This window comes from Pholcus phalangioides, unplaced genomic scaffold, assembly GCF_987345545.1.
Source record: "Pholcus phalangioides strain wild (caught in Gottingen) unplaced genomic scaffold, Ppha-v1.0 ptg000027l_1, whole genome shotgun sequence".
NCBI lineage: Eukaryota > Metazoa > Arthropoda > Arachnida > Araneae > Pholcidae > Pholcus > Pholcus phalangioides.
Window position 1 is genome coordinate 8,700,077 of NW_028301617.1, and position 72,089 is coordinate 8,772,165.

The 72,089-nt window shown below is 37.0% G+C and overlaps 1 protein-coding gene across 1 annotated transcript; it reads left to right on the plus strand.

The window, feature by feature from the left end:
• Positions 1-8,076: 8,076 nt before the first annotated feature.
• Positions 8,077-46,634, plus strand: LOC149068359 (uncharacterized protein CG3556-like). Its single transcript, XM_089251621.1, has 10 exons — positions 8,077-8,326; positions 10,313-10,459; positions 13,445-13,576; positions 16,029-16,257; positions 25,148-25,401; positions 28,192-28,352; positions 29,490-29,685; positions 30,462-30,636; positions 37,171-37,307; positions 46,322-46,634. Exons 1-10 carry the CDS (start codon positions 8,269-8,271, stop codon positions 46,459-46,461), a joined length of 1,629 nt encoding a protein of 542 aa, XP_089107747.1. The 5' UTR covers positions 8,077-8,268; the 3' UTR covers positions 46,462-46,634.
• The last annotated feature ends 25,455 nt before the right edge of the window (positions 46,635-72,089 follow it).

Here is a 72,089-nt window from a genome sequence, read left to right on the forward strand (position 1 = left end):
ATAAAAGAAAACTGCTTAATAAAAGAAAAGCGTTTATATATAATCAACTTCATTATTTATTTAACTGAATCGCTTTCCGAGAGGCGAGTTTACTGGGCCCAGAGTAAATCAGGAAAAATAATAAATTCGAGATCTCTCTCACCCCTCCTTCGTATTTCATGACCGGGGTGGTCAACAGCTGGCCCACGGGATCTCGACAAAGTAAAATTAACGGCACAATATTTCACATGACAGTCTGTGTTATATTTAATACGTACGCACGTAAAAATATAATTTGAGATGAAATATTCCGCTTCGGACACAGACGGAGGGCCCCGACAGGTTCAGTTCGCACGTGCCGAAAACAATTTCGCCTCCGAGACGGACGGAGGGTTCCCTACAGATTTGCACATGCCGAAAATAATTTCGCCTTCTAGATGGACGGAGGGTCCCAACCATCGAGTTTATATTAGTGGAGGGAGTATGACGTCAGCGGTCTCCCCCAACATCTCCGTCGGAAGATCACGTGACTCGGTGCAAACAAACACGATCCCCATAGAGATCAATGTTAAAATTGCCGATTTTAGCATAGAAATGCGGAAATTTAATAGGGTTTTCCGCCACATCAATAATTTTAAAAATTGAATTGAATTTTGGATTTTCGAGATATTGAGTTCGCTTAGAAATACGAAGCCCGGAAAATTAAATATAAAGTAATGAGCCAGACCCACTTTTGAGGTGGATATCCATGCAATAACATTAATTTCAGCTTTTTATTTACATGTTCTCAAGCACGAAAATGAGAATTAATGTGTCCGTATTTACATTATCCAATTGCATCAATCCATATAGTTTAGGGTGTTTTGAAATTAATTACGGGCCCGTATAAATTTCATTGAAGAAATTCCGCAGCTTTAATCAAGCATTTTTTGAAGCAAAAACAGGCAGATCGATTCATTTATCAATGTTTCTTTCATTTAGATTTGTTCCTTTCATGAGTCGCATGCGGCCATTCCTTTCATGAGAGTAATTAAAGATAATTCCGGAATTAATGAAAGAGATACTTTCAGCATTGACGAAATTGATAATTCCACAATTAAGGAAAGTGATAATTCCAAAATTAATGAAAGATAATTCCAAAGTACATGAAAGTGTTAACTCCAGCATCAAAGAAAGATAATTCCAGAATTAATTAAAGACAATTTCAGAGTTAATTAAAGACAATTTCAGAGTTAATGAAAGACATACTTTTTCAGGATTCACTGAATTGATAATTTCAAAATTAATGAAAGTGATAATTCTGGAATTAATGAAAGTGATAATTCTGGAATTAATGAAAGTGATAATTCTGGAATTAATGAAAGATAATTCTTTCTTAAAGAAGAACTCTAGTTTTAATGAAAGCTATAATTTCAGCATTAATGAAAGTAATAATTTCAGAATTAAGAAAAAGGGATAATTCCAAAATTAATGAGATATAATTTCAGAATCAATGAATGAAATAATACCAGCATTAGTAAAAGAAATAATTTGAGCATTAATGAAAGAAACAAATACAGAATTGATGAAAGCAATTACTCCAGAAGTAATGAAAGAAATAATTATAAAGGAAATAATTATGAAGGAAATAATTATGAAGGAAATAATTCCAGAAATAATTATAAAGGAAATAATTCCAGAAATAATTATAAAGGAAATTATTTCAGAAATAATTATAAAGGAAATAATTCCAGAATTAATGAAGGAAATAATTCCAGAATTAATGAAGGAAAATTTAAGAATTGATGAAAGAAAATTTAAGAATTGATGAAAGAAATTTTTCAGCATTAACGAAAAAAATTATTCCACCATTAATGAAAGAAATTATTCCAGTATTATATAATGAAATAAATAATTTAATATTTTTCATCTTTAGATGAGTTCTCTATCGTTTTTTTTAATCTTTAAAACGCAATATTTAGAGACTTAACTGTACATTTCTATGGGCAAACGAACTTTGTTTTCACCGAGTCACGTGGGTTCCTTGAATTAGATGTAGACGCCGTCGCAGCGGCTGGATGCTCCCTCCAGTAATATAAGCTCGATGGTCCCGACGGAGTCTCACGTGTCGAAAAATATCTCGCCTCCGAAACGGACGGAGGGTCCAGACAGATTTTCACGTGCCGAAAACAATTTCTCCTCCTCCTGATTCTGATTGGCTGATAATGTGCCAAGTATAAAGAACTCACAATTTCTAAGCGCTATTTTCCGGCACAACTCATTAGGTAATAAACTGCCCATGGCGATAGACCTGAGTTGTGCTCGGGTTGAGAGAAAGAAAGAAAGATTTCCCGAAATAGCGAGGTCAATTTTGGATAGCAAATTGTCGATCAAATAGATAGAAATACATAGATCAAATCTTTCGTCGTAATAACTTTGTAATGCGTACGCTTGATAAATCCGATTAAAAATTAAAAAACATTTAACTCAAATTTTGCCCACTACCACCTAGTGTATTTCCACAAGAGTATGCTTCAACACAGGAATCCAGTCTGAGGCCCTACTAAAAATCTGCGTATTGGGTTCCCGCTACTGGATTTCAGTTGTTGGTAATATGGGGCCATTCAAGTATTACGTCAGCATCGATGATGGGGGGGGGGGGGGGGTTGGATAATTACTGTTGTGCTTGACTGTATAGTTTTTGTTGGATTTAATTTTCTCCAATCCTTCCCTCCTCCCGTCTGTGATGAAAATAAATCGCCAGAAGGCAATATTAAAATATTAATATCTAAATACTTTGCTGCCAAAGATTGCACTAAAAAAACGGAAGTATTTGTTGTAGGAACTAGCATTATTTTAGTTTTGCTGCATTTTTTTTTTTATGAAGGTAGTGTTATTTAAGAGCTGCAACAAACGTCCATTGAAAATTCAGATGCTATTACTTTGGGGGGAAAGAAAAAAATATCGTTGTAGAGAGAGAGGTTATATTGAGAGATTGCATATACAGTCGAATCCCGTTATAACGAACTCGGTTAATAAAATTTCGTTATAAAGGAATTCCTGGTTTTACGCTCTAACGATGTTCGTTAATTCTAGATTTGACAATATTATCAGTTGCTACCATATTTATGACGTTGGCATCTCTTCTGAATTGTATCTTCATAAAATGCATTTTTAAGTATTTATTTCACGACATGAAATTTATAATAAATATCAACTAAGAAATTATGTATTAGTTGATTTATAAAATTCAGCTGTTCACTGTAAAGTGGCGATTTTTGAGCGTAATATAGATGGTGTCTAGCCATTTCAAAAAATATCGTTAGAGAGGACTTTTTCACAGTAGAGAAGTCAAACCTTAGACTATAGGCAATTTCAAACCAGATTTTAAAAATAATGTTGTGGAGGATTATATCGAGTATCGTTGTAGCGAGGTTTCATTTGCCCTGAAATCTATCTAGTAGTTCTAAAAAGAAAAAGAAATGATTCATCGTATTTTTAAAAGAGGGAGGAGAAAGTCTTGTAGTAAAGCCGACCGTCACATTCCGGTTCCGGGGCATGTGTGGTGTTGGACAGTCGCGGTTTTTTCTGTCTGTCCCGACTTTCATTGGAAAAAATGTCCCGTATTTTCAACTACGCGAATTTGTCTTTTTATCCTTCAATTCGTTCTTCAAATCAGCGATTCACATTATCTTCCCAATTCAAATTACATTACTATAAATACGACTACAAACAAGAATATATTCATAAGACATGTTTATTTTTTTTTTTTAATTCATTGCAATGTGAAGTGGCGCTTCATTTACCGCGCTTGAGTTTTCTGGCATTTTAGCTCGAGTTGGCAACTTTTGGCATCGTTTCCAGCCATAATATTCAATATCCCGTATTTCTAATATGGTCAACCTAGTTATAACCAAGTCTGACTGTACGTGGTGTCATTTATCTTGGTGAACGTTATATTTCGTGGAATTCATTTTAATTCACAGTAATGCTTCATTTCCCGCCATTGTAGTTTTTCCGTAATTTCACCAATGTTTGCAACTTTTAGTTTTGGCTATGTCCCGCATTTAGAATCCCAATTTTCCTCGAGGAAATATAGTCAGCCTATTCAAAGCTTATAATTCATCATTCATGTGTCATTGTCACAACATATATGCCGAGTTGACACATGACGTAAATTGCCACGAGTAGAACTTCCTTTGATATACTTCATTTATGCTATTTGACTACATTGCCAAGAAATGCGCACACACTTGAAATAGCACACCTCCGGTCTATCACCATTTGTGGAGAAATTATTACTTTACTTTTTTTTTTGGGCTGAAATACAAACACTCAGTCATGACCATGACCCAGATGTTGATGAAATTTGCATTTTTCAAAACTTTTCTTTTTAGGATGAATTTGAATTTTTTAAATAAAAAGGACGTTAAGAATTTATTGCAATTTAAATTAAATTCAAACAATTTAATTTTAAAAAGTACTACATTATTTTTTGTCATCCGTATAATCTGTATCCCTATTTTAAGATACAACAAAAATCTCAAATAAAGAAAATTTGTAATAGGCTAATTCATTTTTTCAATTGCATTAAAAGTTTTTTCTAATTTCGGAACATGAATCATGGGGGGAAAAACTTTTAAACACACATAACGCAAACCAACATATCATTTCCACGTTCGGTTTTGCAATATTCCATGTTTTTGCCAACAGAAATATGTAGACCAAGCACACCAACCTTGTACCAAAAGCTTAGACGCTAATGAAAACTGTGTGAAAATATTCAAACAAGCCAGCCAAAGATATGCGACTGATTATAAGCATAATTAATGGTTATGTTATATCTATGTGACTGACCCATAGTCGTCTTTCATATTGGTGATTACATGGTCTTTTTGGTGCTCATCCTGTGGGCAATATGAAAACTTCATGGAATCGTCATTCATAAGCACTGTACATTTCCATCCTTGATCTGCGCCCAACTCCCTTCGCTGTGAGAAATCCCAACAAAAGCGGGAAGTGCGGCTTATACGGTGAAAATTAAATATTAATTTAATTGAATTATTAATTAATTAAATATTTCAGGTTCTGATGGAGATACTGTAATGGTAAATGTTAGTGACTCTCAGAGGGGGGGGGGGAACTCTCGGGCCCATGGGGCAGATAGAAATTTACTGTTAAAGATAGGCTCACTGTAATTTGGGGAATATCATACAAACCGAAATTTTTCCACATGATATTGAAATTTCATGACAGCAGAAATCAATTATTTAACATTTCAAATTTTTATAACCGAATTTTCAAATAAAATTAAATTTTTTATATGCAGTTAAATTTTTAAATGTAATTGATATTGTAATTTTAATTTCCATGGCCTTTTCGCATTAGCAAAAAATAATTATTTTCAGTTAACTGTACACTTTTGTTCATGTTTTTATTTCACGTGTAAGTCAAAAACCTACATACAAGCTCGCGTGGAACATGTACAGTGAAGAATCGACGGTTCGACGAATTGATTCTGCGCTGTAATATATAAATTGACGTCACGACGAATTGACACGGCGGAAAACTTGTACAGCTACGAAGTGGAGCTGTGACGAATTTGTATCGCGACGAATTGACACTGCGACGAATTTGTACCGCGACAAATTGAGCCGCGACAAGTTCAGTGCGACAAATTGACCGTCTACGGATCGAAAGCAATAAAAAGTAACAAATTCCACGAGAAAATACAAACAATCCTAAATGGAAAGGTCAAGAATGCATCTAATAGAGTTTGAAATCCTTTCAACAATGGTATTCCTGGCCGAGAGTGAAAATTGATTCTCGTGACTGCAAGAATAAAGTCAACAGTCATCGCAATCGCATTGTTTGGATCCAAACAATGAGTTCAATTGCCTGTAAAAGAAGCCCTATTCCGTACCCACTCCAGACCTGCTTCCATCGTCGGCAGTCCATCACTAACTGCAGGAAATGGTAGACGAGACGAGATCCAATCCTAGCGAACGGATTTGGTCCGATCAGATGGCAATCCACGAGTTCTTTGGCGATCAGCCGTGGGAATTATCATTCCCTGGCTACGTCTTGCCAGATGGACAACGTGGTTTGGCGTCTGTCGAATTGAGTTGATCGCGCGTGGTTGATCTCTTAGCGGGGGGCGTCACACCATAAAATGGTTTACCCGTGTTGTTTCACCAGTTCCTGTGTGATAGGCTCATCGATGAGGCAATGATCTTTGTTGTAAAACGATCTCGGAACCGTACCTGAAGATTATCGACTGCCGTTGTTTGAATCGTTCTCTCGGAGTGATCCGAGAGCGAGTGCCGGACCAGAATACGAGTGGATTCGAGTTCGTAGGGCTTAGGTGAGACCGCGTGGAACGCGCCTAGGATTGCATTTGCTGCACCGGGGGAAGGAGATGAGGATTGATTCTCATTGGTTTAGGTGCTCTCTCTCAAGGATGACTCCTTGGTTATCAGACTGAGTGATCATTCGCGAGTTGGAAAAGCGATGCAATATAGAGTCGTGAAAAAAGCTTGTCTATTTTTTTTATGTTCGTGTAGTCGTCCATTCACGAATATTCATACGGATTATGGGAAACTTAACACACACGTGATTATTATAACTCTTGAATATTCAACCATTATCTTACAGTCGTGAAAGAAACATCGGTTTATTTACTATTGGATAGTCGTCGACTTACGACCAATATTCATTCGGAAACTACGAATTATGCAAATTTAACTTCATCTCTGATTTTCCTGAAGAATATTAACTGTAAAAACATCAAACTCGAACAACAAAATGTATTTTTTTAACACTAGAACCGCGGAATGGCTCAATTTGACCCAAATCAAACTTCGTTTTCATTTATCTCGAAAACTTCAACGCAGATGGTAAAAAAATTTTGTGACTTTTCATGATGCCCGAAATCATGAGGAGCAGGCCGGCCGAGTTTACTCTTTTTCCGTTAAAAAAACAATGAGAGGCCCCGGCGGGCCGTCTTCAGAGCATCATGGGGCCCCCGGCCAAGTGAATTTTTAGGTGGCGTTTAGACGCTTCACCAGGCTAAAAAAATGCTTGCCTTCAAATTTACATACATATTCTCGAAATTTTCAATCAGATATAATTCTCGTGGGTGGGACTGCGTTTCTCTTGAGCACCCCCCCCCCCCCGGCAGGGACGGGCTTGAATATTTTGCGGCCTTCTTACAAATGATATTTCTCGATCCTCCAGTGCACCATAACGCAAAAGCCAGATTAACATTAGCACACGAAACTATTAAACTTATACGCACTACCTTTATGATTGAAAACAACACCCGGCAATACATTTGGGCCCTACGATAAAAATCGAGGTTAAAAATTCGAAAATAATTACAGTATATTTTCCTACTTCAAGGATGGATTTGAGGGACATACAAACCGTATCCAAGGTAACCAACATGGCGACTTCCTGACACGCACAAGGAGGAAACACATCTAGATTAAAGAAATGTAGAAATGAAATGGATTTCTTTTCCTCGCATGATAGGTGCTAGATATATTTCGAACTATTATTATTTTTCCAAGTTCAAAGTATTATGCTTTTGAGACGAAAAATATGTTTCAATTAGAGTTGTTCGACTTCTATAATGCTGCTATCTATCTACAGGCGATTATACGAAGAATTTTAAGCAAATTATAAATCAAATTATCCATACAATTGTCATTTTTTACTAGTATGAAAATGAATTTTTTTTATCTTAACACAAAAACTTGAATAAATGAATAAATAAAACAGGAAGGCACCAGAGAGAACTTCATTATTTATCCACGCTTCTTTCTATTTGGTGCCCTTAAAACATATTTTTCAACCTATTTATCTCAATTGATGCGAGAGAAACAGATCTCTGTCCTGGGTGATTAGATTTTTCTTTTCTGAAAACACAGACAATTTACAAATCAATCAATTAGGCAACATATAAGCTGTTGCCGGTAGATTTTTCAGCATATCACGTTTTTTTTCTTCTTCTTGTTAATAGAAACTTCGTTACATAGAACTGAATAGTCTAATTAGAAGAAGGAAATCTTATCTCAAACATCTTTATCGTGGTTTTTTTCTCGCAGTTGAACTTCGCTCTTCTTTGAAAAGGAATAGCGCTATAGATGGTGAACGTGGTTTTCACATTATAGAAACTAATTATAGTTCTTGTCAGCGGGCGAAATCAGCTCGCTCTCTCAATTTTTCATTCGATCTCCTATCATTTACAATTCTTGCTATTTGCTTTATTTTGTGAAACGGGCACATACTCGCGTGGCTGTTATCAATATGTTTCCAATTGTAGTCTGTTTTACTTTCCTTTTGTTCCAGCTACAGACTGCTGAAGGTATAAATTAGTCTTGTTACTCATTCATTAAACAAAAGATACGAAAGGATAATATGAAAATGTCTTAAATTCTGGAAAATGTAAAAATAGTAATCTATGCAGTGTATAAACGTGTATTTGAAAAGTTAAATTTCATTCATGTTTTCAGTTGTTAATTATGAATATGAGATGGAAAATACATTTTAAATATATACGCAACGAAATTATGTTGTTGTGCTTAGGGGTCATTCAAGTATCGTCAGCATCGAGGGTGGGGAGGGGGTTTCGGATTTGCTGACTTTTGATGACAGGAGGGGGGGGGGGGCTCAAAGCTCATCTCGGCACTAACATCCATAAAGTCTCTTTCTTTGATGTGTTGTGGGATGGAAAAATTACATATTTCTCTACTGTCTAGTTAAATGCGTATAATTTTTTTCTCTTTATCCTCTCACTGGCATTAACGAGATGTCACAGCTTCTTAAAAGCCTTTGTTTTAGTAATGGCAAGCCCGGATATTTTTGTAGAGCAGATTTCGCAATCGAACATGTTTATCTGTCTCTCTTGACCGTCATGAGATAGGTTAGTTTTACCCTACTGCAGCGTTTGGTTTACGAAGTTAACCTGTATACCCTTCGGGGTGGATCAGGAGGTGTGTCAATGAGATTACCTATCTCTATGACGTTGCACCTGCTGAAAATCAGAGGAAAGCTTACTTCATAAATATATATATATATATATATATAACATTTTAGGGGGGTGGGGATTAGTGATACCTGCCATGCCAGTCGAAAGTTAAATTGAAAAATATGCATGAGAAATCACTTATTCATAAAAAATGAAATCTGAAAATTTTTTTGCTGAATTTAAGGTTGAATATCCCTGTTAGCTGTATGGATACAGGGCCAAAATCATGTATTATGATCATATATATATACAGCATGATAGTTAAGTGATTAATGATCTAAAGCAGTGGTGGAGAAACGGAGCAAACCAGTTTTGTGGTATAATTCCTCTTATTTGTCGGTAAATTCTCAATTCTATTAAAGAAATAGCGACTCTGAAATCCTTACCCATTCCACCAGTCTTGTCAAAAATATGAATTAATATTTAAGATGGCTTGTTGCCATCAAGTTGTGAATTTGAGTATCGACTCAACTTTTTTTAACTTTATTACCTCTTCTCTGTTGTTGTAGCAATTGTGGGGGGAGGGGTTGCATTTCTATTGCCTCTATTGTATAATCCGGACAGTAAACAAGGGCTGTGTAAATTGTTTTTTATAACGATCTGCCAGCGATGAGTTTGATCTTTGGTGTGTAATCGGGGGGGGGGGTACAGGAGGGGGGATTGACAGACTACAGTTAGAACATCTTTCTTAGAATTCGATTAGATGGTCATTGGTGACTGAGAGTGTGGTCTGCTCTTGCACACATCTCTGTTATTAGTTCCTCGTATGTTCTTCGATTCTAGCAGCTAACAACGTCGTGCTTATTTAGACCCCGTGATAGTAGCAGGAGTCTATAGGATACCTTGAATGTTCAATGGTATCAACAAATTTTCATTTCTTCATGAGCTATTCAAATAGAATTATTTTTCTGTTCATTTTGCCTATGCAAATGCAGAAGAGAAATCAAGAGACATTTCCATCTGGAAAACACATTAGTGAAGTATGTATGAGTGTTTGAAGAGGCTATATATCTGTTAACAGATGAATTCTAATATCCTTGTTGCTTCTTAATATGTCCATCCATTCCAAGCAAAGATGGAAGGGTTTGGGAAAAGCAACAAAACAAAGTTAGCAATAGGCTTCGAATTAGTTGCTATGGCAAAAAATTAGTTTTTAAACCCGTGTAAACTTTACTTTTGTTACAGGAAATTAATTACAGTACAATTTTTGGATTTTCGTAATGCAATGTGCCGTTATTAATTGATTCCTTCATTTCTCAAATAATTGATTCAACATAGTAAAAAACATGTTTTCGCCTATTCATTTTGGCGATTTTCTATTAGGAAAACCAAAAACAAAGGATTTTGGAGATTATGGAAAGTGCAAGAGAGATCAATTCCGATGTCAAAATGGAAACTGCATCAACAGAGGTTGGTTCTGTGATGATCAAAACGACTGTGGAGATAACTCTGATGAAAAGCATTGCAGTTGTAAGTCACTTTTTACGTTTGCACTAGCTGTTACCCGCAGCTTCGCTCGCGTGAATTTGGTAATTCCAAAATTACTGCGGAATGATTCTCACATATGGCATTTGAACACCTCTTGACCCCCTTTGGCGATGAACTTTCAGAAATCCAGTCTTAGTGGGTATCTACATTGAAAAATGTAATATACTTATACGGAATTTCATATTTATGGCTTCATCGATATTGGCTCAGTGATGATTGCTCCATATAACCTTTGAACCCACCCTTAGGGGGTTGAATTTTGAAAAATCCCTTCATACAAGGAAACGCTCCTAAGCTAAGCTCATAGAATCCGACGAAAATTTTACAGGGGTTAGTAGATGGCTCATAATATGTACAGTGAAAAAAAAAGTAGCTGCGGAATTGCAACAGAAAAGCTGTAAAAAATAAATGCAAATCACATCAACATTTTAACGCCAATACTTGGTGTGGATTCAGAGAAAAGCGGCAAATTCTTAAATGAACTGTCCGTGTTTCCTCCAAATGAGTTTAAATCTGGTGGAAAGTTATTTTTGGGTATTTTGCATTCAAAAGTGTTTGAAATCGAGTTTATATATATATTTTTAGTCTATAATCGTGCATTTCCTACACTTTTATTTTACATAAGTGAAACAAATTAGCGAGTTGCAATAAGTTTTTGTTATTGTTTTGTTTAAAACTGAAAAGTCTTTCTGCATGAAATTGCATACCTCGATGTTTTGAATCTATTTTTTCAAACCAGCTGTGGCTTTCAAATAGGAAATGCCACCACATATTAATATGTTCAACGTGGTGTGGATGCAGTACCACGAATCCTCGGTTCAAGAAGTGGAGCTGACAGATTTTACAGAAGCCGAAATAAATTTAAAAAATAAAATAATGGAAATTTTGAAAAAACCTGAATCTCTATTTGCGAAATGTTTAGTGATGAAGTAGAAGACACTCTGAATTTTGAGTCATCGGAGGTTGACGAAAGTGAATTTGAAAATTCTGATTTTGACATTACAGATTGTTAATATTATATTATAGACATATTTAAATGAGGAATTCCAGAGTATCCCATTTGAAACTAAAAGAGCAGCCGTTGAATACTGGCGTAGCAGTAAAAAAATGAAACATTGCACACTAAAATCAAAGCAAGTATAGATTTGTAAAATGTTTGTCTCGAATGGGAAAATCAAGTCAACAAATTTTATGATAAGAGGCACAAACTATACGAAATTCAAAAATATGTTTTCAAAAGTTTCAGGATGCGAGGCGCAGGCATGTAAACGTACATGACTCGGATTTGAAAAGCCGGGCTTGTAATAAAGCTCTGTCCCTAGAAGTGCCTTTCAAAGCTTCCGGAAAATGGTTCTGTAATTTTAAACAGAAATGTAGAATTGTTGGCAGAAAAATTACTAAAATGATTACTCAAAAGCAGATTTATCAAGAGGATCATATTGTAAATGCTTCAAAAGCATGTGTAAATGATGCATTTACTTTTTTTTTAAGAATTCACAGTTGAAGGATAACCAGATGTTTAATACTGATCAATCGGGTTTTACTAAAGACATTCATTCGGGAAGAACGCTTAATTTTTTCAGGTTCAAAACAGATTGTAATTGCTGCACAATCCATCCATGCTACGGCCCATTCATGTACTGTACCCATTCTGTGTTAATTTTTTTTTTTTTCAAATATAGCAGGTAGCGACAATTATATAGTTAAAGTTACTTCATTATTTTTAGATATCAGCAAAGCTTTTGTTACTGTGAGTCATAATATTCTAGCCAAACTCGAATGTGTAGGAATCCGGGATTTGCCACTTAAATATTTAAAAACATATCATACTAACAGAGTTCAAAGTGTGGTGCAAAAACCCGCTATTACTCATATTTTCTGACCTCAAAGTACGGGCGAGTACTTAATAAAAGTTTGTTTTGTACTTCTGAACTGATCTGTTTTGAAAATTTACCGCAGAAAAACGAAGTCGGAACATAGAAATATATTTCACATATTTCAAGATAAACTTTTAATGCCTATTTTAATTGCAATGAGCATAAAATCAGGTACACTGTACAGCAGTATTTTTCAACGAACTCCCGTGGGTCCGTGGGACCATTTTCATTTAGTATTATTGCATGAAGGACACATTCAGTGTCGTGAAATTGTAATTTATTGCTTGAAATTGTAATTTATTGCTTCAATTAATGACACTCAAAATGATAAAAAAAACAACACATTTTGGATTTCATGGGGGAGTCATGGGGAAACAGCTTGGGAATTGTCCTTCGCTACAGGAAGTCCGTGGTATCTTGACTTTCACTAAAGGGGGTCCGCTACATCAAAAAGGTTGGAAAACACTGTTGTACAGTACAAATACACAAATACACACACTTTCAAAAGGAGCAGAACATAAACGTAAAACAGGCTACCTTATAAAAATTATTCAAAATTTTCTTACTAGTCATTGATAAATGATTGCACAAATGTGAAAAAGTAATATTGTAATTTCATTAATGTATTATTGTTTTTAAACTAAGCCGGATAGTCGAGGATCTACTGTACTTATTAGTAGTGTTTAGTGCAGTGTTTCTCAAACCAGGCGGAGATCTAGGCAGAAGGGCGATGGGGTGATTCATCCCCCCCTCCCCACACTAGCCAAGTAATTGATCTTTTTGGGGGAGTTCCCATGAAATACAGGAAGATGCAATGAATCTGCACAATGAATTGCACCTCTCAAAACGTTGCTCTAGATCCATGTCTCTCCCAGATGGGGGGGGGGGGGGCAGTAGAAGCTATGGGTATAATAGGAGATCCTATGGGTTGACTTAAGATTAGAGGCGATGAGAAAATTCTTCTCAGGAAGGAGGCGATAGAACAAAGAAGTTTTGAAAACTGTGGGATTCAGTATTTTATGAAAAAAAAAAAAAAAACTGTGCCACTCCGTGATTAAAAATATTTAAATCGATTTCTACCTTATTTCAGCCTACATGAGGTATGGTTGTCCAGATCATTATCCCCACTTTTTGTGCCAGAACCAGTACGGGTGTATACCAAAACCTTGGCATTGTGATGGCGTCCATGATTGCTCTGACAATTCAGATGAGCTTGGTTGCTGTAAGTATTCATTTTTTATTTTTTTGATTCAGTTAACTGAATGAGCGAAAGCTCACAGCATAGCTTTGATAATTTAGCAAAGGCAGTAAATCAAGAGTACACAGTATTCTCCAAGTATATCTTATGAGTGTGTATTTCTTGTTAAAAATTGCATCGTGATAGCAATGTTTACTTAATTACAATTTCTCTCGCAATTTAAATGCTGTATTAATTATCTTGCAAGAAGAAAAAAAAAAATCACGAGTAAATAATGGGTTTTGAAAAACCAAATAGTTTTCCTTAATAATGATTCCTGGCAAATAAAGGCTTTATTGCTAAATAGATTGGCGTTTGTCAATTTTTATTTTGTGTGGACATACATGCAGGCTGATTCAAATCGCTTGTCCACGGGACTATCTCTGCAACCGTTGCCTGTAGAGGTAAACTTTCAATAACGAAAGGTTTTAAAATGACATGCATGTCCTTAAATGCTGTAATTTTTTTGAGGGGTTTGTACACATTAAAAAATAAAATTTTCTTGTGTGTGTTGAAGCTCCCAGTTAGTGAAGCGTAGAACTCTAATTTGAAAAGGAAGTTGCAAAAAATTCCATATTTTTAAATGCAGTTTGAACGGAGACTTAAGATTTCAGCATTTATTAAAGTGATTCAGGGTGTAGTTAACAAATCATGAAATGTAAATTGAATTCAACGCGTAAAAATTCTTCAAAAAATGTGTATGCCATTGTGAGTAACAAAAATAAAACTCAACAATTTTAATGATACTTTTCATTTGTATTTCTTATGTGATCAGTTAGTCAAAAATTGGAATCACCAGTTTTTCCAGCATCTTCTGGAGAGACATTTTTTTCATTTATTTTTCAAGACTTTAACATGTTTTTTCATTTATTTACTTTTGTATTTCTCTTCTTGTTCTTTAAAAGGTTGAATAATTAATTTTTTGTAATCCAAAATAATCTTGTGAGGGATAAAAAGTATCCGACACAGTGAGCAATGAAAAATATAAGATAAGTTGTCAAGACATGATAATTTTTCATCTTTAATATCTGGATGAACATTGCACTTTAAAATATGGAACTTTTTGGAAATACCTTTTTTGGATCAGATTTAATATTTTGTTAATCACGTTATTAGTTTAAGTAGTTAGTAATTATTAGTAGATCATTAGTAATTATTAGTAGTTAGTAAGTATTAGTTAATAATTACGTTATTAATTAAGTTTTAGCATACAGTATCCATGTTATAGAAGTAAATTGCTTCACTTTTTTCTATGTATGCAACCCTTAGAAAAAAATTACATTTTAAGAAACCGCATGTAATTCGAAAAGTTTTTTTTTTTTGTGGTTAAAAGCATGGTTGCAGAGATTGACCTGAGGGCAAACAATTTGAAATACCCCGTATACGAATATAATTCTACTGGAATATTTTGTCAGGAAAGTCTATCCTTGGTAAATATCACAGCTTCGTCTTTCTTTTCCATTTAAATTTTTTGAAGACCATATACAGTAAAACCTCATCAAGTCGTCACCCCGGTTATGTCATCGTTTTTCTTCAGGCCTGTTCAGCTTTCATAGACAACTATGTTACCTTCGTTTACTCGTCGCTAATTTCGTACTCGTCACCATGAAAAAGTTCGAGCTAGAAGAACAGATCATTTCTATGGCTTCCTTTAAAAAAATAGCTTATTTAGCCGGACACGTATATTTCAAGACAATAAGTTAAGTAATAAAAGCTCTAAAAAGGTAAAAACTTCAATATCTTCTTTTGAAATCTATAAATTTCATCAATGATGAAATATTAATTCATATTTTGATAAAAAATGTTATATTACTTTAAATTCATACGATTTTCACAATATTAAGCATTGAAACTGACGGCACTTCGCTTAACTTCTCACTCCGCTTAAGTCGTCATAATTTATCGATAACATGAGGTGAAAATTGACATCGAGGTTTTACTGTATATCAGTGTTTCCCACAAGTGGGGGCGAAGGAACAGACCAGAGAAGCAATAGAAGCCAAAGATACAGTAAGGAACTCGGTGCCCGAGTGGCATGGTGGTAAGATGCTCGTCTACCATCGTGAAGGTTGGTGTCAGGGTCTCGGGTTCGAACCCAAGGGAGGATATCGATAAGATGTTTTCCCTAACCGAACTCGAGGCGACCACCGATAGACAGCGCCTTCGCTTCCAGCTCATCTCACTAATGGCAGTAAATTGCAATATAGCGATGTGGCCAGAGTTGGTGTTTGGTGAAGTAGTAGTAGTAAGGAACTCTATGGGTTAGCGTAACAATTTAGGAGATGGGAGGAAAATTCTCAGAAGTACAGCGATGAGACAAATAAGTTTAGATTAAGAAGACTCTGATATAAAGGATTAATTTGCTTTTATCACATTGCATTGTCTTCAGTTAGCCTGTATTGCTGAATCGAATAATTTATCCAAAAATATTTTTCAGTAAATGATGTAGAAAAAGTTCTTGGGGCGATCGAAGCCAGAAATCGAAGCATACTATGGATAAAAAGCCTGAGGAAAAATGTATTTGGACGAGCAAAATGGGGAAGAAATGTTTTCCGCATTGCGACATTGCTGTATTTGACTGATAAGGAGTACTTCTCTACTGAGAATAGCATTGGAACAGAGATAAGCTATGAAGTTGAGACCCGTTTACTATCAAGACTATTAAGGTAATATGGAGCAGTGAGAGTAAAAACTGGGCTTACCTAAAAGTTTTTTGTTGTACGTATTTAACTTATACAACAAAGAAATTTTGGGCACGTCCAGTTTTGGTACAAAATGCCAACGAATTTCATACATATTTTATGGTGGTAGTAAATTAACCCTAATCACACACACTAGATGGCAGTCCATTAGATAGTTTTTATTTTTATTTATTTCTAACTTAGCTCGATAGTCTACTACTACTAAATCATGAAAGCACCTCGTCCACATTCCTCTGCGGAGTTTCTGACGAATTGGTGCATTTTAGAATGTGAGTGTACGTGTTGTGAACCTAACGTGAGGGTTGTTACTGTGCAATGCTTATGTGCAGTGCTGACATCTGCTACCAATTTTTCTAACTATGAGTAGCGAAGTGCAATGATTGAATAATTGTACCGTTGTAGGCCTGTTGCTCTCTGTAACGAAACATTGTAAAAGGGAGATCGGCTCGCATACGTGCCTCGCAGTTAGGAACCACAGAAAACCAACTTCAGATGACCTGTGTGATATTTTTTATGGGAATAGTTAAAAAAAGAAAAAAATGTAGTGATAGTATTGAAATACTATTTAGGCACAAACATGAAATAAAAGGTGCTTAATAGGAATATAAAAATTATGAATAGTTTAAAAACACCTGAAACTGGAAATTCACTTCAAAATGAAACAGGATAAAGTAAAAAAATACCAGTTCCCCATATGCTGCTGTTTTGTCATCAAGAAACGTTTGGCATTGTCATGATCAAAAAGCATGGCATCAGCTCTGGCAAACTTTTCAAGAAACCTATCGTTCACGTCGAGTCCCGTTTGATGTACATATGCAAAATTTGAATACGATAGATCTAAAAATTGTAGATCTATATCGAGAACACACACAGACAGAAAATCAATTTTATATATATAGATACATGCATTGGTACCGTAATTGCCTGCTTATAATCCACAGATTATACGTTAAGAAACATTTAAATTTTTAGTGCAAAGTTATTCTATTGCAGCTTTTTTTTTTAGAGAGATGGAAATCTAGGCTATATGCATATAAAATTGATTTTTGTCTGTGTGTGTTCTCTATACTAATCTACAATTCTATATCGATCGGCGCCAAATTTTGCATATATGCCAAATAGGGCCCCGGATTGAACGATAGGCTACTTTAAAATTTCGTCAGAGCAGGGCAAATGCCCGAAATGGGCAAAAACTGTCGGGAAACAATAGTTTCTGTGGCTCAATAATCACTTTCGGAATGTTTACTTTGATTATACTATGGTTCCCTAGCAATGCGTTTGAGACATGCATATACCTTTGCAATAGTTTGTCACTTCTTTAATCCTGTCAGTATATGTATAGGGTTAGTTTTTAATAAAAAAAATTAGTTTAATTATTTGTTAATTAGTTTTTAATAATTATTATTAGTTTAATTAGTTTTTAATAATTATTATTAGTTTAATTAGTTTTTAATAATTATTATTAGTTTAATTAGGTTTTAATAATTATTATTAGTTTAATTATTTGTTAATTAGTTTTAATAGTAATTTTAATAGTTTATAATGATTTGTCACTTTTCAATCCTCTCAGTAATTGAAGAAAACCCGGGCAACGCCGGGTATTATAGCTACACCCGTCTCTCCATTTACGCGGAGTATCCGTTCTACGTGGATTCGTTTTAAGCGATTGAAAAAATCTCGTAAATATAGACTCTGTCAGTGCAAAAGAAAATTATCGCTGAATCACCATAACTGGTTTGTAGAAAACGCTGGCTGCTTAAATTCAGATCGCGTAAATTGATATCGCGCACAAAAAGTGCCGCGCATAAAAATTACGCGTAAATAGAGTTATAATTTACCACGTAGAAAGAGACTCGTGTAAGAAAATACCGCTTAAACGGGGGAACAGATGTAGTAACAATATACACATTTTTAAAAATTAACTATTAAAAGAAGTAAAATAGTTATTGGAAGATTATTATAGATGACAGAAACAATGAGAAATAATCTGTAATTTCTTTATAACGAAATTTCGTTATTATGAAGTGTCTTTAGGAGGACTTTCTCCGGTCTATTGGAGTTCGCTATAATGGGGTTCGACTGTACCATAGATATAATACAGTAAAACCTGTCTTCAACGTTCAACGGAGCCTGTATTAAGTGAAAACCTGTCTATAACGGGAAAAAATCGTGGTCCCGTGTGATTTCAATTCCACAACACACATAAAAAAAAACCTGTATTAAACGGAACCTGTCTAACGCGGAAGCGGAAAGGTAAATTTTATCCTTTAGAGCGGAAAATTTCACATAAACACTTCGATTGTTTCGTTACCAATTGACCAAAGGATCATACAAAATATTAGTGCTTCTGTCGAAATTTTTAACGCAATGACCGCTTGCCACAATGCAAGTTCCACTTTACCCACCCTTACGTTTGTAAAAACCGTTACCGTACTTGATGGTGTGGTTTTTGAAAAGCCACATGTAGTGAAGCAGATGCTTTCTGATATTGTAACAAAATTTTTCGGTATAAAGCTCTACAGGAGAGAAATCAGTGTAATGGTTAGATTTCCAAATGATATACAAGACCTAAAAAATTGTATGCAAGCTGCTTTCCGTGATCGCAAGTGCTGAGCAGGGCCGAAATTAGAGGGAGGGCCCCAGTTATAACGGAGCCTCTGGTCGTCGAGCCACCTGTTGATGCAGAAGCAATCTCCACGAACAACGACAGTTTAGAGGGCGAATGGGTGGTCGTGGATGAGGTAGTGGGGGGGGGGGGGAGGATAGTGATAGGAGTTTAATCATCGGCGATTCTATGGTTAGGGAACTTGGGAACCGAGTGTGTAGGGATTTTCGGGGTTTCGAGCGCTGTTGTCTTCCTGGGGGGAAGATTGGCAACGTTCGAGACGTTTTTCATCGCCGAAAATTGCCCTTGCGAGTGATACTGTGGGTGGGAACGAATCAGGTAGGAGCGAATATTAGTAAGTCTCTGTCAGATTATTGGGATTTACTATTATCCGCTAGGGAGGGGGGTTCATATGTGGCAGTGATACAAGTGCTGCCAAGGGGTAGTAGGGGTATAGGAGTAGGATCCACCAATTCAATATAGGCCTTAAGGACATTTGCTCCTCACTTGGGGTCACGTTCTTGGAGCTTCCCGCATTTACCGATAGGTGGCTTCGTTCGGATGGGATCCATCTAAATAAGAGGGGGGGGGGGTCTGGGAGGTTTACGATAGTCTTAGTTCAGGTTTTTTACTCCCAGACCACGTTGCCGGGAAAGCGGGTTAGTTAATGATAATCACAACAGTACTGACGAGAAAATACCCACCTCTGACTTGGATGGCTTCTCGATTGACACTAAATCACCGGGCAAATTAAAATGTGTGCTAATAAATGCCAGGAGCTTGGGTAATAAGAAAGATTTTTTAGAAACTATGATAGTTGTGGAGGGCTTGGATCTTATAGCCATTACAGAATCTTGGGCAAACGATGGGGATGAATCTTTCTTACACATCTCAGGATACGATACTTTTTTGAGAAATAGATCTGATAGGAAAGGGGGTGGAGTGTTGATATACGTGAAATCCTGTTTGAAGGCTAGAGAGTGTAACGTGCAGAGAAGTGATATTGAAACCATATGGGTTGAACTTGAGAACAAAAGACGTCATAAGCTTATTGTTGGGATTTGTTACAATCCACCGAATAGGGATCAAAAACTACATCGCCAAAATGCATGATGAAATTTCCTGCATGTGTAAGCGTAAGAAGGTTGTCATACTAGGGGATTTCAATTACCCAGGTATTGATTGGGAGAACCTTTCGTCTAGAGATCAGTATGAAAGAGACTTTTTTAAGTTGGTGCTCGAAATTTTTTTGTATCAGCATGTATCAGAAGCCACTAGGAGTACTGCTATTTTGGATTTAGTTCTTACTAGTTCTGAGGATCTAGTTGAACATGTTTCGGTGGGGGAAGAGTTTTCTTCCAGTGATCATCGTATCGTCAGATTTCCCTTTTCCTCAGGTGAGGATGATAACAAAAGACTGGTTCCTTGTTTTCGGAGAACTAACTTTGATGTTTTGAGAGGAGTGTTAGCGGAAGTTTCCAAAGACCGGTTGAAATCAGTAATGGTGGTAAGTCAATGGGAAGAATTTAGTACGAAACTGTCCTCTGTTGTGCACGACGTCATACCCTCTGTTCGAAAAAAGCGTGTTTGTACATCGCACCCTCTATGGTTCACGGATAGCGTGCGTAACCTTTATCTTGAAAAGAAAAGATCATTCAGAGAGTATAAAAGTGTGTGAGGTGACCTATCGTTGTTTACTGAGAAAAGAAGAGTGTTGAAGAAAGCGATAAGGGATTGTAAAAAGGACAGAAGTTGAATCTAAGTTGGCAGATAACATTGGCTCTGACCCAAAATCATTTTTTCGATACGTCAATAATGGATGTAAAGGGATAGTCGGCCCCCCTCTCGATAGGAGGCTCTAGGTTAGAGAGCAATGTAGGCATGTGTAGTGCTTTCAATGACTTTTTCGCGTCGTTTTTAATGGAGATAATGATATTTATTTATTTATTCACGTCTCAACAGGCAAGGATTGCCCAATTACAGAGATGGACAAGAGAAGAAAAATACAAAAGCACAAATACAACAAACTACAAAAAAAAACAAAAAAAAAACAATGGAAATACATACGGAAAATCATAATGACATGAATATTGAATACTCACATATAACTTTTAAGAAATTATCTTATAGTTGAATTGAACATATCTCTCGGGTTTTACATCGCACTGATTATATATATTGCACATCTCAAAAATAGGGGACAGTCGTAAAATATTTGTTCGGATTTTAGGGAGGGGAAAAGTTCGCCGAACAGGCCTATTTCCAATTGGCACAGAAAAATCAACAAGTTGAAGAAGGTGGCGGTCATCAATTATATTATTGACAATTTTATACAAAAAGCGAAGGTAACTTCTTCTTCTTCGGCATTCCAATGATTGGAAATGGAAAAAACGTCGCAGTTCAGTTGTACTTACGTCACTGATGTAGACGTGAAATTGCCTGTAAAACATGTAACGTAGAAATCTGTTCTGGACTCTTTCTAGAAGCAGTGAGTCTTGATTGTTGTGAGGACTCCATATAATAGTGCAGTACTCTAGTTTCGGGAGCACGTAAGTCCTGAAAAGTGTCACGATTGTTGTGATTGATTTGAAATTATTGCTGCTCCTCACAACAAATCCTAGCAGTTTTAAGCATTTATTGGTGAGATCATATATGTGATCTGTAAATGCAAGCTTGGAGTCAAAGAAAACACCAAGGTCTTTGATTACGGAAACACGACTGATCGAAACAGCATCAATGGTGTAGTCGAATTCGGTCGATGACAATTTTCTTGTATAGCTGATGACGTGGCATTTTCGAACATTAAGCTGGAAGAAATTAGCCATCAGACACTTTGATGCACTGAAGCATCGAGGAAGGCCATTCACGAATATTAAGAACAGCAATGGTCCAAGATTAAAACCCTGGGGGAACACCTGATCCACTGACATACTTTGTTGAAATTCTGTTATGAAATACAACTTGGGATGTTCTCAAATTTAAGTAGCTGGTGAACCACTTGATAGAGTTCTCGGACACATTGAAAGAACGGAGTTTGTGAAGTAGTGTCTGACGATTTATTTTGTCGAAAGCCTTAGTGAAATCCGTGTAAATGACGTCGGTTTGCTTGTTGGCGTCGATTGACTTAGCAAGATCGTGAGTGAGATGAACAAGATTTGTTTCAGTAGACCGATTCGGCGAAAACCCATGTTGAGATGGAGATAATTCAAGACGGATATGGTTGTACAATTTGCAATATACGATGTGCTCGAAGAGTTTAGAGACGGTGGATAAAATAGAAATGGGTCTATAGTTGGTGACTTCAGATACTAGACCGCTTTTTAAAATCGGAATGACATTTGCGAGCTTCCAAGAAGATGGGAAAACATTTTTACGCAAGGAGAGATTAAAGAGAATTACGAGAGGTTCTGAAAAAATATTTCCACATGCTTTGATTACGAAGGCTGGAATACCATCTGGGCCTATGGATTTGACAGATTTCATATGCCGTATAGTGCCGATAACATCACTTTCAGTTATTTCACCAATGTCAAAAATATCAAGTCTATTAGCTATCTGATGTTCACTACTGTAGTCTTCCCAAGATGTACTTTGAACCTGAGAAGAGAATACAGACTGGAAGTACTCGGCGAATTTGTTTGCAATTTCCTCATCCTCCGAAAAACTCATTCCTTCATAATTGAAGTTTCTCGGGGTAAGTTTTCGTTGAGATTTCGTAAAGTTCCAAAATGTAGAAGGGTCCGTATGAATATGATCTTCAATGCGGCGATAATTCGCGTCCCGTGAACTTCGGATCAGGGATTTAACGAGTCTACGTTGGTCACGAAAATTGTTAAGATGCAATTGACCATTACTAGATGGAAGTTTATTTCTAATTGGATTTTTCTTGCGTATATTCGATATACGGGTGTTGGTTGCATGGGGTAATAAAATCCTCAACGATATTCAAGTACAAGACGTGGAGGTCCTAAATCTTCTAAGAAATGTATGTGCAAGCATACAGGAGTAGTGTTGCTGAGGGTATCGTCCCAAGGGATTGGAAACTTGCTAATGTTGTTCTGATATTTAAGAAGGGTAGTAGAGAAGCTGTGTCCAATTATCGTCCAGTGAGTTTGACGAGTTCCCTCTCGAAAATTTTGGAAATTATCATAAAAAGGCAGTATGGACAGACGAGAATAATGTATTGTCGAATAATCAGCATGGGTTCAGGAAGGGGAAATCATGTGTGACTAACCTCCTTTGCTTCTATGATCACGTGACTAAGGCTTTGGGTAAGAGCAAAAATGTAGATGTTGTTTACCTTGATATCCAGAAGGCATTTGATCGGGTCCAACATGGTAAACTCTTGAAGCGTTTACACGAGATTGGAATTGGGGGCAACTTGCTGAATTGGATAGAATCGTGGTTAAGAGATAGGTCGGAACGAGTTATGGTGGACGGGGTATTCTCTGGTTGGAAAGAAGTCACAAGTGGAGTTCCTCAAGGAAGTGCCCTTGGCCCCATACTTTTTCACTTTTTATCGATTATCTCGATCAGGGTATCTATGGGATTGCTAGCAAATTCACAGATGATGTGAAGCTAATGGGGGTAATCGGGAATCAAAACGATAGGGAGTTGCTCCAGACCAACTTAAACAGGATTGCAGCATGGACAAATTAATGGAGCATGACGTTTAGCGGTGATAAGTGCATGGTCGCTCTGTCTCAAAATTTCAAGGGAAGAAAATGTTTGTGTCTTTTCCAAAGGGTCGATCCGACGTACGCCCCTGCGCATTATGAAAAACGAAAAAAAAAAATAAAAAAATAAGAAGGGAAAAAGAAATTTTTGTATTACAAAAATAGAATTATCGCGATAATTTTGATTAGGAATTTTATCTATGAAAATTAGGTAGGTACCGCATACTTATTGCTCTTGTACATCAAAATACGAAGATAGCGCGCCAAGTTATTAATACCATGATTCTGTAATTCAATCCGTCACGGGGGTGGGGGGTTGCGTGCTTCAAAAAAAGAGGGGACCGGACAATAGAACTAGCAGACTGCTCGGAGCAGTCTGGTTAATCTTTTGTCTATATCGATGATTCCCAACGTGGGCGTTGACGCCTCCCTTGGGGGAGATGGGAAGTTCCAGTGGGGTGGTAGAAGCTACGGGTATAACATAGGATCCTATGGGTTAGATTGCGTTGAGGGATGATGTGAGAAAAAAAATTTTGAAGAAGGGGGCGATGGGACAAAAAAGGTTGGGAAACTATGGTCTATATCAGCGGTTCTCAACCGGTGCTCACACGGAGCCCTTGGGGCTCCGCGGCAGCTCGAGAAAAATACAAAAAAAAGGTAAATTCGAAAAAAATAATTATAAGTATTTTTGAATAATAATAAATCGCTAACTTTGATGAATGAATGAAAAATAGGCCTACGGGGCTCCTCCATAGAAATTATATACCAGAAAGGGCTCCGCGAGTCAAAAAATGTTGAGAGGTTGAGAATCGCTGGTCTATATCATCGCCTCCCTTCTTCAGAAATTTTTTTCTCCCATCGCCCCCCAACGCAATCTAACCAGTAGGGTCCTATGTTATACCCGTAGCTTCTACCATCCCCCTGGAACTTTCCATCGCCTCCAAGGGGGCATTAACGCCAACGTTGGGAATCGCTTGTCTATATGGACTGCATATTTTGTTATTGGCGAATTGAATTTCTACATTCGTATTATACAATGACATTTTCGCCCTCAAAGTACCAGCATTAGCATCTGCAGATTGCATGAAGGAAAATATGGCGATTAAAATTTCGAAGGCCTTCCACTCAGGGTCGTAGCAAACATGATTCAGCCGCAGAGGACAAACATTGTTTTGCCGCCCCCCCCCCACACAACTTTAAAATTCGATAATTTTATAACGGAATTTGTTCCCAATTAAAAAATTACCACCCCTTAAATTTTGCAGCCCGGGGCAGTTGTTCCCCCCCCCCCGGTCTCCCCCGTCCCGATCCTGATTCCACTCAATCTATAGTAAATAAGCTTATTTATACACTTAGCTATCATTTGACCATTCTTGTCATGATTGCAGTTTAAAATTGATTCTAGATTACCTGTATCATAATTCTGACAAAAAAAAGTTGGTGGGCTAACCGTTCTGTGAGAGGGGGGTCTTTTCTATGGTACGCATATGCGTGAGATTTTTGTACAAATGTATTTTCTGAGAACCCACGTTGTTTATTTGTTAAAAAATCTTGATACGTATATGCTTTTCAGGCATGAGCATGATCCACTCTCAGCCAGTGAGTTGGCACTTGCAATCCATGCTCTTCTCGTAACTTGTAAAGATCCAAACGATTTCAAAGGAATGAATTTCGTGGATGACCTGAGACAAATTGTGGATGAGCAAGAGGATTATGCAAATCCTTTCTCACTTCTGGCTCTTTGCAATGCAGGAGACACGATGACACAGTTAGATATCGACAAACTGATAAATATCACCAAAAATCCTTTGCATCCTGTATGGACAGGTACTGATACACCCTCTGATACTTACTAGTTCTTTTGATTTAAAAGAAAAAAGTAGGAAATTATTTTTCTTGTGAATTTGTTTGCGTGAACACATGAATTTTTTAGATATTTGTTATGGTATATATATGATAAAAATCTGGGACTATGTATAATCACCTACCATTTTGTTAAGTTTGATAAATTTTGGGAATTGATCACATTTAGCGGTGATTATGTATAATCCCCAGGTCATATTGGTAAGCGCAACAAATTGTCAATAAATTGCTTGAATTTGCTAGAAATTATGATTACGCCAACCTTTTCATATTTTTGTGTGTCATGTACCACATTATACCTTGATCTAGCATTTAATGCTTTCAGTGGGTTCCCTCCCACATTCATATAATTTCGCAAGTTCACAATTTCTCTCACTTTTGTGAATACCGATTTTAACCCCTGAATTCTGCTCGTTTTTCCCCCCTTGAATATCTTTGCATGCATGCATCCTCGAGGATTGGATATACTCAGGAAATACTTGTGCAGGGCTTCTCCACTTGTTCTACTTTCCCTACTTTTTTTACCAAACTTTGTCAACAAAATTCGTGTAACTTTTATTATAAATGAAAAGGGAATCTCATCGAAATATTGTCAAATAATACAAATGTAGTAGATTACATTAATGATTCCGGTAGGTTAGATGCTGGGGTGGGGATGCTGCTCTAGCACACACAACGCAGATCAGTACAGGATGAAAATGTGCACAGCTGGACAAGGGTCCGAAGCAACACCCCACTTTAGGGGGGAAGAGAAGAACTCAGTTATTTTCCATTTAAGTTTTTTTTTTAATTGGGGGTGACCCATATATGTCGGCTATTTAAATGTCGAAAACACTATTATACAAGCGGGAGAATAATTTGGTCACAGCTATACTACAAATCTCAAACGTTTGTTAGAGAGAAGGGTGAGGATATATACTGTAGGGGAACTTTGAGGGGATATATTGGAGACAGCTACACATTTTAAGGAAGTTAACCAATGGTCTTTAATGGTCACACAAATGAACACACTCAAAATTATTTATCATGACTTGAGATTGCATGGAATGACAAGTTAACGATTTTGAGGAGGGTCCAAATAGTCCCTCAAAAACTAAATCTGTTGAAATTCTCAAATTGTTATTTTGTGCGTGTATGAAAAATTATTTTTATCAAAGTGATGTGTAGCCATTGGATCAAGATAGTCATGAAAATGTTATACTGTAATAAAGAGCAAACATGTCAAATTAAAGCTGTAGAAAAGGTAAGACGTGTTTTTTTTTTGGTTGCTTATTCTAAATTTCTGCAAGATGGAGGTAAAGGCACCACGTTCCCAAAGGAATATTTTACAGAACAGCCGTTTAGTATGTCTCTCTATGGAACTCGTTTGTTTTAATATACAGGGTGGGAAAAAAGTCCGTAGTAACTTTAAAATTGAATAAAAACCGGAAAAATAACCGAAATAAAAAACGGTTTGCATCGCTAGGTCGCGGTAATTTTTTAAGACAGGAAAAAAATAACTCAAAAACAGCCGATAGGTGGCGCTGGTACGAGCGACTTGAGTGGAAATATGCAAATGAGACGGTTACAAGAACTTGCGCTCCTAATCCACAATCAGTTCACCGTTGTAAACCGTGTATGTGGACCTGCTGCACTCTGCCGTTGCTGGATTTGTGACTCGCCTGCAATGTGTTACCCCCTGTGGTAGTCATAGGGAACACATACTGCTGTAATAAACGATTTGGAGGCATCCTCTTCGTTATTTGCGTATATTTTCTTTGACATGTATACGTCAGCGCCATATATCGGCTGTTTTTTTTGAGGTTTTTTCAACCTATCAAAAAAATTCCCGTGACCTAGCGATGCTAAACCCTGTGCAAACCGTTTCTTATTTCGGTTAATTTTCTGTAGACAGGACATTATGCTCAAACTTCCAAAGGCCAACTCATGAAAAAATCCCTACCCATGCAAGACCTACTTTTGGCACCCCCAACCACATTTTTTTTGTTGAAAAGCTTTTTTCCGCCTTTCTGCTTGAATTTGGCGCCACTTTGACAACATTCATATATTGGTGCCTGTGCTCCCGCAAAGGTCACATGGACCTAGAGCTGCCCCCTACAAACTTCAGTCTAGGATGATGAATTCAATTGGTAATGTTGGTTGTGTTTGCACATATTGGTATAGCTATGTGATCAAAGCCAAAATTACAAGACAAAATTTTTTTGTTTCTAATTCAATTTTCATGGGAAAAATACTTGTAGAGTGCACCCATTACATACAGGAGAAACTGATAAGTAAATTAATCTAAGTCATGGCTTGACAAATTCCAGGTTGCCTAATTTTCTCTATGGTGATAATTGAATTGAATTCTAAGGACAGCCTAAAAAACTATCAGAAATTATGACAGCGTGTCTGCTAGCTTGGAAAGGGGTCTTTAAGTCTTGGAAAAGTCAAATAACAAAATTATTGGACAGACATTGTCGGAAGGAATAATCTTTTCTTCCATGAAATTTCGGTGGATCCTAATTTTTTCATGATTTTTCAGACCCTGATCTAAGTGATATTTCATATGATTTTTTTAATATTCATCATACTTTCCAACTTCAATTTGCAATTATGCATAGTCGCCGGTAAAAGTGAAAATCTAGGAAAATTTATCAAACTTACAGAGACCATTGGTAATTATAATCACCGATTTATCATATTACCGTTACGTATTAATACCATAACCGAATTTTCAAAGCAGTAATCTAAACAATTTATTTCATACGACAGATATTCAAGCTTTGGCTCTTATGGCGCTGACTTGCATCTCACAGAAACCAGGTCAGCCTATGGTACCAATAAACAGCTCTGATGTTGCATCAGAGCTGAGGCATCTCCAAAGAAAGAATGGCAGCATCGAAAGTTTGAAAACTACAGCTTTGGTCACGCAGGTCATATTTCAAGTTCATAGAGGATGGCCCTAAATTTACTTATTTTACTTGCAGGCATATGCAGCTAAAACTAGACAACAAAATGGAACCTTTTATTCTATATTAAGACTTTTGACGGTATGGGGGGGGGGGGGGCAGTCTTGAATTCTACAGGGGGGGGGGGGAGAATAGTGCCAAAATTGGTCAATGGAGTAAATTTTGGTGGAAGTCGAAAACAGTGGGTGATTGCATTAAAAGCAAGACTCCATATTTTCATGCAATAAGTTGAGTTCGATATTTACACCAGCTTATTTTTATGTTATCTTTAGTTATGTTAATTTTTTAAGTTGGCATTATCACGAACGAATAAACCGCGTATGCAAAAAGTCTTCAGTGACGTCCAGGTACGGAGACTCTCGTGCCGTTGGAAAGTAATGGCTGGTAACCCTCTCATCAATGATATGCTGGCATTGAACGTTGATGTACTTTTTTATAAACCAGTACACAGATCTACCACAGCTTCACCATCTGTCGACAATTATCACGTGAAGAAGTGAACGGAATTATTTCTGATGTTATTTTAGAATTACAAAATTTTCGTGCATTCCTTGATTAATTTTCACCAGCTGCAGGTTACAGGACTTGTAACAATGTTAGCTAAAATATTCCGGTGGAGAAATCAGTCGTGAACTCATACCACACCACAGAGGATTACTTTTATAGAATAAAAATCGAAAATTTGGACAAGCGTGTAATGCAGTTATCCATACGTTTTAACTCTGACAGTGTCAAAATTTGCCATATCAGTGACTTTTGCTCTGTTAATTACTTTTCCCCCACGTAATTCATCTTTCCATGCCTTTAAAAGTTTCAATACAAAATTTGGTTCTGCATATTATTTTTTGCTGCAGATGCTTCTAATTACATAGAGCTATTTTTTCTTTCCACTTTGAATAAAATTTGATGCGATATTCTAACAAGGGTAGGTAAATATCTGATGTAAACCAGTAGTGAGTGAGCTGAATTATATGCAGCTCTTCACAAATTCATACTCTTGTACTGTATTTGATTTCACACGTTTCTATCCTGTTTCACAATCTCTTGATTTTCATTTGAATAAAGAAAATTAGAACTAACATAATTTTATTTGAATCTTAGGCATTGCTAGCATCAGGGGAAGAGAACGATGATGAATGGGACATGGAACAAGCTATCAAGTATATCCTAAATGGACAGAAACCGGACGGCTCATTTGGAAATTTTCTCACGTTGTATTTTGTCATGCCGTTGTTTCAGTACAAGAGTCTTCTCAACATTAGTTCAGACCATTGCGTTAATAGAAACATTTTCAATGGTGAGTGTAACTTTCTACCTCTCAGAATATATTCAGCATTCAACATACCTAGCACAACCTGTGGGTTGAGCATTAAGATGTTGCAGAAAAAAGTGTTACTTTCAATCTTTTTCATAATTTAATTGAATTTTCTGGAATCCTGGTTGTGAGTCGAAATGTTTTGTGATGATGGCATGTATGCAGAAGTTGACTCTCAACTTTTGGTCATATAAAGGTGGATCCACATAATGCATGCTTCGGCTTGTACTCAAGTGAATTGCTTTGATAAAATGTGACGTGGACACGGTGGTAAGAGTTACAAGATAGCCAACAAGTCACAGCACTTAATACATGCATTTGTGAATACCCACATCGATTCCATCCTTCCACTTGTTGTGATCAGACAAGGCTGCTGTGATAGGGATGTTGAGGACCAGTGATACCGGTACTTCTTGATATTTGCACATTAACGTTATTTTCACTTTCCTAATGGCCGTATTCACCAACATGGTTTAAACCTGTAGTTACAATTTTTGGATAAGAGATCAACATAGATTGGTTAAAACCCTGAATAATTTAACCAATCCGTGTCGATCTCTTATCAAAAAATTGTGACTATAGCTTAAACCATGTCGGTGAATACCGCCCTCAGTCATTCACAGTCGCAGTAAAAGGAAATTTTTATATTCTCACTGTACATTAAACTGGTAAATTTTATAGATTTCTTTGTGAAATTTGAAAATAATAATAAAAATAATTTTCGCTCACTATGATTTTGAATACTTAATTTTTGATAGACGAGGAGTTAGAAGAGAATATGCAGTCTAGACGGGGACAGAAAATAAGGGTCTTCTATTCTTTGTGGTATGGTGACAAGGCAGATATTGCTAAAATGCTGGAGTTGAGAGTGACTGACAATTCTTCTTTCTATGATGTGATGGTTTATGCTGCAGCCATTGATGACCTTTATAAGTAAACATATTCTGAAGCTTGTACAGTCGAATCCCGTTATAACGAACGCCAAGATACCGGAAGAATCACTTCGTTAAAACGAAATTTCGTTATAAAGGAATTCCAGGTTACCTAGCATTGTTCCTATGTAAACTTATTTGGGAGATTAAAAAGTGTTCGTTAAAACGAGATTTTCGCTATAACGGTATTCGTTAAAACGGGATTCGACTGTATATATAATATATTATGTAGCCTATAACTCTCATAAAATTCAATTTTTTTCATTTTCTTAAAATAATTCTTTCTATATATTATATATTTTTGATTGAAAAAGTGAGCAGCACTCGTAGGTCCTCAAATGGTCCTAGAGTTTAGCTGAGGGGTGGGTTTAACCCTTCAGATGTGATGTATTGCCGGAAAGCCAACTTTCAGGGGCGAAGCTTTACACTTGAGCAAACTTTAAGGGGCACACCACAGTATTGCAGTGAAGCCTCTGAGACTCATTGAAAGGAAGACTTGTTCTCCACAAGACATCAGTGTAGTGCTGGGAAGCATGTTCTATGTCTCCTTTTGCTGAAAGAGAGAGAAAAATGTTAATTGCATGGTAATTAAGTGAGTCAGAGACGAGAGTTCATTGCACTTGATTAAATATTCATCTTTATTCTTCAAGAAAGCAATAGTTTATAAGAATATTCAGATACAAACTACACTGGTGTAAGAAATTAAGAGAATTTGCAGACTTGGTCGATTATCTGTACCGATATAATTACTGTACCGATTACTGTACCGATTTTAATGAAATTTGATATGTACATACATTGATACAATACAAAACAAATAACCATTCAATAATTGTAATACACACGCATGATCGTGCGTAACACTCGTTGGAGTCGGAAGGTATGAAACAGCGGTTGCAGAATAAACAAAAAAATGAGTTGAAAGATGGGTTAATAGGGGGTATGGTCCCCCTCTTACAGATATACAGGTCTCGCAGCGTGATTTCATACTTGAAATAAGGCAGTTTATCATTTCCTGTGGCGATTGGTCCCACTCGTTCAGCAACGCTGTTTTCATTCCCTGGATGGTTCCCGGAGGAGGGTTGCGAGTTGCAATTGCCCTCCCCAGAGCGTCCCAGACATGCTCTATAGGGTTAAGTTCTGGAGATCCTGCTGGCCAATCCGGCGAATATCCTCACTCTCTAGAAAATCGTGGAGCAGAAGAGCTCTATGTGGCCTCACGTTATCGTCCATTAAAATGAACTCAGGGCCAACTGCACCCCTGAAAAGGCGAACATAGGGCTCCAAGACCTCATCCCTATACCTCACACCAGTCACAGTGCCTCTTTCAAAGACATGGAGAGGTGTGCGGCCATCAAACATGATGCCTGCCCAGACCATTAAACCTCCTTCGCCATAATGGTCGATTTCGCGGATAATGCAGGGTAGGTAGCGAGTCCCTGGTTCTCTCCATATGAACGTACGGCGAGAATCGGTGCTTAGGCTGAACCGGGACTCATCAGTGAAGAGAATGGTCGCCCATTGATCCATTCGCCAATCTCTATGCACCATGGTAAACGGATTCTCCTGTCCGTAGAAGTGGGCGGGACGCAAACAGCAGGTCTTCTTGCAAACAACCCTCTCTCATGAAGTCTTTTGGAAGCAGTCACCCTTGGTACACGGGTTCCTGTGGCTGCATACAAGTCACGAGAGAGCTGAGAAGCTGTAGCACTCCTGTTACGCCTCACTATAATCGACAAATGGCGATCTTCTCCGGCCGTCGTGGCTCTTGGACGACCTTGCCCAGGCTTTCTCTCGATGGTCCGGTATCCTGGAACTGTTTCCATAAGGGCCCTTTCACACGGAGCGGATGCGGATGCGGAAGAAGTTTTAACAATTGGAATATACTGCGCCTTTCAGACGAGCCGAAAAATCTCCGCACCTAGGAAATGTCCGGACCCATGCGGGTCCGGACGTCGTCCGCATGTGTCAGAACCTAAGTTAAATGTTTTGGATGTTTTTGGATTTGATTTTTCGAATATTGGATGTGTTTTTGGAATTTTTCTTCCATATTTTTCCGAAAAGACGGATTGTTTTTTTCAAAATATTTTGAAAATATTTGAAGACATTTTCTCCTATCGACTACTTGTGAGGATCGGAATGAAGACATCTTTATTCCCATATTCTATGTGGCTCCAGATGAAACCACCAAAGAATGCCTCTAGGCACTGAATCAGGGGTGAAGGAGAAAAATAATTACAAAAATTGCGAAAAAACAGTTTATATGCACGAATTTCGAACTAAAGATGCGGACGATTCGTCCGCTCGTTTGAAAGGGTATGCAGACCCGCGTCCGCATCCGCTCCGTGTGAAAGGGGCCTAAGTTACACACGACGCTGGGCGTTAAATTGAACTCTCTACAAATCTGGACTTTAGATTGGCCTGCTTCTAGCCTCCCCACAATTCGCCACCTCATTCCATCACCTAAACGTTGGTGGTTACTCATTTTTACTGTTACAATTTGAAATTAACCGATTGCTTCAAAATAACACCAAGAAATTCGCCGAGGTGTGCTAGCGAACGAAATGCGTCTTAACTTACGCGCGCTTATAAAGCCTGTTTCTCTACTGGCTCCGCCTACACACACGTGTACGCTTACGTATTTGACGTACCAGATTTGCATTTTTGTCTAGAAGCAGTGGTTTTACATTCAGTTCTTTTCATGAAATTCGATAAAATATGCAAATTCTCTTAATTTATTTCACCAGTGTATTTAGTATAAAATTCAATATTAAAAGAAACATGCATATATGTTTGTATATCGTATTTAGTTTTTTTTAGCGTCACTGTCAGTTATAGAGAACACAGGGGATATAATATCAGGTAAGAGGAACCACCCTGGGTACGCCATGTATGTGGCTTTAACGTTTTTAGCAGGATCAGAGTCTAGTATATCAGTTTGTCCGTTAGGTATAGGTAGGTGTTCAACAGTTCCAATTATATCGTCGATCCTCTAGCTGCCAGTCTTTAGATCGGTTAGAGAGTCATTTATCCAGTGAGATGTGGCTGTCTTGTGTGTGTACTTGAATGGTTTCCTGGAATTAAGTTGCCATTTAGAGAACATACCTTCTTCGTCGTTGTATTGAATAGTAGCTTTAGGGAGTACGTGTATGACAGGATTGGAGTGTCTGTAGACTGTTTGAAGAGATGTACTGCCGACCAGCTTGTTGTTAGGATCTGTGACATACCGGTATATGTCGTAGTTGCAGTTTTTGAAGTATGCTGACCATTGCACAAGTCTTTTGGCTCTGTACTGGTCCCAGGTATATGATAGAGATTGGAGAAGTCCCTTGTCAGTTGGTAGCCATGGTGATACTTTTTCATAGTCTGCAAGAAGTTTAGCAGGTGTTTCAGTTTGTTGACTCGACATACCAAAGGTATAGTTAAAGGTCTCTATAGATTTTAGAGTCACATATCTGCGGATAGGTATGTGTAGCCAGTTCCTGGGTACAGCAGGTTGTGCTTTAGTCCGAGAGCTCCCATGGCGATAAGTCCTACGTCTCCGGTATAGGTTGCGTATTCTCTTCATCATCGTCAAATATGTACGCAGGCGACGAGCGGCGGCGAAGTATCCTCGGTAGTGGAGGCGACCTGTACGGAGGCCTGTACCCCGATGGACCCGGTACCGGCGTCTCCAGTGAGCAGCACTATATATATTAGTATATATTACATTAAGAAATACTAAAATTAATATAATGTAAGCTACTATTACTAAATTACTAAAAAAATTCAAAACAAAAATTGTAAAAAGTTGAGAAACTCGGAATAAAAGTTTCGAAGACAGAGTATAGCAGAGCCATGCCAGGTATATACAAATACAAATACAATGCCACAACAGGCAAAATGCCCAACGAGGTGGCTGAGAAAAAGATGCCCATAAAAATATAGATGTCATATATTTCCAAAAAAAATATATAGCAGCCCAATTAAAAATGCAATTAACAAAAATTGTAATCAATATATACACAATCTATATTTTCTAGTAGTATATATATCTATCTAATTATCTATATTTTCAGGTAGAATTTTTTTGTATTTTCTTTATATACACTCATTGCCATAGAAATTTGCGCACCAAGAAATAATTGTGGGATCGAAACGAATGTTGGCCTGAAGGTACGTGTCGGGCAGATATGCAAATGATTAGAAATGCAGCGTGATTGCGCATTGCGTAATGCCACTAGAGGGCGTTGAACTTCGTTCTCCTTGGAGTATAAAACAGGTAAGCAGAGCTTGCTGGGGTGAATTTAATCGTTTGCAAAGGAAATGCTGAGGAAGACATGCCGTTACGCCGCCGTCGAAGACCATATGAGCAGTTGTCAGAGTTCGATAGGGGAAGAATCATCGGGATGATGGAAGCTGGGTGGTCAGCTCGGCGACCGTGAGGAGGTGTCACTTACACTGCGACCAGGTTCAGGACGCCCTCGACAGACCAGTCGTCGAGAATACCGTCACATCATCCGAAACGCACGCGCAGAGCCAACTGCCTCATTGGCCGCTATCCAGACACAGGCAGCAGCTTCACTACGGGCCCCTGTGTCTCCCCGAACCATCGCAAGGCGCCTGGCTAAGGACATCTGGTATCGCGGCGCCCATTACGTGTGCTGCCAATGACACCCACCCACCAAAGCCTCCGCTTGGAGTGGTGTCGAGCTCGACGGGATTGGACTGCAACGGAATGGAACCAGGTCGTCTTCAGCGACGAATCGAGATTCAACTTGAGCAGTGATGACAATCGTGTTCGTGTGTGGAGGCCCCGTGGTGAACGCTTCAATCCTGCCTTCGCTTTACAGCGACACACCGCTCCCACAGCTGGTGTCATGGTATGGGGTGCCATTGCTTACGATACACGGTCGCCCCTAATATTGATCCATGGCACAATGACAGCCCAGTGGTAGGTCCATAACATCCTTCAGCCACATGTGTTGCCACTCATGGCAGGGCTCCCAGGAGCCATTTTTCAACAAGACAATGCTAGGCCCCACACACAGCAAGGATGTCACAAGACTGCGTCAGCCACATTACCACCCTTCCCTGGCCTGCTCTATCCCCAGATTTGTCACCAATCGAGCAAATCTGGGATCATTTGGGACGGCAAGTTGGACACCCTACGAGGTTGGTCGAACTAGAGGCGCATTTACAGCAACTGTGGAACGAGATGTCTCAGGACATCATGCGGAAATTGTATGTCTCAATGCCCGCTCGTATCGCATCGTGCATTCGCGCTAGAGGGGGTCCAACGGAGTACTAAAACTTCTGTTCATCTGTACTTTTTTCTGCAATAAATTATCCTTTTTCTTGTGAATACTAACATGGTTTGATTTTCATGAAACAGAACTTAGTAACAATGTTCTGGGAATCTGTTCTTCCTTCTGCCTTTATCTTATACCACATTATTTTATGTGGTACAGTATAATACCACACTATATATACCATTACATTATTATCTCTATATACTCTATTATATCACATTAACATTTCATTAACATTCATCACAAAATTACACAAACTAATGTCTCGTGCATGAGTGTTCCGCTGCTGCTCTGATGTTTAGGTGCTAATAGTAAAGACAAATACGATAAAAAAGAAATATGTTGCACATACTTATTGCATGGCTCAATTATTTATTTCTTCAATAATGTTATTATGGAAGGTGTCGCGTAAATTTGTAAGTAGTTCATAAATTCATGAAAATTTGAATTTGAATGATGTTTGCGCGAAAGTTATTCATTTGAAGTCTTTCTTTTTCTTTTTGTACGAAAAAAAAAATTCAAATTTTTGTTGATAGAGGGCACTGTACAAAAGCAAATCGCGGAATTACGGACGTAATCTTTTTTTCAATCGCTCTTATGTCCGAAAATCGAAAATTTGATCATTTGATCATTTTTGTCGCACCACGGTCATTTTCTGCGCACGAGGGCTAATTAGACCGGGACCTACAATTTATTACCGATTTCGAACGGCAGGCTTGTTTCTTATACTCATCGAGAGGTTGGTACGCTAACCCCTCGATGGGGGCCCCCCTGCGGTAGCAATTTTTTGCTGCGGTCAAGTCGCCGTTTTTTGTTGTACCCCTGTGTCAGGAAAGTTTTCTGACAAGGAATCAAATGATCGAAAAAGTTAGTGAAGCTTCAGGTGGCGATTCGTGACTGAGGTGTAGCAACTTCACCAATAGTGCTTTAACCATCAATGTCAACATCGCAGTGAACATCTTATGTAAGCGACAGTAACATGAAAATTCGGAAATGAGCTTTTAATCGTACACCCTGCATTTTATAGGACTCTGATTTGCAGTATTTCCAGTGATCTGCTTTCGTGCAGTGTCCTCTAACAACAAAAACTGAAACTAATTTTTCTTTTGTTCCAGAAAAAATCCCCCTTTGTTAGAGTAACGTTTCCACAAACCGCATTCAAATTCCTTCAATATTTACGAATTTTTAAACTATTTTTACGAATTTATGGGACACCCTGTATTTTTCATATGAATGTCTTGCAGATTCGAATACAGCATTGTGAAATCGAAACCCTATGTTTATTCGTTATTGGAAGTACAAAACGATCCTGAAAGGGACAAATATTGGTTTCTGCATGAAGTCAATGGAAACTACAGTTTGCCGAAACTTTTGGATAAAAGTAGGTTATTCTCATTTGAATTTAAACTTGTGCATCGATTTCCTGGTATTCCTCCAACTTGAAGAAATTGAACATGGGAATGCATCTTGGTTATAAAACCTTACTTCAGCTGGGATTACACTATAAAAGTTTCATAAAAGTTCATTTATAAAACTTGAAAAATGCCGCCACAATAAGCGCATTTGTTACATTCGGCCAAATGTAACCGATGTGCTTATTGTTTGAATTTTTAAAGTTTTGTAAAAGAACTTCAATAAAACTTTAATAGTGTAATCCCGGCCTTCGTTGTGAGCAGGAAGCCCTAAGAGATTTTTCATCAATGATAGTAAGCATTAATGTACGATTTTTTTACCAGTGTGCTTTGACACTAGGACCGTGGCTAAAATTTTCTTTTTCGGGGGGGGGGGAATGAACTAAACCACTGTTTTGGGAGGTGAGACTAAACTGACGTTTTAGGACCAAATTTTTTTTTTATGTCTACCGGACTTGACCAATGCAGATGTGGCCTATTCAACAGACAGGCAACGTGGCCGATGCGTTAGTCGGAAATTTGGGTCCCCTCCCACTCCGTCGTTACACCTGAAATTGCAACGGCACTTTGCTGCAGTTATTGAGCGTCATCCGAATAAATTTGTCCTCAGACTTGCAAATGCAATGTGGCCTGTTAGTATTTGCAGTGGAAAGCTTGTTGAATCTGTTTATGTCTGTATAGAGTATAAAGATATAGTTCACATGCCTCGTGTGTGTGTCGTTCTTTTCTCAGATTTCAATAGATAACTAAATATTCATCAAACAAGGTTTCAGTTCTCCCAAACCGCTCTGATAACCGCATTCTATCCGTGGGCATAGGTTGAGCTTATATGGATTAATGAGACGTTTCAAAATATTACCAGAACGGAAAAAAAAGTGATACTTCCTCTATTATCAACCCATTTGCATCTACAAGCGGAATAGTTCACAGAATGGTGATTATTCATCACCACCAAAAACGGAATACTCAGCTCGCGCTGAGGGAGAAAGAATCCGGATTGTTTCCTCTGGAGGTGACGATAGATATTGGAGGTTATAATTTGGCTTGGTTTAGTTAATTCAAATGAAAGTTCCGTACACTATAGTGTTTTGCCGTTTTCTTCAACAAATCCTGCCGAAGTTTTTACTTGAAAACCAGCTTCTTCATCGATGAATGTTAATTTGGTGGAGAGTCAGTTGAGTGCATCAGATTTATATGAATGAAGTCATTGTCATATTTGCGTGAAATAGGTTCTTCTGCAATAAAACGATATTCGACTTGAAATAAGTTATTGCTACTCTGTTCTATCGCCACGGGCAACTTACTACCATTTCACCCAGTTGCAGAAGTGCGTGTGTTTAACTGTGTTGTGTGTGTGAAGTTGACGTACCGTCACTGTATTTCGAATTGGGAGTAAAGTGTAATGATTGTGAATTTTTGTACCAATGTGTGGTCTATCCGTTGTTCTCTGTAGCGAGAACTATTTCATGTTTATTTTTTTTTATTATTATTATTTTTCTTCTTCTCTCGCCGTGATTGCGGACTGGACAAGTCGCAAAATTTTTTCCTCCTACACGAGTCCAAGCTGAGATTAAATCCAAACTCGGATCCATCGTCAAAGAGCTCAGGCGGAAGGCCGGGTTCTTTAGTTAGAAACGTGCAAGTTGCAAATATTGTAAAAGGGCGAGGCGCGGCACGAAGGAAGCCGTCGCCGGGAGAAAGATTCCGGTACTGGAGATAGTGACCGTGAGTCATCGAGGGGACTGACTGGTTTCAAGCTTCAAAAGGGTAAGTGTGTTGCATTTATTCAGAGCGCCCGACGATTATCTCTATTTTGGCGGGAAATAGTTTAAAATTTAAAGGGATTTTGTATGCGCACACGGTCATCCGCCGTCGGTAAATGTTAAGGCTGCTTGGGCAAAATTGATTACGGTTGCCAGATATGCAAACCAGAACGCAGATAATTTTCATGAAATCGCGTTTGATTGTTTTCAAACATTAGTAGTTGAATTAAATAGGCAATATGAAGAGCAATTGCCAATAGAAAGTTCTACATGCAGTGATCCTGTAAGGATCAGAAGGTTGATTGATCTGTATTATAAGTGTACTGAATCTAAGAGTAGTAAAGGTATGTTAAAAAAACAAATGGATCTTGTTAGAAAAGTAGTGACATTTTTTAGAAATGAGTGTAGTCACAAGATCTCAGGTAAGAAAGACAGGAAAAAATCCAAGGTAGTAAAGGATGATAATGTATGTTCAGAGGTACAATTCTCAAGCTCAGAATCAGTATCTGAGGGAGAATCAGGTAAGTCTAAGGGTGTATTTAGCCCAAAGGGTTTCTCATATGCTATGGTGCAAAGAAATAATAGTGAAAAAATCAGAGGGTTAGAAGAAGAAAATCAGACTTTAACCGATTTGCAGTGCAATCGAAATGAGGAAAGTGTCACAATTAGTGAAAAAAGTGAAAAAATAGTGGAAAACACGCACGCCTTGGGAAACTACACGGCATTGATCAGCAAAACAGGGGTGGAGATAGCAGAAGTGAACGAGATTGCAGAGGCAACTGCAGTAGAACAAAAAGGGAAGAGTACAGTGGTGCTGACATATGACTCGAGACTTGGTGCGCATAACTTCGAAGAAAGTAGTAATGAAGCTGGGAAAAATCATAGCAATGCTGATTTCCAAAAAAATGATAGTCAGAAGGTAAATAAATCAAGGAGTAGTGCCAAATTTGGTTTTTCGTTCAAACAGCTGGAAGAAGCGGAATCCTCAAGCAATGAAAGTGATCAAAATACTGAAGGAGAGGAAGAACAAAATGGATTCCAGACCATCCTTAAGAGAGGAACAAAAAAAGCAGACAGGAGGAAATATAAACCTCCAGACATATATCTGACTCAATTGGAAAATTGGATAACTCTGAGAAGTAAACTTAATGAGATATGGGAAAAAGGTTTTAAAGAAATACAAAGGAGAGGGGACTGGGTGCTGCAAGTGGAGTGTATCAAGGACTGGGCAAAAGTAAAGCAGTTTCTAAATACCAATGGATATGAGTTTCACAGCTTCAAATTGAAGGAAAATGAGTCAATAAAAGTAATGTTTATTGTAATGTAACATATTTCTTGTACCACAGAAATAATACAAGAGAGCTTGGAAGCTCTGGATTTTGAAATTGACTCAATAAATAGACTGGTGAGCTTTAGGAGTAAAAAGGAACTACCAATGGTCGTCATTGAAATGCCTAAAAAGAAAAACAATGAGAAAATTTTCAGACTTGATAGTCTTCTGAACATGGCAGTACGAATAGAGACATTCAAAAGGCGGGGGGGACCAGTTCAGTGTTTTCGATGCCAGCGGTTCTATCACAGCCAGGCCAGCTGTAATAATGCAGCCAGATGTATGAAATGTGGCCAAGGCCACATGACCCATGAATGCTTGAAGAAAAAAGAGGATGGGTCCGGGTTCGTGTGTGAACTGCCAAGGGGATCACATTAGTGCTTGGTCAGGATGCAAAATGAATCCAAGAAGTAGAGGGCAGAGGATGTATGATCAAGGGGAAAAAAATAATACAACAAGAGATTGGAAAAGAACCACAAATAACATAACAAGAATCCCAATAAGAACTAATCAAGCTTCAGGATGGATGGGATCAAAAACAAGCAATTTTCAAGCACAAAGTCAAATTAAACAAGGGGAAAAGAATAGGAAAGATATAGCAAATATGAAAAATGACAAAGTATGGATAAATCCTAATTGGCAAAAGAAAAAGAACCTCTTGACGAGACAGGGAAAAAAGCAAGAAAATGCAGGGAATGAAAAAAGAACGGTCGGTCAGTGAAGCAGATTTCTGGGAACGTAGGAAAGAAAAACAAAATGCTGATAGATTAGCAGCAAGGGATATAAAATCATCAGAAGCAAGGGTAGCAAAAGTAAAGAGGAAAGAGAGACGAGAATGGGAGGAGGAAAGAGATGATGAAGGAGAAAATATAAATAGTTTGAAATTTATCATATCTAAAGTAGCTATGAAACATATATGGAAATTTTTGGCTACACAAAATCATGCAGCAAAAAAAGAAATTCTTGCAGAAGCATTTATGCAAATTACAGAAGTACTTTTACAATGAACAACGAGAGCAGACCTTTGGAGGATATTCACTGGAACGCAGATGGACTAATTAACAAAATAGCAGAATTGAAAGAATTACTCACAGATAAGAAAACGGATATTTGTTGCATCAGCGAAACACACTTAAAACCAGGATGGCAGGCAAATATCCCGAACTATAATTGTGTGAGAAAAGACAGAGTAGATGGAAGGAAAGGAGGTGTGGCGATATATATCAAAAATAATTTTAATTTTGGAAAAATAAACACAGCAGGCTCCTCAACCACAGCGACAATAACAGTGGACATTGAGTACAGGGATAAAAAACTGATAAGCCACCAACTACTAAGGGTAATAGAACATGTCCAAAGAGCTAAAATAAAAAAAGAGTATACAGTAGCAGTGGCATTGGACTATAGCAAAGCATTTGATTGTATATGGCAAGCAGGCCTATTCATACAATGTTAACCAGAGGATATCCACCAATTATTATCAAATTTTTATCATCATACTTTTCAAATAGAATTTTTCAAGTGCAAATTGGCGAAGAAAAATCAAAAGTGGGAAAGATAACAGCAGGAATTAACCAGGGGTCCAACTTGGGTCCATATATTCACAACATATTCATGGATGATTGTCCAAACATGGCCAATGGACTCCTGGGTATGTATGCTGATGATGTAATACTAATGACATCAGACGATGACCCACAAAAGGCACTAAAACAGGTTCAAGATGAAATATATAAAATTGAACAATGGAACTATTTCAACAAAGCGAAGTTAAACCCAGGAAAATGTGAAATGGCATGGTTCTCTTCTAGAGTTCTACCCATAAACACTTTTGTTAACATCATGGGTCATATGATATACCCTTCTGAAGGTATAAAATATCTCGGAGTATACATGGACAATAACTTGAATTTCAAAAAGCATGTGGCAAACAGAATTAAACATGCCACGATAAATATTGATCAAATTCTGAGATTTTGCAACCCCAGAACAAAGTTAAGCATAAAAAACAAAATATTAATGTATGCACAAGTAATTAGACCATCCTTACTGTATGCTGCTCCGGCATGGGCTTATGCCTCGAAAGGAAATATCTATATACTACAGGTGTATCAGAATAAGGTTCTGAGAAGGTTCACAGGAGCACCGAAATATTTTAAGGTAATAGATCTACATAAAGAATTGAATGTGGAATCAATTTACAAATATGTGAAAGGAACAGCAGAAAACTTCTTCAATAAGCTGGTAAACTCAAATATTGAACACCTCCAAGAATTAGTTGCATACAACTATGATGAAAGAATGAGACTTTTAAGACCGAAAAATGTGCTGATGACTCAGTACAAAAATGAGTTCTAAGAGAAAAAAAAAAAAAAGAAGAAGAAATAGATCTAATGGAGACACATTTAGGAAGTTCTGTAAATAGGTAAGTGGTGACAGGAGTTCAAGGTTTTTTACAATAAAAAAATTGGTAAAACATAAAACCAGTGTCACTAATTATTTTCATTTTGTAAATAGTCAATATACCAATTAAGAGGAATTATTGGTAAAAGGTTAAATAGATCTATCACTAGGTAAGAGTTAGATCAATTTTATTATGTATAATCAAACGGAAGAATAAATATGTCAGTTAATCGCATATAGCCGCATAATCGATGTTAATATTTTTGAGAATATATATTTTTGTAATTTTGAAGATAATTGCAGATGATTGTATTTCATGTTAGAAATAATGAAAAATAAAATTGAATTGAAGGCAAAATGGTAAATGAGAAAATATCAGAATTATTTTGATATTGAATGATATTGAAAAGTGAGATAAGAAAAAAAGAAGGACCAATGATACAGGAGAGGAAGTTGGAAAGAAAATCAAAAGATTTCAAAATATTAAAAAAAAAACAACAAGATGGACGATATGGCGAGTTGCCTAACATGGATCCTGCGTGCGTAAGAAATAGTGACAAGAGAAGTCTAAATAAGCTTTTCCTGGGGAACTGCAAATTAGCAGTAATTAAATATAAAAAAATGTAATCCAAAGCCCTTTAATCGACCACGCCAATAGTGGTCACAATGATGAAGGAGATGTAGACCATTAGTTAAAAATGGTCTGGCGCTCTGTGTAACTGTTTCACGGTCACGGTCATTTCCACCTGATCATCATCCGTAGTCACTTAAACAAACTATTATTTATGTTGTGTTGTAACTATGTAAAGCATCGTTAACTATGTTACGATGATTTACGTTGTTGCCGTTGTTTTAGTTGATAATTGCTTCAAGTCGGAAAGACTTTTCGATGCGCCCTTTATAGTTCACTAGCTAAAGCAGAGGTTCTCAACCGGTGCTCCGCGCAGCCCTTGGAGCTTCGTGTGCACTTCCCAAGGGCTGCGCGACCGCTCGAGCAAAATAAAATAAATCACCAAATTTGATATAAATACAGTCAAATTCGATTATAATGACATAGGGAATTCTGCGAAATTTTGTCATTATAACCGAGGTGCCGTTTCAAGACCTAAAATCCTTCAAATATCTTTGATGGCAAAATCAATGTTGAAAAATGTTATAGCTATAGCGGTTTCGGCTCAGCATGATTTCGCTATATAACCTTTGAACCCTCTTATGACCCCCCCCCCCTCCCCGAGGGGGTCGAAATTCAAAAATCAACTTCTTAGTATGTTTTTACCTCATGAAGTAACTAAACTATTGACCAAATTTGATATTTATAGCTTCAGTGGTTCCGGCTCGGTGATAGTGAATCAGTCAGTCAGGACATGTTATTATATATGTATAGATTAATACCGATATTTATATTTATAATTACCACAAACACGCTCATCCGTCCTTTATTTTAGTAAGGGTTATGAATTAAAGTAAGATTTGAAAAGAAAGGCCATGTTAATAGAAAAAAAATTTCGCGAAGGGCAAAATTGCGAAATTTTGCGTACATGTGTCATGTTGTCACCCTAATTATGATCAAAGGGAATAACGACAAAAAAAAAAAGTATCATTCATAGACTTAAGATATAAATAGACCGCGCACGCTATTCATAAAACTTGTCGAACGTGAAGAAAAGATGAGCAGTATTGTCGGGGAAAGAACAGGTTCTGCGCTATTACATTTGGCGCGTTTTCGCAGAAGCTAGGATGTTGCTGTAACGAAATTTGACTCAATTCGATCAAGTTCATGAAAACTTTCCTTCATTTTTTCAATGAATTTCACTCATTTTTATGTGAAATATTTAGGGAGTATCAGATTTGAAAAAATAAATTCTATAAAATAAACAAATATTGGAAAACGGAATTTATTTATTTTCCATTAAGTGATAATTCTTAATAATTTCTTAACACATGGGTTTTTAAATTTTAATTGAATATATAATATTTGAAGGAAGTGAATATAAACAGTATAAATTTCATGAAATAAATTTTTTTGGCACAGTTTTTAATAGCTTTCTAAATATCTATACACACACAGGAAACAAAATATTGTATACAACAAATATATAATGTTTATGTTACTGTAAATTTGATAAATCCGTAGTGCGCGTTATCTTCAGAAATTATGCATAATAGTTGGTAAATATATGCATAATTACCAATATTTTTAGTAAGTTTGATGAATTTCGTAGCATTTATCACTTTTTACGAATGAATCGAATAATTCTCAAAATGAAGTTAGTAAGTTTAATGAATATGGAAAAAATCCATGCTGAAATATCACTTTATTTCAACAACTTAGTTCTGTCCGTATGAGATGCGTGCACTACACATATTTCGCCATAAAAATTAAATTAATAATAAATGCGAAGATAGAGAGAGATTTTTTTTCATCGGCTTAGTTCATGTTGGCTTTTGCTGTATTTATCAGCATATGCAAACATAACCGTTACGAAGAGGGGTAAAAATACTATTATTTTTAGAGGTTGTTATGCATTTTTATGCAAAACTGCAATTGTCTAGAGGGGGGGGGGAAGTTTTCCTCACATTCTATTTAAATAGAATATTTTTCATAAATTTATCCTTCTGAAAAGCATATTTTCTTCCAAGTTGAGCAAAACTCGAATGAACTCACTAGCTCGCCAAATCTCGCCAAATCTTGCGGAGACGTATATTTCAGTTAAAACTTCATAAAACTCACAATTTCAATCATTTATTGCCAAAAATTCTATTAAAACATTTAATAATGATTCATGCCATTTGAATTTTACCAAAACTTGGAACTTTAATTGAATTAAATCCAAAATGGAGTCGTTAGAAACTGAGATTACGTCAGAAATCCATTGCATCGTCAATTTAATATTCCAATTTTTAATTTATAAGAAGGGGAATAAGCAAAAAAGTATTCCTTTGTGAAAGGATAATGTTCCTCCTTTCCTAAACCGTTCAGAACATCCGAAAGCTGCACACGTGGTGACCATTCTAATGAAAAATAAGACAGCACTTGGAGATCGTCATACGAACAGCCATAAGGAAAGCATTGCCAGCGAGATTCCCTGACCAGCCTTTCGACCGGAATCACGTGACTCCGGATCTTTGCTTCACATTGTAACCCCTCGCGCGCACTCTATAGTATTATTACTCTGTGGTATCATTATATCCGAGCTGGTTGCGTTTTAATTGATGTTATAAGTGAGGTCCATCAATGATCTCCATGAGAATTTGTCATAGCCGAGTTGTTGTTATAGCCGAAGTCATTATAAACCAGTTCAACTGTATATAAAAAAAGTAGCCAACGGGACTCACCATGGAAATTATAGACGTACTAAAATATGCTCCGTGAGTCAAAAGAGGTCGAGAACCGCTGAACTAAAGGATGCAGTTACAATATGTCTTCAAGATGAAGACAATTTTCTTTTCTGAACTTCATTGTTATTTATTTTTCTTTCTTTCTAAGGTCCAATGGAAATCAAGGTACATAACAAAGACCACTTCGTGATGTGGTATAGAACTGGTCACTGGAACAAGAAACTTGCTAAAGAAGCGAGGAACGCTCTAGAGAATGCGTCAGATGATTTTGATGATGACGACGAATAGCTTGGCACATCTAATCAAAATCTCATTGCGTGTTTATTTAGTTATTATGAAGATGAAACACAAACACTATTTGTTGCAGTTTACAAGTTCAAGAACATTCATTCTTCCCGGTTCCTTTAATTTTGATTGAATAATATACCTATGCATATCAATAAATGTATCCTTTCCACATGTTTCAGAGTTACGTGCATATACATTGCTTTATCATTCACATAGAAATGGTTCTGGTAAATGTTTCAAGGATGAAAAGTGATATTAGTGAAAATACGGTATACAACACAGGCCATTTTATAAGGAATTCAAACGGGTTGGCAGCACCGGGTCTGGCGCTCTCTGGATACCTGACCTACTTACACCCCCCTTTTCTTATTTTTCGGTACACTGTTGTTTCGCCTCATTTCATTTCATAGCATGTACCGCCCAGGCTCTATCAACCATTGTCAATTTTACCCATTGTCCCGGATGAGGGGGCTGGGAGTGTGGGGTGCTTTATTATGCATATAAAATACAGTACGTGAATTTAAAACACAGTGGTGCAGCCAGGGGGGGGGGGGAGGGAACGAGGGAGCGGTTGCTCCCCCAGTCAAAATTTTGCCTACATTGGCGCTTATTGTCCTAAATGACTTTTGATCTTCAAAAAACTTTGAGAGAAGAAGAATAAAAGAGAAAGTGGAGGTTTTCCCATTACCATTTTTGAAAATTGCTGTCAAGGGGCCGTTCAAGTATAAGTTCGTAAGCAAATTTTTAGCCATTTTCGAAAAACAATCGTGATATTATATACCAGAGGTCTTCAACCTTTTTCTAGTCGCGAGCACTGCCTGTATCCACCATCAAAAGAAGAGCACCCTCACGGCAAGTTTGGCACGCGAATACAAGAAATCAGAATGATTTCAATCCTTGAATGCAATTTGCACAAGGTGTTTAATTGGAACATTGATCAAGTGCTTGGATGAAAAATGGACGAAACTAGACATAAGGTTGAAAAAGGATGAAAAGATAAATAAAGAATATCAGTACGTATGTTGTAACTAGAAAGGCAACGTTGGCTTGGGCGTGCTAAAGGCAACAGTAGGGAGTGTTCAATTGTGTGCTACGCACTTCGAGGTACTTCACACGTGCCATTTCAGCTAAACAATGGAATTTTTTTTTTTTTTAATCTCAGAATTCCGGGCAAAATTCATTCCAACAGTTTCTAATCATTTACAAAAGGCCTCAAACGATCGTATCAATGCTCACTATTTAAGTTAGAGCATTCCGAACAATTTTATTAGGTTAATGGGGCCAGAAAGTTCGTGACACCATAACTGAAAATATCAAGGAAGCAAAATAGTTTACAGTAGGAAGGAAACAGTTTAATACTGGATTGTACTCAGGATGCGAGTAGAACTGAACAAATGTCATTCGAATTGTGACAAGAGAAAATGATTTGTATGTTGCTAAAGAATATTTCGTCAATTTTTTTGCTTGTTGGAAATTCTACTGGGGCCGGGTTAACAGAGCTTATTTTGAACGAACTTGGTAAATTCGATTTAAAAATTGAAAACATTCGGGGCCAAGGTTATGACAACGGATAAAATGTGAAAGGTGCCCATTCTGGTGTACAAAATCGTATTTTAGCTGCAAATCCCAAAGCTTTTTTTTTTATGCCTTGTTCATGCCATTCACTAAATTTAGTGAACGATGCCGAAAAACAGTCCGGAGAATCGTGTCATTTTTTTTCAAATTATCAAGGAACTCTTCATTTTATTTTCAACTTTACTTCTAGATAGGCAATATTAAAAAAGCATGTAACATCTGTAACTCTAAAAAGTGTAAGCGCGACACGTTGGGAAAGTCGCGTGGAAGCAGTGAAACCTTTGAGGTTTGACTTACCTAACGTATACGACGCCTTAGTAGAAATAGCTTTGGAAAAGGAAAGATATAACGAAACAAAGAATGGAAATAAAGCTTTAGAGGGTAAAAAACCAAATTGAAATTTATTCTGGTATGAAATATTAATGAAAATAAACATGGCGTCAAAACTTTTACAAATCCCCGATATACCAGAATGAACTAAGATTTTAGAATCTATAAATCTTTTTCTAAGCGAGTTTCGTATTGACGGCTTCGGCAAAATATTGAATTCAGCCAAAGAAATTGCGGAAGACATGGAAATTAACTGCGAATTCGAATCGATACTTTCGATAAGAATTTGACGTGAAAGCAAAATTTTTCACATACGAAGGAGAATTGACACTCCTATCGAAAGTCCATTAAAAAAAATTCCAGGTTGGAGCTTTTAATTATTTGATAGATAATTGCAAAAATTCTATCGCAGAGAGATTTAGCCAATTGCGAAACCATACTGATATTTTTCATTTTTTATACGACATACCATCATTAGCCAACACGGAAACTGCAGATATATTTCAAAATTGCAAATTTGAAAATAATTGAAAATTTTTGAGTTCTGCAATGGCTCAGGACTATTGAAAGACTTGATTATATTATCTATAGAAAATTCAATTTCTTGTAATATTGATTACGACGATATGATAGATGATTTCTCTAAAGGAAAAGCAATTGCGGCTGTACTTTTGCAAATCCATTAAGTGGCTTGCAGTCCCCCAGTGGTTGAGCACTCTTGACTTTAAGTGATCTGTAAATACTCCTGTGCCGGTCAAACAAGTGATCTGTGAATGTGTCGCGGTATGTCAACGTAATGTGAAACTGCACTGCGGGTCACTTAAGTGATCTGCAAATGTGCTTTGGGACATTTGAGTGATTTGTAAATGTGCTTCGGGTCATTTTAGTGATCTGTAAATATTCTTCGGGTGATGTTAGGGATCTGTGAGTGAGCTTCGGGTCATTTTAGTGATCTGTAAATGTGCTTCCCCTCCTCAACTTGAATTCTAACTATTGATAAGTCCACTTTGGATTACAGAGGGACATTGAGTTGGTCGAGAGGGTGCAGAGAAGGGCCGCGCTTGCTCTTGATGACACACGGGACTTAAGCTATGAAGAGAGACTCGATTTTATACATTGGAATAACACAGGTGTCGGGGGATATGATCGAAGCGTTTAAAATTTTAGCGAGGTATGGATAGGATGGACCATAAGTAATTAATACATCGTGAATCAACTTTTTCAACAAGGGGACACCAGTATCGATTGGGAAGTGACACTTCCAGGTTGAGGCTAATCGGGTTATGAAAGAATTGAATGATATTACTAACCATATCTCCTTGCAAAAAATACGAGATGTAAAAAAAAGGAGATATATTATACATAATAACCGGTAAAAAAAAACAAATGTTTCAAAAATGCAACATTTTCTTCAAAAGCAGGACGTATGGTCAAGAACATTTCCTTTGTGGAGAATTGTGTGCGGCTTTCTCCTAAGGACAAAATAGGTTTATCCAAAGGTCTCCTAGGGGCTCCATCCAATTTCTCCCAATCCCAGTTTTTCCAAGGAAATTCAAGCATTTCCATCTTTACTTCAGAAAATGAACGACAGGTGATACGAAACAAGTTCAACATTACATTAGGGGCCACACATTCCGGCATGTGCCGATTCGTTGGAAATTCCGCAGAGGAATATGTACGAGGTGCATGTGTAACCTGGGGAAGAAGAAGAAGAAGCCGTATGCAAATCTGCGTCACAGTGAATAAAATACACGCACTCAGTATTACCAAAGTGCGCCATTATCCCGTACGTTGCAACTGTTAGAACGATTACACGCTGGAATAACTTCACAGGGCTGGCATTCGCGTTGACAATTATTTCCTTCTTTGTGACAGCTGGCAACTTTTTGGTGACACTAGTATTTGGGGATGGTTCGTCAAAACTTTTGGCGAACAATTTGCAATTTTTTTTGGCAAAAATTTGCGCTGTTGGCAAGAATTGGAGATTTTGTGCCCGTATTTCCGGCAAAATTATATTGGAATATGGCATTGCGTATTTCTTTTATCTCTTATGACCTTGACCGTCAAAGCCGTCGTAATTGCTCATCGTCTTCACTACAGGGAATATCCTTAGATGCCGAAAACCCTGAATAATAGAGTCAAGTCAAGTCAAGACCACAAAGAGGGTCGCAGCTGTCACACTGCAACAAGTTGCAGTTGCAGTGTCTCAACGTTAAAGTTTATTTACATATATATATATTAAAAAAAAAAAAAATATATATATATATATATATATATACACACTTTTTTTAAATATAATAAATCACAGATGGCGCTGTATCACGTCAATATCGGCATAATCATGCCTAATTTAGGTTGTTTTTCGATAGTTTTCAATATTTAATTATTTATTATATATATATATATATAAATAATGTATATCATGTATATATATTATATATAATTTATATAGATATGTGTTACGGTAAAAGCCCGAAAAACGCTTGTAAACGAATACATTTCGGACTTTCACCAAGCACTTTGATAAACGCTGAAATTTAGCAACTTTCATGAAAATTTGTAAAATTGTGAATTTTCTCATTTTCATAAATTTGAAAGCTTGTCATTTATCAATCACAATAATTAGTCCTTCGAAATTCGTAAAAATTAGTAAAAATGCGAATTTTCTGATTTCCATAAATTTTTAAATCTTAGCATTTATTAATCACAGTGATCCTGATGCTAATTAAAATCATAATTAACTAATTACTCATTAGAACTCGTGAAAATTAGTAATGCGAATTATCCAACTTTCATAAATTCGAAAGTTTGTCATTTATTAATCACATCGATCCTGATGCTAATTACAATCCTAATTAGTTAACTAACTAGTCATTGAAATTCGCTAAAATTAGTGAAATTGCGATTTTTCTAATTTTCATAAATTTGAAAGCTTGTCATTTATCAATCACAACGATCAAAAAAATTTGCAGAAAAATCAACTATAAAAACCGACAGCGTTGAATCCCCTCATAGCCTAGTGCATTAGAAAAATAGTGATGGACAACAGGAAGATTACAATACATTGGGTGAAAGCTCATGTAGGCATTGAGGGGAATGAAATGGCGGATAAATTCGCAAAAGAGGCCACAAAACATCAACTTGAAAACCACCTAATGAAATTACCGGCATCCCACATTAAAAATCTGCTCTCGCAAGCAAGAAGCGTCAGAGAAATGGCAACACCATTGGCAAATATGTACAACTGGAAGAAAGGCCTTCGACGTTATACCAAAAGTGGGTAAAATGAAAGAAGTCATGCCGAGAGAAATAGTAATGTTCCTCACAGAACACGGTCCATTTTTTTAGTCGGAGTTTTCTTGAACTTGTTAGTCAATCGAAAACGTTGGTGCAGGTAATTTTCAACGGATTGATTGAATGAAATATTGTCATATAAAAGTTCCGAAACTTTTTTGAATTATCGCATTTTGCTTGAAGGGAGGTGATTGGTGTGAATACTCCCCCTTCCTATAGATCCACATCTGGCTTATGGTAATTACCATTGAAATTCAACTTTCACTCCAACTCAAAAACTAGAGCCGATCTGGTGAAGACAATGTCTGATTCGGAATCATTGCCGCAAAAGCACCGTAATATCACTAAAACATCTTTGAGAACAAAATCAGTGTTGAGTAGTGAAAAATCCGAAACCAAAAATTATTTTGAATATGTCAATTCGTATCATAATAAGTTTGATTAAAAGTTTCTGATCAGTCACACCTTCGTCAAGCTACCATTTTTACATCCTTCATTGAAGCTATTTAACCGTAACAGTTCAGATGTGAAAGTTCAAAAAAACCACCCAGAAAATATTGACATTTTCTTGATACGACTGAAATGTAATCTGATTAAAACGTCGACGTAAAATAACGATCGCGCAGAAAACACGTACGCACTGTTTGCACCTTCCCTCTAAAAATTTGACTTGATAGTGAAGGTACACAAATTGCCACATTTGGGCAAAAAAGTGTTGATTTTGCAAAAAAAAAATTTCAAACAGATCTCATTTGGCTAACACTTTACAAATCTGGTGATAAATTTGCCAACATAGGAGACGAAGTTCACTTCTAATGAGATTAAATACTTTCGTTAATTTTCAACAAATGACAACCCGCTGCTGGCAGAGAAATGTAATTTCGTTTGGACCGTTGTTGGACCGTTTGAAAAATGACACGTCACAAAATTTCAAAATCATATTCGTCCGATCCAAAAACGGAAACACTTTTCCATAGTATTCCGTTTTTCACAAGGTTTGGTCAATTTCCTCGTTTTTCACAAGGAATCACGTGTGTAATTATAGGGCGGTCGATAGTTACTATCCTACATATACTTCTTAAGCACTTTGTCCATGCGCTTAGGTCAATCGCTTTGTGTTCAATAAACAAGCAAGAATTCGGTGGAATCTCTTCATGTGTTAGCCACATAAAACAAATTTTTGGACATTTTATTTGGCCCCATTCGCTAAATTCCCGTATTTTACTTCTTCCGTCAGTTCCTGGAGGTTGCCAAGAGCTTTAAAAGCTCTCCTATCTATACATCATTGGGACACCGGCAGCATATGAACAGGGTCGTCTTAATTAAGAGAATCATGGGCCCCCGGGCCAAGTGATTTCACTGAAGTAAAAAAAAGTTCGCTTTACATCGTTTAGTTCTAACTTCAACCTTTTTCCTGTAAATTTACGCATTTGTCATCATCGGGGAAAAAAATAACAGCGAAGAAGAAATTTAAGATGCTATAGAAACAACCAAATCAAAAATATACTAATATAACCAAGAGGCTTTGAAATACTTTTAACATATATTTATTGTATTGATTATACTAGATAATTTCTTGAAATCGTATCATCGTCCACCCAACTCACTAAATTGCCGTATTCTACTTCTTCCATCAGTTCTTCTCCCATCTGCACACACACACACATCGTCAGCATATTAAGAAAGAATTCCCTTTTGCACCTGTTAGGTAATCAATAACCATAACAATTTTGTATTATACAGATCGCATTTTCTTTCCACGTACAGGGGCGTCGGAAGTGTTTCGAACCTGTGGGTGCCCGTCTTGTGATTCATGTAGGAAATTTCGATTTTTGAATCAATTCTGTGGGTGCTCGAACCCGTTCTACAAACTTCCGTGGGTGCTCGAGCACCACAGCACCCCCGGCTCCGACGTCACTGTCCACATAGAACTGGTAAAAATTTCCTATCACATCAATGAAAACACAACTACCTTGGATCTGATGATATATTTTTTGGAATTATTAATCGATCATAACTAGGGTTGTCAATGAACTTTACGAAATATTCTATAATTCAAGCCCCCTTACAGATTTTGTAAAAAATGTATTGAATTTGAGTACCTAGATGGCAGGCAAAACTAGTTTGCAACATATATTGTAGTCGCGCCATCTATGTATTCAATTGCGTTTTAGGAGAGTTTACCAATTGCAGAATTTTAAAGAATCCCAGAAATACTAAAATCATTCAATTTTCTCAAAATGGTTTAATAATAAATTTTTGATAAGTTTTAAAACAAATAAACTAATTTAAAATGCAAAATCAGTTGATTCTGTAAAATTCAATTTTTGAATAAATTTATTTAAAATATATATTAATTTTTTCCGGCTTTTGGTAGTTTATGGTCACTCACCTAATCATCTCCTTATTCTATGGCAAAAGCGCTTGAACAATGTTTTCAAGTGTTTTGTGTTTATAAATATTAAATGATTTATAAATTCATAGGAAAATAGGATGACATCAGTCATTGACAAAACGGATGCTTAAAAACAACCATCGGTAGTTTCTTCTATTATATACAGGGTGATTACAAAAAAACTATCCCGACATATGGGCCCCTAACTATCATACCATTCACAGAAACTGAATGAAATTTTGGCATAAGGTATTTTGAGGTATGCGCTCAAGAATGTAATGATATGGAAAACAACAGTGTCACTCTAAAGGTCCCTACACACGCGCAGTTATGCCTGTACAGTCCAACTGTGCAGGCATAACTGAGCGTGTGTAGGGGCCGTCAGTTCACCTGCGCAGGCGACCTGAAGGGAATGGTTTTTCGATTCGGTATAACTGTACAGTTATGCCTGCGCAGGTATAACTGAGCGTGTGTATGGGCCATCAGGTATAACTGTGCAGTTATTTTTTCCCGCTTTCTTATATTCGCCCTACTTTCTCCCCTCTTCTTTTTTCACTGATAATGTAATTGAACAATAATAACTGAATAACATGTTTTGGAGAGGGATTCCATTTAATTAGAAGAAAATCTTCTAATGGCCTAATTTTCACGATATTTTCTTACAATTTCATATCGAATAAAAAAATCGAAATAAAATTTTAGAAATATTTCGACCATTGTTAAAAATCGCAATTTTGTTTCTGAAATCACTCTTTTCAATAAATTTGCCCGAAATTATGCACCGAAACACACAAACTCTATATTCAAATAATGTGCTATGACTATTAATTGTTTATTGATTATTTAGAGAAGAGGTTTTTAACCAGGGTTCTTGGAGATTTTAGGGGCCCCCGCGACATCAGATTATTTTAGTATTCTTTCACATGTACTTCCTTTAGAAATCAAGCAGGTGTTTATACGATTTAGTTAATGTTTGCAATTTCAAACGCAGGATTCCCACTCCTTTTTTGACCGAAAACCAGCAAGCATCAACAGGACAAAAATCACTGCAATTTATTATTTTCTTTTACATGTAATTCTTAATGAAGCTCATTGAATTTGTTTTTTGGACACATCTCATCAGATTGCAACGAATTTCAATTTTCAGCTCAAACATTGAAAGAAAAAAATTCAGATGAAATTACGCTAGTTAAACGTAAGAAAACAATCGAAAAATTCTTTGAGAGAGATATACGATTGATAATATAATTATATCATTGAGTTATACTATTAATATACATACTATGCTTCATAATAAGTCAATTTCTAATTGAGTTGAATTAATCGTAAGAGGTCGCGTGAAAATGCAGTTTTCTTTCAAGGAAAAACACTACGTAAGTTACCGTAAAAATTTTCAAGTCAAAAAAATTATTTTTTTTAAATCGACGCTATCGCGAAAAGAAAATACTATCATACGATGCTGAAGGAGCATGTATCCGCTATCTGTATATTCAGAGGAGAAACGATGCTTGTTTTCGAAGATACAGTCGACGCTCGTTATGACAACTTCACGTTATAGCGACAAAGACTGGTAGGGTAAGTCCCAAATGTTTTACGTTTTACTTATATAACGACCGTCCCAATCAGGCCCGACCACACCCCCAAGTCTCCCCCTCGCTACGACCTTGCTCCAAATATAACGTCGATTCTCGACGGGACGAAGGTGTCGTTATATGGAGCGTCGATTGTAATACCAAAATTTCTCTTTTATTGCCTATATTGTCATAATCACTGTAAATATGGATAGCATTCTTGATAAGCATGAGTAGGCAGTAGTGCCTTTTACTTAAGTCATGAAAATCGGTCATTATGAGAGGTATATATTTACAAAGGCTTCCTTGGTAAAATGGTCTGAGTTTTCGAAAACTGATGTTTTCCTCTCGTCCCCCCATCACCCCCTTGTGTCCATTCATAGCCTGAATAGTCCTACTTTGGGAAACACCAATTTCAACACTCCACCAGAGCTTAGTTCAGAGTTCAGTTTAGTTTTCACGACTCGAGGTTTATAATGACGAGTGATCTTCTAAACGGGCAGTGCGAATGTTTGGAAGAATTCATTGAAATGTATAGGAATAAGAAATGCTTGTGGCAGGTGAAAACTAAAGATTACTACAACAAAATTAAGAAAGATGATAGTTATGAGAGATTGGTGTGGAAATAGATCCTCTAGCGAACAGAGACAGTGTTGTTAAAAAAACAAACAGTTTGCGAAGCAATTTCCGAAAGGAATTGAAAAAAAAAAAAAAGCTTTGAGTAGGTATCTTGATCCATTCTGAGAAAATTATGCCAATCTGTAATAATCAATCAATAATCAATAATTCTTTGGTGCAAATCTCAATTCCTGTAATAATTTAACGTGCGAATATTGTTGCCTTTTTTTTAACCAATCTTTGTACCACGTTACCCGTTTTTTTCTTTTTTTTTGAGTTAATAACTTTCAGTGCCATAACCAATCCAACTACACCCCATGGGCGGAGATACGATCTCAGCCAGCATCAAAGGTGAAGTCGACAGATCTAATGCATAGTGTATAGATGAATCGACATCATCATCATCTTGCCCCCCCCCCCCAGCAATAATGACCGTGCCTCCCCCCAGACTTCCAAGTCTATCTCCGCCTATGTTACACCCAAAGCATCATCTGTGGAAATCATACTAGAAAATTCCGAACTTTATAGACTATGAAAAAATCCGAATTGATCAAAAGACCGCGAAGACAGAGATCGAAGAATGAAAATATCCCCACAGATTGCCTAGAACAGGTTCCAGAAGCTTCGCCTGCACAGGTATAACTGAATGGTGTGGATGCATCGAACCGTTCAGTTATGCCTGCGCAGGCATAACTGAACGTGTGTAGGCCCCTTAACAGTTACGGTTACAGTGAGAAAATTTCGAAAATATCATATGGCAACACCAAGTTTTTTGTATTGCAATGTGATCTCCATTGTGAAAAACCCTAAATAGCGTTCGAACGGCAACTGTAGCATGAAAATCACCGGCGGTAGATAGGCTAAAAGTGAGGACAACCAATAAGGACAGAGAAGCAGCATAAAATAAAGCATTTTATTGTGTTTTCCACATGACCTTGTGGAGGACTAATCAGGCTGGGATCTGTGACGAATGAAACGAACATTAATGCTCTGGTGCACGGCAAAGTCCTTTTTCCTTGCCTAGCTCCGGGGATTTTCGTGCTACAGGTGCCATTCCAACGCTATTTAGTGTTTTTCAGCATGGAGATCGCATTCCAATACAAAAGACTTGGTGTTGCTATTTGATATTTTCTCACTGTAACCGTAACTGTTAGAGTGACACTGTTGTTTTCCGTATCATTCTTGAGCGCATACCTCAAAATACCTTATGCCAAAATTTCATTCAGTTTCTGTGAATGGTATGATAGTTAGGGACCCATATGTCGGGATAGTTTTTTTATAATCACCCCGTATATATCTGAATAATGTCCACAATTAAGTTGCTTTTCGTGAAGCTCAATATAATACAACCATCGTACATCACTTCTTTATTTATTATATTCTAAATTGAAACTTACTTTCATCTAAATGGTTTCATAATCTATGCGTCTGATGATGTTTTATTATTATTAAATTGCTTTTCAGTGTGAAAAATGTTTAATATCTTGGGGGCAATGAAAGAAAAGCTCTTTTTATACAACGTTTTATTTGGTTTTGGTACTTGATAAACCCGATTATATCTATTTGTAGTTCTATTTTGATTTTTCGTTAAGTATTTTTCATTTTATTGTAAAAATTTTATAACTCTGTACAAAAAGTTTTGTGTCAAAGTTCGAGTATGGCATTGTATTTTGGAACTATCGATTAATATTTGAGATCTTATTCTGTTATATATATTATCTAATTTCCGAATATATATTGTCGTAATATGCTCCTCCTCAAGCACTGATTGCATAACTGAAAATTGAATATATTCCATGCATAGAATAAATCTTTCAAAAAATGTTCATAAATCAAGTTTTTAATTTTGTAAATAATCACTGCATATTTTCTAATCTTTTTTGTTAAAATATCACAGTGCGTGTTCCATTTAAGATCATACTGTATTGTGATACCTATATAATTGTACTCCCGAACAATATCTATTTCTTGGCAATGGCATTGATTGTTCTCCAGGCACTGACAATGATTATGTATTCTTAGATGTATGTTTATGTTATAATTTATGTTTCTTGTCTTCGTATAAATAAATTTTGTTTTTTGAGTGTTAAATTTAATTTATGTTTAATTAACCAGATATTAATATTTGTTAGATCATCTACTTTTCTAATTAAATTTCCTGTATCAGTATCTTCTACATACAGCACTGTATCATCGGCAAATGTTATAATTTTTCCATTCAATCTCAAGTTACATAAATCATTTATATATATCAAAAATAATATCGGACCCAAAACAAAACCCTTAAGTACCCCTTTTTTCACTTCTTGAAAAGCACCAACTTCTTTTTAAATAACAACTGCTTGTTTCCTGTTGCAATAGTATGATTTAAACCATTCAAGTATGTTTCCTCTCACTCCTATTTCAAATAGTTTATTTGTTAAAATATCCAAATCCACAAAATCGAATGCTCTTTTAAAATATAGGAACACAGTAATGGAACATTTATTATTGTTAAATCCATTATTTAAATAGTTAGTTAGATCTCTCTAAGCATTAATTCCAGATTTTCATCAATTTTATGATTTGGTCTCTCATCGGTTAGTTCTAGGATTTTTTCCTTTCATTAATACTGAATTTCATTCAATAAATTCTGGGTTTTTTTTTCCCTCTCATTAATTCTGAACTCTTTCATCAGTTCTGGGATTTTTTCTCTCATGGGGCTTCATTCTTTTTTTCTTCTCACAGAGCTGCCCTTACCAGACGCAGGAACGGATGTGAAAATAATAGCTGGGCCAGAGGCGTCTTGATAATCGCACTTCCCCAAGGCCAGGATTATACTATATAAGTCTGATAAAGTATATTTTAAAAAACTTGCAAAAACAACCAATGAATCACAATTGCGGTTACATTCACTCTCTCAAATGTAACCTGAATGTAACCTACATCCACTCAAAAATGTAACCACTGCGCTTATTGGTTGCATTTTCCAAAATTCATGAAAGAACTTTGATGAAACTTTTTGTGTAATTCCAGCCTAAGGCCGGTGTAACACTATAAAAGTTTGATAAAATCCCTTTTATAAAACTTTGGCTGCATTTTTCAAGTTATATAAAAATTCATCAAATGTTTATAGTGTAATCCCGGCCTTAGACCAGCATTACACTATAAAAGTTTTGTAAAGGGCTTTAATAAAACTTGAAAAATACAAGATGATCGTTTACATTCGAGCATATGCAACCGATCAGCTCACCGGCAGCATTTTTTAAGTTTTATAAAACTTTTATAGTGTAATATCGGCCTAAAGGCCCGTTTACTGAATTTTAAGGTGTTACGTGATCAGTGAGTGTCCACACGTTTAAATTAGTAAATGCTTATTGGATAATATGAGACCAAGCCCACTAACGCGAGAGCAAAAACATGGCTACTGGGCGAAAATAGATGGGACCATAGGCGGAGGTAGACTTGAAAGTCTGGGAGGGCTCAATGATGATTGCTGGGGTGGGGAGGGGCATGATAATCATGATGGTAATGCCACTTAAGTGGCCCCCAGTGCGGCTCTACATCACTCAAGTTACCCGCGGCGCGTTTCCAGATTACCTGAGTGATCCGTGTCATAATTACGGATCACTTGAATGATGCGTCGCACAGTTCCAGAGTAATTGATCGGCCCAGACACATTTCCATATCATTTGGGGATCCGCAAAATATTTATAGATCACTAAAGTGGCTCCGTAGGGGATCATATCAATAGTGAGAATGTTAGTTCAGTTGCCCACAAACTAGCGAAAGTTTTTTCTCATTTATGGCGCACCCAGTAAGATGCCATTAAGAATATTTCATATTTTTATAAAAGGTGGTTGATGATGTAAGCATCATTCAATCCCCCCCCCCGTAATCGAAAGTCAGCAAACCGGGAGCCCCGCCCCCATCGATGCTGACGTCATCCATCAATTTTTTGTGTTAATTATAAAATTTAATTGTGTGTTTAATTTTTTTTGTATGGATATTTATCAGCGTTCGTGTATATCCTATATGGCGATTCCTCTAATTCCCCACAAAATATATGAAATCAGGGAAAAGCGAGGCGTCTGGGGGGACGGGGGGTGTCCTAAACATTTTTGTGCCCCGAAATTGTTGAGATACACCTGTCCCCGCGTCTGGTAAGGGTGACCGTGGCGGAATTTAAAGGAAACATAAGGAGAAAGACATTTTAACAACTTTGACGGCAAAACGTAAGTTTAAAATTATGTTTCATAGCATATTACGAAATTTTTCCGGGATAATTTTGGGAGGCTCGAAGCACACTTCCCGATAACTCAAGAAGCCCGCGACATAATTCCAAACCAATGAAATGGTCCGCATTCCTCAAAAAAAAAGTTGAGCACCCCTTGTGTTCAAGATCCGACATAGGTGTTTCAGCAATTGGGACTTAGGCACTGAATGCTTCAAATTATAATCGAATACCGACGAGGTTTTAACATTGATTCAAGCCCTGGCAGACTAAACACCCCCCCCCCCCCAATTATTATTGATTTCGTCTCCATTTACCATCGGAAGAAGGGCCAATTTTGGGTTTAGAAGACACACACACAGAGTACGATATCAGCGTTGTTTTGTACAATATGGGCTCCTACTGAGCTGAGATATAATCCTCCGAGGTGTAATCGGAATATTTGACACCATCTGCCCCTACAGATGATTATATTTATTATGGCTGTTGATTCTGAATAGAAACGAGTATGTACTCATAAAATTACTTGTCCTAGCCATAAGACCATGCGATTTTTTTTGTCAACAGAGTATGTACGTGAGGAAGAGAGTACCACTTCTCCCCCACAGATTTTTTTAATTTCTGGACGTGTGACTTTTTTCCCCTCACTCTATTTTTATCACTCTGGAAATAAATCTTTCCTCTCTAAAAACGATAAAAACAAAATATATATACACACACACATATACGTATATATAGATAAGCGAAAACACATTTCAACACACATCTAATAAATATAATAATACTGTTGCAACAGAAAGAAAAAAAAATATTCTATAGCTATCCTTTAGGCCTGCTGGAAGGACTTTTCAGTCCCTTGAGGCTACAAAGTGTTTGTTTGTAATATGTGCGCATCAATTTCTTTTTTGTGCATTATATGTGTTTATTTGTGTAACACATGTCTAGATTTGTGTACCACACGCTTGTATTCGTGTAAAACATGTCTGAATTTGTGTATAACATGTTTATATTTGTGAAATTGAAAAAAAACCGCAGAAAACACTGATTGAAATTCAGAATTAATCTCAGAATCGATTGAAAGTCAGAATTAGCATGACAAAGAATCTCAGAATTGATATCCAGAAGAGGAGATATGGATAGATAGATTTATTTTCACGACAACACACATGAGTACAGAACAGCAGAAATGGATACCATAAGTTCATTTTATACGTACAATATTGTCAAAAATCCTTTAAATACAATAACGGAGTACTCAAATTCATTAGAGGCGAGCGGGCAATTTACATGAAGCAATCAATGTTAATGAAAAAAAGAAGCTTGATTAAGATTTTCATTATGTGAAGCGTCGTTGAGAGAGAGAAATAACTTCAGAATGTGGATGGAAATTCAGAATCAAATCGGTTGAAGCTCAGACACCTTGTTTACCGAGAAAAAAAATAATATTTGATAGACAAAGTATTTATATTTTCTCCCCTCCTAATACCGTACGTGCGGGGCTTCCCAAACCACGGGTCACGGTTCGACCACACCTGTCGCACATCCCTGAGGGTGGCTCTGGGTCACTGTACAGTTGACAGTATAACGACCCCTCCCCCTTCCTCCCATCGAAAACGGACGTTATAATAAGAGGGTCGTTATATCCAAAGTAAAACATATACGATAGTCGTTCCATGAAAACAGGCCCGTCATTTAGGGGGGGGGGGGCTTGGAAAATTGGCAAAGCCCTGGCTTTTGAAAATACACTACAAATGGTGTGTATATATATATATATATACCTTTAGTACATGCTCTTTGCCCCCCCCCCCTACCGGTCGTTGTAATGGAATCGTCACTATAACGTGGGATCGTTATAACGAGCATCGACTTCATTTATACAATCGGGACTAAAAGGGCCACGACATTTTTGAGATACCCATAGATGTACGAAGAATTTTCTCGAGGGTTGGGTTTCAAATTCATTTTTCTTCTGAGGGGATTTACGTTTTTTCCTGCAAAAACATCTCGGTTTGGGGGGGGGGCTACTTTGACAATGAAGACACCCATAGCTCCCACATCCAGGAGAAAGAGGCCCTAAGCTGGGACCTTTGGCAATCCCTAGACCAGAGTTTTCATGGGCCCTCGTCTATAGTGAATTTATAGTGTGATTGAACAAAAAACTATGAGAATCGTCCTGGAGCCCTGTCAGTCCCACCCTTGTGGAGGCCATGAAGACGCCCCTCGATCCGGTAAAGGCGACCCCAATATAAATTGAGAATATTTCATTAATTTTGCTAAAATTTAAAAAAAAATCCAAAATGATTTCAATGTTTCAGTAAATGTTTCTATATTAAGCTAAGTCGCTCCCCTATCCCCCCCCCCCGTAAATGATTTCAATATTTCTATATTAAGCTAAGGTTCCCCCCCCCCATGACTTTCTCCCTCCTCTCCGTTTTTCGTATGAACAAAGTTTCAAAATCCCCGGATTCGAAGGAACGCCAATCCACCAATCAAAGGCCTTAAAATTTCCCGCTCGAATACCAGAGAAAGAAAGAGCAGACGACTTTCGCTCCTGTATATCGTCTCTCTGACAGCAGTATAAACAAATTAGTAAGAGCTCCCGGATGTGAAAGATGGCTCAGTGACCAATGAGAAGGCTTGAAACTTCCCGCCAAATTCCAGAGAGAGCAGACGATCGAGAAATTCTACTGCGCAGTTGGATTTTAGGCGTCATCAGTGACGTTGCCGCCTCCCGTGTTGTTGTTTTTCAAGTATAAATTTATATTCCAGGGAAAAATTAATTTTCGAAATGGGGATTTTTTTTGTTCTTCAATTTTTGGTGAGTTTTACAGGTAATTTCTAAATTTATTTTTTTTGTAAATCAGCGGAATTTATAGAAAATAGTGCTCTGAATACAGTCAAACCTCGTTAATGAGTCACTCTTGGGAGAGCAAAAATATGACTTAGTAAGCGGAGTGATTCGTTAAACGGAGCAAGCCATAGCTCTGCCCTGCCAATTCCTACCAGAGGACAATTGGAACTTCCAAAAAGTGACCCGGTAAGTGGAGTGACGTGTTAACCGGGTGACGCACTAACGAGGTTTGACTATATGCCAAGCCACCTTTACCAGATGCTTGTTTCAGTGCAAGAATACAGCGGAGGGGGGGGGGGCGCCCCAGGGCGTCCTGACATTTTCGAGGGGCCCGAAAATCTTTGAGGGCATCTCCTTTTTATCCCCAATGTTATATATATTTTGTGGAAGGGGGAAAAAAAAAATCATCTTCTAAAAATTGTAACCTAGGAGCCCCTTTCAATTTCGACTTCCCCCCCCCCCTTGTCAGCAAAATTCCGTCCGCACTGCCCCCACCTCCTAACACATATTTAAAACATTAAAAAAAATTTCGACAGGAAATACCTTTATATGTAATTATATAGTCTATTTCTGTTCATTTCAACGCTGTTTGAAGGGTAAGGGTAAATTTCTCTTTAAGGAATTCATTGCGACCCACCATTCTAGCCATATATTGCAAACCCTTGACCAGTGGCGGATTACCGCACAGGCGCATGAGGCGCGCGCCTGGGGCCTCGGCAGAGCGGGGGGGCCTCCAAATAGTTGTGTGCTTCATCCTACATATGAATTTACATGCGTATCAACAAAGCTCTTGAACTAAGTACAGTATCTGCTCTCCCTTTTTTTTAGAGTTATGGAAGAAAAACGGGAACTGAAAGAAAAGAACAATTTACAAGACGCAGCTCTCAAGGGCCAGTTCTTCCCCGACAAAGAAAGAAGAGACATTGTAAAGCGATCATTCAGGGAGGGTCATTTTCAAACAGTATTTCTTTAAAGGCCGGTTTACACGCACCGTTTTGTCGTCCGTTTTGGGGGGGACCAAACCGGTCTGAAAATCGTGTCATTTTTTGGGGGTGTCTACACGCAACGATTTTTCAACCGTTTTATCGTGCGATCCAGCTTGTGACTGTTGATGGATGTCCACAATGGAAGACGCGCTCTTGCTATTCACTCTTTACCAATTACATCAGTTGCAGAAGAGCAGGAAGAAAAATAAAAGAAGTCGCAGGTCAGAGACATAATTTACTATATTAAAGAATCGATGAAGTGGAGGGAACATAACATAAAATCAAAATAAAAAAAAAAAAGAAACGAACTATTCACAAAAAACGAAAGTTACCCAACAAAAAAATGTTGGCGCACTGCCATGGGTGGAGATACGCCTGGGGGGGATGCACCCCCCCCCCCCCAGCGTCAAAATTGAAGTCGACAGATATAATGTATATGTGTATATATGAATTGACATTATCATCATGCCCCTTCCCCCCAGACTTCCAAGTCTATCTCCGCCTATGCGCAGGGCAAGAAAAATACGTACAACTGAGGTCGGTAAAAGGCAAAAAGTGCCCTGAAATATGTCTTCTGATACGTGGATTTTATAGACTCCTTTGAATGAAGTCTATAAAGCCTATAATACCATTTCAACTTTCGGGGGTCGCCGAGAGATGTGCAAAAAGTTTGACCGTTTTCTTCGTAATTGTTTACTTAATCCGAGGTGCCCTCGGTCCGATCCTCCTCGAATTATCGAGAGACTGCCGTCACTCTCTACTTGAGTTAAAATACCACTTTCAGAAGTTTCTCGATAAGCAAAATGGATTATGGCGTGCAAAACATTTCGTATACTGCCCTCAGCCCGAAATTCCGTATCTACATAAAAAAAGTTTTAGGTGCCAATACTGATCAAAAAATGTTTCTGACCAGTTCAGCAATTACAGATCGCAAAGTTATAATTAAAAAAAGTACTTTATTTATACAGCCAAACACGGTTAAAATGATATCGAAGATTCTGCGAAATTTTTTTCGTGCAAACGATTCGTCCTTAGTAGAGCCCGGAAGTTCAGGCAAAATGCCACATAAATGTTTTTTTTTTACTTATTTTTAAACTTTTCCGGTAAAAATGGCTTTTTTGAAATTATCGTGCCATAAATGCCTATTTTACCAGTTTTAAGTTTATTAGTGAATTTCAGAGGCATAATCTGTAAAACTTGAATATTACGGGCATTGAAAACTTCAAAAAAAAATCGCTCTTTTTAAAATTTCACAAATCTCAGTATTACTTATCGTCAGAAAGCCGCCTTCCCCAGCTCCATTTAGACGCAACTGAGTGATCTGAGAGATTGGTGTTGGCATGTATTAATTTTGCTTTGACCGGATGATATTAGCCGTGAATGATTTTGTTTCAGATGAACGCAGTCCGTGTTAGAAAAGCGGAGGAAAGTTAGAAATTTGTTTCTCCTCACAGGCTTCATATGTCTCGCTCAGGCATTCGACTGCGTTGTATGTGTATAGTGGCTTGAAGTAGTCTTGTATACGTAGTAATATAAAAATATTTTTTTCTTTTTACAAAAATAGAACACGATAGCGATGTTTCAACTATAGAAATGATAATGATTATTCACAATGATACGACAAATAAACGAGAATCATTCGCAACTCGAGATAGCTCCACAGATTATTATCCCTACCGACCCCGCGTCTGGTAATCGTGGCCCTGGAATTAGCAACCTAATCCTGACGGTCTAGTAACATTTTATTTTTGGCTTGAAATCCATTTAACTTAAATAATAATGCAGTTATTATACATTGTAATTAAAATAATAGACGGATTAAGTACAATCAATTTTTCAGCTATTTTTTGGGCCCTTAGTTTTTAGTTATTTGTAGTTTTTTTTCCATTAAAATTATGTCTTTTTTTGTGCCTATTTTATTCATTTTTAGTGCCTTTTTGCCTGCCTATTTCGACCATCTTTAGTGCCTAAACTTCCGGGCTCTAGTCATTACAAGCGAGGCTGACGTACTTATTTTTTGGATCAAAAATGTAATCAGATGAAATCAAATATAATGTAAATAAAGTGTTCATTGACCATAACTGATCTAGAACAGTACGGTGAATTGGGGTCATAAATACGAGGCATCACCAATTTTTGCTAAAAATATAACCGATTGTAGGTAGAATTATCGAAAATTGGGAAAAATGGGGAATTTTCTTAAAAAGGCATGCCATAAAAACAAAAGAAAGAGTGACAAAAAAATGAATCGTTGTAACCGAGGGCGTTGAATTTCTTCGACGTTGTAAGCAACGTTCATGAAAATTCTTCTGTATGGGAATTAGTCATTCCGCCAAGAATTGTTGTTATAGAAAAATTGTCATTAAAACCGCGATCGTTATAAATAGGTCTGACTGGGAAAAATAAATTCAGGAAATTAAAATAAAATACAGGGGATCCCGCTTATAACGTTTCAAAAAACCGCCATGAGAAAACGTTGTAAGCGGGAAAACGCTTTTAACGGGAAATCTTAATGAGAATCACCTAGACCCCCCCAAAATTATTTGCATCAAGCGCGAAAACGTTATAAATGGGGACGTTATGACCGGGATCGACTGTACACGAAAATTCATTCGATAAAAAAAAAGGGTACGGGGAGGGAAAAACTGACGACAAAATGGAAACGCGTTTACACGCACCCTTTTATCGTAGGATTTCACGGAAACTATTGCTCGGCCACCAGATTTTTTGACGCGACCTTGAACCACTTGACCTTCGATTTTTTCCGTCTACACGACACCATCTTATCGCAGACACTCCCTCTTTTCCCCAAAACGGACGACAAAACGGTGCGTGTAAACCGGCCTTAAGGGCACAAGCAGGAGGAGGGGTGAGAACAGTAGGTCCTAATGTCTGTCCGAAATGAAAATTGGAGTGAAGGCATAAACAGATGTCTCATTCCACAGTATTAAATGCTTTTATGGGCGCCGATAATACGACAGCTTTGGTGTAAGCTTTTGTATACAGTATAATGGATGACAAGATGGCTATCGGCAAGCGGCGACATCGACAGGAAGAGACACTCGTACTAATTAAAATGAATGTAGTAGAGCTCTTATTGTGATTTTGTCTCCCACTTGTTTGAATGAAATACTATAAGCTGGTTCAAACAACATATACATTTGCAATCTATGACTGGAACCATACGACCATATGACAAAAAAAAAAGTGGGGTTTGAAATGAATGACATGCATTCTGAATCACGTGATTTTTCTGTTTCTCTTTTAACACTCCCTCCCCGGCTGAAAAAAAATCAAGGGGGTTTCTTTTCCTTCTTTCTAAAAAAAAGAGCTACATTTTTGGATTGGTCAAGGAGGCTTGGGTAGACAACATCTTTGTGTCAGACCGAAAAGTGTTTATTGTTAATGTAATTGTAATGTGTGTTATTGTAATGAAAAAAATTTTCATGCCGATCCTCAAGATTTCCTTTAGGATATAGATTGCAGAGTCTTCAAAAATAACGGTAAGCAAAACTAAAAATATATAAATTATCTGATAAATTTTTATTTGAGCATTTCAATTCAACTACAGTAGTCTCTCGAGAATTCGATCGTGCTCTAATCCAGCACGTCCAGTAGTCCAGGATATTTAGGTGGTGTGGTGTCACTTTTCTCCTGATGCCCTAACCCCTTAACACGTTCTAATATTTCTTAATTGCTGATCAAGTCCTGACTATGTCTTTGCACGAAATTTCATATATTATTTCAATGGGTTTCTTCAAAGTTAATCCAGCAATTTCGGTAAAATCTGGCACATCGTGGTCTAATACGTACCGGATTAGCGAGAGTCTACTGCAGTGGTCTTCAACCTTTGAGGCATAGCAGGCCATATTGAAACATTTTATAAAGTACGCGGGCCACAATGTTATACTGTGGCATTTTTCGTTATTAAACGAAACGGGGGGGGGCGTAATATAGAAGATTTTTATTCACTCTGAATACAAATAATACAAAGGCAAAGGCCACAACAGGCAGAGTGCCCAACGAGGTGGCTGAAAGAGAAAATAATAATAATTAATATAATAATAGTAAAAATAAAATAGAATAAACAAATAAAAAATAATAATTTCTAAAAAAAATTTTTAAATAATTTCTTTCATTGACAATAATTTTAATTCATTCTGAAATAATTTCTTTCATTAAATTTAATTCATTCTGAAATAATTTCTTTCATTAAATTTTATTCATTCCGAAATAATTTTTTTCATTAAATTTAATTCATTCTGTAATAATTTCTTTCATTAAATTTAATTCATTCTGAAATAATTTCTTTCATTGACAATAATTTTAATTCATTCTGAAATAATTTCTTTCATTAAATTTTATTCATTCTGAAATAATTTCTTTCATTAAATTTTATTCATTCCGAAATAATTTTTTTCATTAAATTTAATTCATTCTGTAATAATTTCTTTCATTAAATTTAATTCATTCTGAAATAATTTCTTTCATTGACAATAATTTTAATTCATTCTGAAATAATTTCTTTCATTAAATTTTAATTCATTCTGAAATAATTTCTTTCATTAAATTTTATTCATTCTGAAATAATTTCTTTCATTAAATTTTATTCATTCCGAAATAATTTTTTTCATTAAATTTAATTCATTCTGTAATAGTTTCTTTCATTAAATTTAATTCATTCTGAAATAATTTCTTTCATTGACAATAATTTTAATTCATTCTGAAATAATTTCTTTCATTAAATTTTAATTCATTCTGAAATAATTTCTTTCATTAAATTTTAATTCATTCTGAAATAATTTCTTTCATTAAATTTTATTCATTCCGAAATAATTTCTTTCATTAAATTTAATTCATTCTGAAATAATTTCTTTCATTGACAATAATTTTAATTCATTCTGAAATAATTTCTTTCATTAAATTTAATTCATTCTGAACTAATTTCTTTCATTAAAAATATAATTCTTATATTTACTCTGATATAATTTCTTCCCTCTATTCCCTCTATTGAAGAAATGTTTTTCTATTAAATATTATCAGTATCTTTATATCAAATCAAATATATTATATTTGAGATATTATCAAATCTTTATTAATCAGTAATATTAAATTACTAAAACTATGACGGATCTCCATTTTTGCCGTGTGGCTGAAGGCACCAGGACGGACATCTTAGATTACTAAAAATATGATGCAGAATTTTACTGTGATTTTTTTTTTTTTTAATGGGAGTGTGATTATTTTTCATCTAGTACCAGAGAATATCATTATATTTCCTTATCTTATTTTTGTGTTTATGGTTTTGGTGATGCAAAAATTAAAAAAAAGTTATGATTTTCATAATATTGTTCATTTTAGTGAACCATCTCGTTCTTATTAGGGCCAAAAGGGTGCAGTGGTGGATAAACGCAAATTTGTGGGTGGTTGTGACCATGTGTTCAATTTTTCAGGACGGTTCTGATTTTTTTTGGAAAAAATTCCTCTCGGGGGGGGGGGGGTGACAGCCCCTACCTTTATTCCGCCCCTGATAGGGGGGCCTCCAGATCAGGTTGCACCTGGGGCCTCCCAAAATCATGATCCGCCACTGCCCTTGACCCGCGGACCAAATGTGGCACTGAAGATTATCTGATGTGTCTTGCCCCCTCAAACCCAATTTTGTAAAAATGAACAAAGCGGCACATTTACAGACTGCGCTTAAATGACCCGTGGCACAATTCCAGAACATTTAAGTGGCCTGTGGCACGTTTTCATATCACTTGAGTAACCGGCCGCACAGTTCCAGAACACTTGAACGATCTGTGGCACATTTAGAGATCCTTTGAGTGACGTGGCACAATTTTAGAGCAGTTAAGCGGCCCCCCCCCCCAGTGCGGTTCTACATCACTCAAGTTACCCGAAGAGCATTCCCAGATTACTTAAGTGATTCCTAGCATAATTACGGATCACTTGAGTGATGCGTTGCACAGTTCCAGAACACTGAAGCGGCCCGGAAGCATTTCCAGAGCACTTGAAGGAACCATGAAACATTTAGAGATCGCTGAAGTGGTTCTGTAAGGCATTTATCATTAGGGTGAATGCTAGTTCAGGTACCCACAAACTAGCGAAAGATTTTTCTCGTATTTGGCGCACAGAGTAAGATGCCATCAATAATATTTCATATTTTCATAAAGGGTGGTTGATGACGTAAGCATTATCCAAACACCCCCCTTGGCATCAAAAGTCAGGAAATTGGAAACCCCTCCCCCATCGATGCTGACGTAATACTTGAATGACCCTTACTGGAAGAAATAATTTCAGCATCTTTAAGTAAGTTTTTCGAATTAATGAAAGAAGTACCGTAAAAACCTCTTAATGGACATCCCTCTTTTACTGGCAAATGATAATCTCCCCTACCCCCGTATAATAAAAGTGGGAATTTTAAACCCCTGATTCATGGGCGTGTCCAGAAAGGGGCAACTTCCCCCTCCCCCTAGCATAGAAATTGAAGCGTAGTAACTGACACACAGCATAGACATCAATTTAGTACCATTGAGTTCCCCCCCTAGTTCAGATCCTGGGTACGCTTCATGTTCCATTTATTTTGGTGGCTCATTTTTAACTTGGACAAGCATAGATAATCTGAACAATTTTTTTTGTCGATTATATTTTTCGTGTTTCTCGCTCTTTTTCACTCAAGTTGATGGGAGAAGGGAGCAACAGATTTCTAATTTGTCTTTGTTTTGCTAGGGCAGGGGGGGGGGGTGGCATTTTACTGGCAAGTCTAGACAGGCCCGTAGCCAGAAATTTCGTTCGGAGGAAGACCACTTTCATATTGTTGGGGGGGGGGGGAAGAGTGGTATAATAACTGTTCTACCACTTTCCCCCCACAATGATGTAGATCTATATCGTAAAATTCCAGTTTCCAATATTGATCTATATTGAGCCACAATATTGTTCTGGTTAAAAAAGACAGATAAATAGATCTATATCTCGTGAATGTGATATATATGCAAATACTTCAACTTTTAGACAATAGACGGCGCCCTTTCAGAAGTAATCTTCTATCTGCATCATTTTACTTATTAATTGTTCTTTTTGCAGTTCTCATGGAGCTTGAAGTGGTTTTATTTCTGCACAAAGTAAGAATGTCATTTTACTTTCATGAAAGATTATCTCCAAAAGTTTGAATTGTCTTTTGGTAAGTGTTTTTTTCATGCTGGTCATCATCTTTGACTTATTGCTGTTAACTTTTCTTTCCCAACCCTGTGCACAGGGCCGTCTTAAGAGCATCATGGGCCCCCAGGCCAAGTGATTTTTCTGAGGTCCGACCTGGTTAATTCTAGAAAATTTCAACCAGATATAATTTTCGTGGGCCCTCTTCTCTTGAGGCCCCAGGTGGGCCCATGCGTTAAGACTGCACTGCCTGTGCATGTTGTGGATGGTTTTTTTAATTATCTTTTTGCTACCTAACTTAATTGTTTTAAAGTGAACACTATCTGATACAAAAATTCCAGAATTGAAACACGACATCTTCCATGTGTCATCATGGAACATCTTCATAATCATTGCTTGACCTTGTTGATGGTAATTACGTCTAGCTTGATGCTTTGTATGCACTGCAATTATAGGATATCTTGCCTCCATAAAACAGTCGTATTTTGGCAAGACAAGCCGGATACCCACTACTGTCTTCTTGTTTCAGGTATCGGGAATCAGTGTCATTCTCATATTTACGTAACTCATAATAAACAGTACAATAAAAATCTAATATACCAATACCATGCTGGCAAAGTAATTATAATTCAGATACTTC

Excerpts from the sequence above, each read along its gene's own strand:
- LOC149068359 (XM_089251621.1), top strand. The coding sequence starts at position 8,269 with ATGTTTCCAATTGTAGTCTGTTTTACTTTCCTTTTGTTCCAGCTACAG. Across the intron at positions 8,327-10,312 it reads CCAGCTACAGACTGCTGAAG|GAAAACCAAAAACAAAGGAT; the intron begins GTATAAATTAGT and ends ATTTTCTATTAG. Across the intron at positions 13,577-16,028 it reads TTCAGATGAGCTTGGTTGCT|TAAATGATGTAGAAAAAGTT; the intron begins GTAAGTATTCAT and ends AATATTTTTCAG.